The sequence below is a fragment of the Oncorhynchus gorbuscha genome, linkage group LG01 (assembly GCF_021184085.1).
Source record: "Oncorhynchus gorbuscha isolate QuinsamMale2020 ecotype Even-year linkage group LG01, OgorEven_v1.0, whole genome shotgun sequence".
Classification (NCBI taxonomy): Eukaryota; Metazoa; Chordata; class Actinopteri; order Salmoniformes; family Salmonidae; genus Oncorhynchus; species Oncorhynchus gorbuscha.
This window is the reverse complement of record NC_060173.1, coordinates 56773649-56845737: the sequence shown is the minus strand read 5'-3', so window position 1 is coordinate 56845737 and position 72089 is coordinate 56773649. Positions and strand designations below refer to the sequence as shown.

The 72089-nt window shown below is 40.7% G+C and overlaps 1 protein-coding gene across 1 annotated transcript; it reads right to left on the bottom strand.

Annotated features, from left to right (window-relative positions):
• Window positions 1–16128: 16128 nt before the first annotated feature.
• On the bottom strand, window positions 16129–69890 carry lingo1a (leucine rich repeat and Ig domain containing 1a). Its single transcript, XM_046357424.1, has 2 exons — window positions 69419–69890; window positions 16129–18604 (listed from the first exon to the last, which is right to left on the bottom strand). The coding sequence occupies exon 2, from the start codon at window positions 18590–18592 to the stop codon at window positions 16760–16762; it is 1833 nt and encodes a 610-aa protein (XP_046213380.1). The 5' UTR covers window positions 18593–18604; window positions 69419–69890; the 3' UTR covers window positions 16129–16759.
• Window positions 69891–72089: the final 2199 nt, after the last annotated feature.

Below are 72089 nucleotides of genomic sequence, written 5' to 3'. Positions count from 1 at the left end.
AATCATTTCTACCACAAGGTAGCTACTTTACCTGCTACTTTACCTGCTTCATTTATGATGAGAAAGGCTAGTTTCAACTAGTTATTTGCTAGTTAGTTAGCTAGCTAGCTTATATTAACCAGTAATACAAAATATGCCTAAACATTTTAAAATGTTAGCCGTCACCTTGAGGTTTGAATTTGTTATGTGTTAGCTAGCTGGGCTACAAGTTAGCTTTTAAAGTTACCATCCTATCAAGCCTAGCTAGCTAGCTCAAATGGCTGTTGGCCACATTAGCTAACGTTCTTCATTCTAGTTACTAGGATAAATGAAACATCTCCAATGAGCTACTCACTTTGGTGTTTACTTCTTTGAAGTATTTTCTGTGGAGCTTCTCACTTCTTTGTTTCTCCAGTTGTCAGTTCGACCACACACCATTTACACACTCATTTGTCACGCTCAAATAAAATAAATGACCGTTTGAACTCCACAGTAGAAAATACGTGATTCGTGTTGCAAGTCTATCAGTTAGTGCTTTTAGCTTGTGGTTTCACCACACCTTTATCCAGAGGGAATACAAAAATTATAGCTAGTGCCTAAAATAATATGGATGTAATATTTGTCCAATTGTTGAGCATGTCCACAGAACTCAAATAAGCATTAGAAATTGTCCTTATTTAACATATAGAAATGGATTTGCAAATCTCGATATGAACCTTAGTCGTGCGCATATGCATTGTATGTGCTGAAAAAATATACTATGTGGGGCTACTGTCAGTATTTGTCATTATATATATAAAATAAGATGTCCACATAGGCCTATCTCAGGACATTGAATGAGTCAATATCCGGAGGGAATCCAAAAATGATTTGTTCTCTAAAGGAAAATATGGATAACATATTTGTCCAATTATTGAGTAGGTGCTGAAACATCAGAAATCAGAAATCGTCCTTATTACAGCATAGCGAGATTCAGATATGGACCTCAGCCAAGAGAAGCATATCTGGAATCAATATAGCTTTATATCCTGAATGTGCTGAGAAAACACATATGTATACAGTCAGTATTTGTCAACATGAGGAGAGAAAATAGGATATCACATTTCTCAGGATATAAAATGAGTCCATATCCGGCCAAAGGAAAATGTCCATACTTGATCATTGGAATGATCCCAATATCATATACAGTATGTCTGACAGACAAATTATGAATCTAGATGTTTCAGGATACGGTGCATATCCACAAAACTCCAAATATGCATTGGAAAAGGTCTGTAATTCTCTAGAATATCAAAAATGTGTCATGTTAAGATATCCCCTGATCTGGACCATTTTCGCGCAGTGCTCTCTATAGGCTGCTGCATCGTCGTCAGTGATCAGTCCTGCAAACTTGATGATCGTGTTGGAGTCGTGCATGGCCACGCAGTTGTGGGAGTACAGGAGAGGAATAAGCACATATCGGTGAGGGGTCCCCGTGTTGATGGTCAGAGTGGCGGATGTGTTGACGCCTACCCTCACCGCCTAGGGGTGGCCCATCTGGAAGTCCAAGATCCAATTGTAGAGGGATGTGTTCAGGGTCCTGAGCTTGGTGATGAGCTTGGAGGTGACTACGGTGTTGAATGTTGAGCTGTAGTCAAGCACTGCATTCTTACAGAGATATTCCTTTTGTCCAGGTGGGTAAGGACAGTGTGGAGTGCATTAGAGATTGTGTCATGTGTGGATCTGTTAGGGTGCTATACGAATTGGAATAAGTCCAGAGTGTCTGGGATGATGGTGTTGATGTGAGCCATGACCAGCCTTTTAAAGCATTTCATGGCTATAGATTTGAGTGCTACGGGGCGATAGTCATTTAGGCAGGTTACCTTGGCATGGGGGACTATGGATTACAGGCCACATCTGCACTGAGCTAAACACCCATATTCAACCTCTCCCCTAACACAACTCTCGTTTGGCTACATTCATGGCCGCCAGAATTTCATAATGAGCTAAATGAAAAACGAGGCCAAATCAGGAAGTTCAGCCTTCCTTTAGCTATACTGACTGTAAGATATAATCATAAAATATGTATTTAGTTATGCACTGTCATCTTGATCATCATCAAACCATACTGACAATAAGATACCTTGAACTTTACCAACAAAAGACAGTCCTCTTGGAAGTTGCCCAGACAGGCAAACAGAAAATATTGGGTAGAAGCCGGACAAAACAATGAAAAATGAAACGCACACTCGCATGCAGAAAGAAATCTTGGAACAATGCTGACAAATGAAGTGTCCTTGCAGTGCTGTTTTCATCCAATCACATAATATATCTCCCATCGTCTCTGCCTCAGCTGCACCATCTAATTTCCCCAGCCTGGTGTCCTTGAGGCAAGTAGACTGAAGCCAAATAATTTTGAGGGTGGTTCTACTTCAAGGTGAAACAATCGAGCACTCAATTATTTTGGCGTGACATATCCAGGCCTTAGATAAAGCAACGAGAAATAGAACAGAATGGTGGGAGAGGTGTGCCTCTATGTTCGCAATAGGCAGCCTCATATTTACCTTGATAATAACTGTCCCAATCACAACAGTAATGCATCTTGTGAGGTTAAAACAAACATAGGGACTAGTAAACCGCCCATGAGCAAGGCCTCAATTTTAGCGAGTGGCAAATAAGGAGGTTTTAATGACAGACAGATGCAAAATTTTGGCTGTCACATTTTTCGAATTGGGAGCTCATTTCTTTTCATTGGGGGTTTTAAATAAATGAACAGGGTAGATTGCATTGCCCAGAGCGAGACAGAGGCTATGGTATGTCCCAGCCAAAATGGGCCTTGGCAGATAGACTTTTTGGACAGAAACCCAGAGCTAGGCTTGGTCATCTTTGACTCGGCCAAAAGAAAGAACAAAAGCAGGCAGTGAAAAGCGAGAGGGGCTGCTCTGTTATGGGTTTTTTGTTTTTGTTCATGGACTATACAGAGCTTAAGGTCATTTCAGATCCAGAGTGTGAGTTTCCCTAGGAAGCTGCACCAGACATAAACCCCTGGACCCAGAAAGATTAAAAGTTTCGGGAAAGACGGGAGTGCGAACGTTCACCTCTATGCTAAACTGCTTCAAAATGCATTTGAATATTTAGTTGTAGATATAAATAGGGCACCCACCATGGAGTGACTCCCTCCACTGATCACATGATGATTAGATGTGGAGAGGGGATATTTAAAGGCAACGCATAGGGGAATGATGCTATTTGGAGTCTCTCTGGGAGACTAATTTACCCATATTTACTTCATACACAAATGGCTGCTTAGCTTTCTATTTACAGTGCCTTAATTAAAATAAGTTGATACTTAATTTGAGCATATACTATAGTATCCAGTGGCAAACCGTGGCTATTGGGCCTAGGCCTGATTTTATTTTCCCAAAGCGTTGTACCAAACTCAAAAATCAAAAAGAACATAGAGACAGCACCGGCACTAATGTTACCAGCAACAACAACCACACTGCTTACACAACCTTTGGTAGCCTAACGCCATCCATATCACACTATCACCAAAAGTGACAACAGTGACATCAAAGGATGGGAGTTCGACAAGCTTGTGATGCTGAAGGGACCCTAATACCTGCGCACTCCATGTCAAATAAAATATTAGTCTTATTGAACGTCGCTGATCCGCAGACAACGGTGCTTTATCCAGTGGTGTTCTCTTGTAATATACTGCCTATTGACTAGGATAGGTAGAAAGAACCCTCTGTGGAAAGGGTTCTACACGGAACCAAAAAGGGTTCTTCAAAAGGGTTATCCTATGGGGACAGCTGGAGAAGCCTTTTTAGGTTTTATACTGAATGTTTCCCATGTTTCATGACCTAAAATACAACATCACAGAAATGTTCCATATGCACAAAAAAGCTTTTTTTTCTCTCAAATGTGTTTACATCCCTGTTAGTGAGCATGGCCAAGAAAATCCATCCACCTGACAGGCGTGGCATATCAAGAAGCTGATCGTTACACAGGCCACTCTAAAATGTGCAGTTTTGTCACGCAACACAATGCCACAGATGTCTCAAGTTTTGAGGGAGTGTGCAATCTGCATGCAGACTGGGAATGTCCAACAGAGCTGTTGCCATAGATTTGAAGGTTCATTTCTCTAACATAAGCTGCCTACAATGTTGTTTTAGAGAATTTGGCAGTATATCCAGCTGGCCTCACAACCGCAGGCCACGTTTCACCATGCCAGCCCAGGACCTTCACATTTGGCTTCTTCACCTGCCGGATTGTCTGAGGAGGAGAGGCGGGTGCTGAGGCGATATGTCTGTAATAAAGCACTTTTTTTGGAAAAACCTATTCTGATTGGCTGGATCTGGCTCCCTAGTGGATGAGCCTGGCTCCCAAGTGGGTGGGCCTATGCCCTCCGACACCTCATATGCTGCCGTATGAACGGAATAAATGAAATATTATTATTTAGTTTGGCACTTGGGAGCCACAGTCAGTCATGTGAAATTCATAGATTAGGGCCTAATGAATTTACTTCAATTGACTGATTTACTTCTATGAACTGTATTTTTCAAATTGTTGCATGTTGCATTTATATTTGTTCAGAATAGATAGGCTAAGCATTTCCAAATCGAAATGTACAACTATTACTTCCCATTGCAAACATCGTTATCATGTTCTGCACACAAAGTAACCATCTAAAGATTAAATGCAACAATGTTTCACATGCATAACACATTATTTTTTATTATAGATAGCTACAGCAAGCGAGCTGCCATAAAAAAACATGTTCCACTCACCAGATGATGATCGTTTGAAACTTAACTTGAAAGTTAATCTTGAATAGTGCTAAGCGAAGAAATTAGCATCAACATCCTCTTCAATAGCATCTGCTACTGCAGCCACTGCCGCAACCTATCCTACAACAAAAATTAGCTAGCATAAACCGTCGGAAAACTACTGTTCGCTATTGCCCAGTGACCTGTCGGCTTTTGAGAAGGTGGAAGTTTCCATACATTTTTGTAAAAATGTGATTGGTTGATTCCACCGTCACTCCAAAATTCTGCTCTAATACAGTTGAATGGAAGATGCCTTCTACCAGAGAGGAAGAAGCCAAGCGACAGGGATAACTGGGCGTTTTTTCCCTCTCACCAGGTGAGGAGGTTTTGTATGGAGGTCAATGAGAGAGTGTTGAATTTGGTTAACAATGAATTGAATGGCTTATTTGCTTCTGTTCTTTTTTAATCAAATGTAAGATTCATAATGATTAGGTTGTTATACCGGTGTACTTTCCAACACAAACTGAAGAGATTGAATCAGAATGACATTGAAAAGAAGAATATATTCCAAAATATAATTTAAATAATATTGAAAAGATATATATATATATTTTTTAATTGAACAATTATTTTAGAAATCATTGGGCCTTCTCTGAAGGGATAGAAGGCCTTGACAGTTCTCCACTGATAGTATCCATACTTTAACAACCAAAATAATAATGATCACTTTTGTAAACACTATAAAAAATAGAATGCTTTACATTTTTAACATTACTTTTCTTGGCATGCATAGTAATTGGGGGTGAAAAAAACAGAAGAAGCTATTTTCATCTGGAAAGTGTACAAATAACATACCACTGGGATTGGGGTTGGGTCAGGGAGTTAATTGGGGTCCAGGATATACATTGAGCTCCACAAGTACTGGGAGAGTGACATATTTATCAGTGACACATTTATCATACCCCAAAGACATGCTTACCTCTCACCACTACAATAACACAGGAGGTTCGCATGTTGTGGGGGTATGATATTTATGCCTCTGTATCTTTCTCACTCATCATCCACGATTCATTCAGGATTATCCGTAATCATGGCAGCACCCACATTAATGTAATAGTGTATAGAAACACATTCTATTCTTATTTACAATCAAATAGACTCCAAAATGACATAAAACATTATTTATCATAAACTATTGGGCACTAAATAATCTATGAATATGGGACCAAATACTTAATTTTTGACTACTTTAATACACAAGTTAATTTGGTCCCTTATAATAGGGGACTATGTACAAAAAATGCTGTAATTTAAAATTAAAGCTGACAGTCTGCACTTTAACTTCATAGTCATTGTATAATTTAAAATCCAGTGCTGGAGTACAGAGCCAAAACAACAAAAAATGTGTCCCTGTCCAAATACTTTTGGAGCTCACTTTATATCAGTAAAACAATGCCCCTGCAGCAATATTTAACAGGTACTTACCACACAGCTCTTGCCATGCCTGTATGGCAGATAGCCAACTCTAACCTCTCCACAGTAAGGGTCATAGATTTCAGTGGGTACAGCCATCGTCTATAGTTTTCCAGTTTCCATGATCTTGTCATTAATGTATTTCAGCTACTACAACAGTAAAGTACTTCAGGTCTATTATGTGTACTCACTGTGTTAGTCATAGTTTATTTGATTAATGGGAGTCCTCTGCTCTGTTTTTAAATATAAAAGCAATAACATTTGCTGCAAGTCTAAAAGAAGTGATATCAAACCCTAAAATGTTTGAGCCCATAAGATTCCTATAATCATCTTATTCCCTCTTGCTCTCGTTTTGTCGAGTGCTGCTCATGTGTAGTGAATGTGATATCTCAGTGCATTGAGATGTATATTTTCACATGATCACATGATGTAATTGACTATTGGAATCTGTGGTAAATATGTAGTGATAATGTAGAACTTGGGATTATATTGTGGTATGCTAAATGGCCCTGAAATGCTAAAAAGCAACTATTAACTTACATTAAAAAAAATGACTGTATGACTTACATGCATCTCAGATCGTGTAATGTCCTTGAGATGGAGGCGATTATGTATATAGACCTAAAGTAAACATTTCAGATCTACAGTAAACATACTCAATGCAATCTCAAGCTGAAGTATACCATACTCATTTTGGATGAAGAGGAACCCTCCCAACCTTCAGGCTATTCTCAAACAATATACAACCCAAGTACTCCATTCTGCCACCTCTGGTCTCTTGGCCCTGCTCAACCCAGTCCAAGCTCTTCTCTGTCCTGGCACCCCGATCTTCCAAAAACATCTTAAACCCTACCCTAAAATGACTGTATGACTTACATGCATCTCAGATCGTATAATGTCCTTGAGATGGAGGCGATTATGTATATAGATCTAAAGTAAACATTTCAGATCTACAGTAAACATACTCAATGCAATCTCAAGCTGAAGTATACCATACTCATTTTGGATGAAGAGGAACCCTCCCAACCTTCAGGCTATTCTCAAACAATATACAACCCAAGTACTCCATTCTGCCACCTCTGGTCTCTTGGCCCTGCTCAACCCAGTCCAAGCTCTTCTCTGTCCTGGCACCCCGATCTTCCAAAAACATCTTAAACCCTACCTCTTCAAAGAGTATCTTAAATAATGATAGCTACGTTATTGAGGAAAAATGTACTTACTATGTCTGTGATACAGTATGTAGTTTACCCACCTAGCTATCTTAAGATGAATGCAATAACTGTAAGTCACTCTGGATAAGAGCAGCTAAATTACTAAAATGTAATGTAAATGTAAGAGCCTGACAGTACAGTCTATTTGACATGTTAGTTATTTTTAAACAGTTCAAAGAATCGGGGTCAAAACAATGGGACTCAATGGGTAGGATCAATAGCTAGTTTAGTTGAATAAACCAGACTTAGTTGAATAAACTGATTTAATGTAAAGTAACAGCATTTTGAAGCACTGTTTTCAAAACTGTCTGAAAATACAGTAAATTACAGAATGTTATGATGACAGTAGCCTCTACCATGCTTTTACCTCAAATTTTGTATGAAAGCCTGTGGATGTTCTTGTCAGAACAAGACTAAACGAAGGTGGAGGGTATCCAAGCTGTCCTCCCCTTCCAACAATTGGAAAAGGCACATAGAAATATAGGTAGACATTTGAAACCAAAAGCCAATCATTTTCAATGGTCCCCACATGGGATAGTGTCATTACAACCAAATTATATAAGACATTAAATAAAAACAATTTCTGAAATATCAATTAAAAAACTATAGACTGCTAGAAGTGCAAGCACCGTAAATGAGATAATAATTAATTAATTTGCGCTTCTGAAGATGGATGGAAGGGGTAGTTGTTTTAAAATACTGTGTCTACTTACAGCCAATCATCCAGCAGCCTCTTGAAATCAGCGCTCCACTCATACCTACTTTTCCAATATAAACTTCCAAAGGCTCTTGAGAACAACTTGAGCTAGGCCTGGAATCTGAGGCTATGATGACAGCAATGTGAGGTAACATGTAAGTGGATCAAAGGTGTGGATGCTTCCATATGCAGATTTGTATGTGTGGCACCGTGAGAGGCATGGGCATAGGTGTTGCGGAAAGACTCCCAGTGCAGCACCATGGACAGAGCCAGCACAGCACAGTAGACAGGTGCGCTCATTTCAGCATCATGGACAGCGGAACTCAGTTCAGCGCTGTGGAAGGCTGCGCAACCTTCAGACCTAGGCCAGCCGAAGACAGCGCCACAGCTCTGCTCACCCAAAGCACCTGTGCAGGATTACCAATCAGCACACCTGCAAGGCATTCCCTAATCAATTTACTGGCACAAAGGGGCAGGCTGGACCTCACTCAAATGCAGCAGTTAGGATGGGACAACGTGCTTACCCTCCCACTGTGTTTCGTGCGCCTTCCACAGAATCATCATCATTAAGGAGAGTTACGGACTCTTTAACCACTCTCGTGCCTAGACAATAGACGCTAAAGTAAAAGCATCTGAAACTTCAACGTTTACTCATTGCAGCTTGTGTAGTCGGGCACAGCCCACTGTTCCTGACAGTATGAAAAATAAAGCTATATATGTCAGCCATGTTAAATTGAATCATCACAGACACATATGGCCACATGGGATTTTTGATATGGTAATGCTATGTGGAGCCATGGCAAACCTGCCATGAGTTCAAGATTCTACATATACAGTTGAAGTCGGAAGTTTACATCCACCTTCGCCAAATCAATTTGATCTCAGTCTTAAGTCATTTAGGATCACCACTTTATATTAAGAATATGAAATGTCAGAATAATAGTTGAGTGATTTATTTCAGCTTTTATTTATTTAATCACATTACCAGTGGGTTAGAAGTTTACATACACTCAATTAGTATTTGGTAGCATTACCTTTAAATTGTTTAGCATTGGTCAAACGTTTCGGGTAGCCCTTCCACAAGCTTCCCACAATAAGTTGGGTGAATTTTGGCCCATTCAGGTCAGGGCTTTGTGATGGCCACTCCAGTACCTTGACTTTGTTGTCCTTAAGCCATTTTGCCACAACTTTCGAAGTATGCTTGGGGTCATTGTTCATTTGGAAGACCCATTTGCTTACCAAGCTTTATCTTCTTGACTGATGTCTTGAGATGTTGCTTCAATATATCCACATAATTATCCTTCCACACGATGCAATCTATTTTGTGAAGTACACCAGTCCCTCCTGCAGCAAAGCACCCCCCCCCCGCAACATGATGCTGCCACCCCTGTGCTTCATGGTTGGGATGGTTTTCTTCGGCTTGCAAGCCTCCCCCTTTTTCCTCCAAACATAATGATGGTCATTATGGCCAAACAGTTACATTTTTGTTTCATCAGACCAGAGGACATTTCTACACAAAGTGTGATCTTTGTCCCCACGTGTAGTTGCAAACTGTAGTCTGGCATTTTTTATGGTGGTTTTGGAGAAGTGGCTTCTTCCTTGCTGAGCGACCTTTCAGGTTATTTCAATATAGGACTCGTTTTACTGTGGATATAGATAATTTTGTACCATCTTCACAAGGTCAGTTGCTGTTGTTCTGGGATTGATTTGCACTTTTCGCACCAATGTACGTTCATCTCTAGGAGACAGAACGCGTCTCCTTCCTGAGCTGTATGACAGCTGCATAGTCCCATGGTGTTTATACTTGCGTACAGATGAATGTGGTACCTTCAGGCATTTGGAAATTGCTCCCAAAGATGGACAAGACTTGTGGAGGTCTACGATTTTTTTTTCTGAGGTCTTGGCTGATTTCTTTTGATTTTCCCATGATGTCAAGCAAAGAGGCACTGAGATTGAAGGTAGGCCTTGAAATACATCCACAGGTACACTTCCAATTGACTCAAATGATGTCAATTAGCCTATCAGAAGCTTCTAAAGCCTTGACATCATTATCTGGAATTTTCCAAGCTGTTTAAAGGCATAGTCTAATTAGTGTATGTTAACTTCTTACCCACTGGAATTGTGATACAATGAATTATACGTGAAATGAGCTGTCTTGTTAGAAAAATGACTTGTGTCATGTCCTAACCGACTTGCCAAAACTATAGTTTGTTAACAAGAAAATTGTGGAGTGGTTGAAAGATACATTTTAATGACTCCAACCTAAGTGTATGTAAACTTCCAACTACAACTGTACATATGAATCTGATGACATGCATTTATCTATCTAAACATTGTGTTACTCTGGGATACTGTAACCAGAGGTAAATTCCTATTTTCTGCTCTTTTGTTAGTGTATCACTAGTTGGTCTAGTTCATTGAGACAATTGTAGGAAAATCACAAGTATATTTTATCCCTTACAAGTTTGTGTTTCAGAGTTATCCTTTGGTTCAAAAGGGGAATACGGATTGTGTGCTTCAAGAAAAACTTGATAAACACAAGCGTAGAAGGGTAGCAATATAATAGCAATTTCTAACATTAAAACGGTACAATCTGCAATATTTACTGCCATTCAATAGTAATTTAAATTAACGCATTGATTCTTGAACATTACCCTGAAAATATGCCTCTCATATGCCTAGTATAACTCTTCATTTAAAAATGTCTCCAGCCTTATCCTGCATAGACCTCATAGAAAACAAAGTCCAGGGCTGCCATTTGGATGTAAAGCAAATACAGGATTGTGGCTTTAATGTCTAATTTTCTTAATATTCCATGGTCCTTGATCTATTAGTGATAGAGAATGATTAACATTCAAGGGGGCAGGAAGCATAGCAAGGATTATGCTTCCCTGTAAACAGGAAATTAGCTAGCTTTAAAGCATCTGAATATCCCTGCTACAGTATAGCTAATTGGCTATAATGAGGAGTAGAAAGCAAAACCCCCAACCCCTCTTGGTAATCCACATCTGCCAGATCTGAAAGTCCTTTTCTTACATTTTTAGTGGTAGTTAGAAATAAATACATGCTTTGAGTTTTAAATCAAGATAGGACTATTATCTGTTTAAAAAACTCCATAGATTGTTTAATACAACATACCATATTTTCAACAATTTAACATCAAGAAAAAAACTTACATAAAAAAAAAATCTGCATATTACCTTTATTGCACAGAACAATTTTAATGGATTTTTTTCATGGATTTTTAAATATATTTTCATATAAAGTTGGCTGGGACTACATGTTCAACATAGTCCTGGGTCAAAATAAAAAAAAAGGAACGAGAGAAAGAAATGAGGTTCCCATGAATCTCTGACTCGACCGGGACCAAAAGACTAAGTACAGTTGCCACACTTTGAACAAAGCGAGCATTCATAATCAGCCAGGGAGGGAACCATGGTTTTCAGCAAAACGGATTACTCCAAAGCTGCTTGCTTCAGACCACTCCATGGGTGAAACCATCTGTGTCGATGCACCATCTGCATATTCAGTCCATACTTCCAACCCGTTACTGTGTGTTGTTGTCTGGAATGTCATCCATCATCAATAACATAGCCTTTATCCTGCACATATCCGCAAAGCCCAGCTGTCCACAGTGTGTAGTTGAAAAGATAAGGGCATTCATTACACATACTGTATATCCAGGAGGATCAGCAGGAAGTTACTTTTAAAAAATTCTTTACACCCTTTTTTGGGATATCATAGAGTAAAATAAACCTGCAAAGGAATCTTTGTATGGGGGTGTGGTTGCAGAGGGTCGAGAAATTCAAACAATAATATTTCTGACAACCAAAGCTCCCTAACATGGGATTAAGTGTTTTACAGGTTGCTGAGCACATTAATAACAAAGTAGAGCATCCCAACTTTTATTCTCCATAAAAATGTTAAGCACAACATAAGCCCATTATGTAAGACTCTTTAGAGTGCACTGTAACATAATTCAAAAGGCAGCAGATAAACAGATACCAAGGTATTCATGCAATAATATGCAATGGAATATACCATCAGTTGTTGTCATATAGAGTGTAATCAACAGTAGCATCCAAACATTTTTTTGCTGGATTATCTTCTGAACAGAGAGAAGTGTGTGTGTGTATAATGTGTCATTTCTGTTATTTGTGTCATTGTTCATTGTTTGCATATAGACTATGTTTAAAAACACCACATTTTCGATTAGGCTGATTTTAGCTCCCCAGAGAAAAACAAAAATAAATAGATAATATAATACAATTACTGTGCCTTCAGAAAGTATTTACGCCCCTAGACTTTTTCGACATTTTGTTGTGTTACAAAGTAGGGTTTAAATGGATTTAATTGGCTTTTACATTTTTCCCCCCATCAATCTACACAAAAATAAATACAATTTACTAATGAAAATGAAAACACCCAAACTTATCTAATCAAGATGTATTAGTAAGTCTAAGAGCTTTGCATACCTGGATTGTGGAATATTTGCACATATTCTTTTGAAAATTCTTCAAGCTCTGTCAAGTTGGTTGTTGATCATTGCTAGACAGATTTGTCAAGTCTTGCCATAGATTTTGAGGCAGATTTAAGTCAAAACTCTAAGTACGCCACTCAGGAACATTCAATGTCATCTTGGTAAGCAACTCGTATAGACTTGGTTTTATGTTTTAAGTTTATTGTTCTGCTGAAAGGTGAACTAGTTTCTAAGTGTATGATAGAAAGCAGACAGAACCAGGTTTTCCTCTAGGATTGTGCCTGTGCTTAGCTACATTCCTTTTATTTTTATGACGACAAGCATACCCATATTATGATGCAGCCACCCCCACGATTGAAAATATTGAGAATGGTACCCAGTGATTCAGGACAAAAATGGAATTCCTATGCCACATTTTCTGCAAAATTTTGCAGTTGTTGCAAACAGGATGCATGTTTTGGAATATTGTTTTATTCTGTACAGGCATTGTTCTTTTCACTCTGTCATTTAGGTTAGTATTTTGAAGTAACCACAATGTTGTTGAGCCATCCTCAGGCTTGTCATATCACAGCCATTAAACTCTGTTACTGTTTTATAATCACCATGGCCTCATGGTGAAATCCCTGAGCGTTTTTCTTTCTCTCCGGCAACTCAGTTCGGAAGGAAGCCTGTATTTTTGTAGTACCTGGGTGTATTCATACACAATCCAAAGCCTAATAAACAGCTTCACCATGCTCAAATGGATATTCAGTGTCTGCTTCATTATATTTACCAATCTGTTCCGTTCCTTTGTCAGGCATTGGAAAACTTCCCTGGTCTTTGTGGTTAAATCTGTGCTTGAAATTCACTGCTCGACTAAGGGACCTTACAGACAATTGCATGTGTGGGGTAGAGATGGGATAGTTATTAACAAATCATGTTAACCACTATTATTGCACACAGAGTGAGTGCATGCAATTTATTAAGCAAATGTTTACTCCTGAACTTATTTAGGCTTGCCATAAAGGGATTTAATACCTTTTTCAATTTTAAATCATTTGTATTTGACATTATGTGGTATTATGTGTAGATCAGTGACCATTTTATATTCAGGCTGTCACAACAAAATGTGGAGAAAGTTAAGGGGAGTGAATGCACTGTATGTTATCATTATATTTGATGAAATATGATAAAATAATGCAATGTTTATGGCCAATAAACATTGTGTGCCACAGTGTCTAGCACAAGAAAACAGAGATAATGATATCTAATCTTGATAAATGAATTAATTACATTTAGAGGGGTTTTGAGAAGAACCATGTTCGAACCAAAAGCCGCTATAGAACAATGACTCAGCTAACCTTATATACAATAAAACTATGCCAACAAAATTACGTATTTGAAACTCCCCTGGTAACAGTTTAAATTAAGTTGCTATTTTAGTAACATGTTATAGTAATTGTAAAAAGTTATCTTTGCTTTGTAAATGCATAGTAATGGAATTGTGCATTGTTTGTTATGACACAATAAAGAGTAGACTCAGAAACAGTAACTCAAATACTATACCATTACAATGCAATTACTAAATAATTCTGTAACATTGTTACTCCACTAAACACAATGTGTTTACGAGAGGAATTACATTGCGCTCCACAGGTATGAAAACAACTTCATGTAAAGTGTACAGTCGTAGCCAAAAGTTTTGAGAATGACACAAATATAAATTTTCACAAAGTCTACTGCCTCAGCTTGTATGATGTCAATTTGCATATACTCCAGAATGTTATGAACAGTGATCAGATGAATTGCAATTAATTGCAAAGTCCCTCAATCCCCCAAAAACATTTCCACTGCATCTCAGCCCTGCCACAAGATTGCAGAGGACTTGAAAAAGAAGGGTCAACACTACAAATATTGACTCTGCATCAACTTCATGCAATTGTCAATAAAAGGCTTTGACACTTATGAAATACTTGTAACTATACTTCAGTATTCCATAGTAAAAACTGACAAAAATATCTAAAGACACTGAAACAGCAAACTCTGTGGAAATTAATATTTCTGTAATTCTCAAAACTTTTGGCCACGACTGTAGTGAATGATATGGACGAGATATAGAACACATATATACACACATACATATATATATGTTCCGTGTGTGTGTATGTATATGTATATATACACCAGTCAGAAGTTTGGACATACCTACTCATTCAAGGGTTTCCTTAATTTTACTATTTTCTACATTGTAGAATATTAGTGAAGACATCAAAACTATGTATTAACCAGAAAAAGTGTTAAACAAATCAAAATTATTTTATATTTGAGATTCTTCAAAGTAGCCACCTTTTGCCTTGAAGATACCTTTGCACTCTTGGCATTCTCTCAATCAGCTTCATGAAGTAGTCACCTGGAATGCATTTCAATTAACAAGTGTGCCTTGTTAAAAGAAGATAGCCTTTGGATTTGCCGTTTTAGCGTCTGCTAAAATGGCAAAATGGCATATATTATAGCCCTATTAGGTAAAAGACCAAGTCCATATTATGCTAAGAACAGCTCAAATAAACAAAGAGAAACAACAGTCCATCATTACTTTAAGACATGAAGGTCAGTCAACCTGGAAAATTTCAAGAACTTTGGTCGCATGAGGACCGCCACAAGAAAGGAAGACCCAGAGTTACCTCTGCTGCAGAGGATAACTTCATTAGAGTTACCAGCCTCAGACATAGCAGCCCAAATAAATGCTTCACAGAGTTCAAGTAACAGACACATCTCAACATCTACTGTTCAGAAGAGATGGCGAGAATCAGGCCTTCATGGTCGAATTTCTGCAAAGAAACCACTACTAAAGAACACCAATAAGAAGAAGAGACATGATTGAGCCAAGAAACATGAGTAATGGACATTAGACTGGTGCAAATCTGTCCTTTGCTCTGATGAGTCCAAATTGGAGATTTTTGGTTCCAACAGCCATGTCTTTGTGAGATGCAGAGTAGGTGAACGGATAATCTCTGCATGTGTGGTTCCCACCGTGAAGCATGGAGGAGTTGTGATGGTATTGGGGTGCTTTGCTGGTGACACTGTCATTGATTTATTTACACTTAAACAGCATGGCTACCACAGCATCCTGCAGTGATACGCCATCCCGTCTGGTTTGTGCTTTGTGGGACTATCATTTGTTTTTCAACAGGACAATGACCCAAAACACTTCCAGGCTGTGTAAGGGCTATTTGACCAAGAAGGAGAGTGATGGAATGCTGCATCAAGATGACCTGGTCTCCACAATCACCCAACCATAACCCAATTGAGATGGTTTGGGATGAGTTGTACAGCAGAGTGAAGGAAAAGCAGCCAACAAGTGCTCTGCATATGTGGAACTCCTTCAAGACTGTTGGAAAAGTATTCCAGGTGACGCTGGTTGAGAGAATGAAAATAGTGTGGTACGCTGTCATTAAGGCAAAGGGTGGCTACTTTGAAGAATCTAAAATCTAAACTATAGTTTGATTTGTTTAACACTTTTTTTTGGTTACTACATGATTCCATATGTGTTATTTGTGTTATTTCATATGTGTTATTTTTATTGTCTTCATTATTACTCTACAACGTAGAAAATTGTAAAAATAAAGAAAGACCCTTGAATGAGTAGGTGTGTCCAAACCTTTGACTGGTACTGTATATTCTGACTGACAAGGTACCAGAAGGGATTGTTTAAATGTGCTCATCAACCCATACAATCTACTCTTAACATTTTGGTAAACAAATATTTCAATTCCTGTAAAAAATCTATAAACTAAGAACACAGGCAAAAGGACAGTGAAGGCAGGTTATTACATACATAGAGAAGGGTTCATCTCTTTTTTTTCTATAATTTCTTCCCAATATAAATCCACAAGAATATGAATCGCACACAACAAAATTAGCTTTCGAACAAACGTACCTAAAGGCCTTGCAGAAATTGCCAACGCTGTGGAGCGTCTGCTTTGCTATCATCCCCCTCATATACTCAACATATTACGAAAGCAAGGAACTTCTCTCTCCATCTCCAACAGTTAAGTCAGGGAAAACAGATTACTTCATGATTACATCCCAGGATCCACAGATTTGTAAGGGAGGATTTGACGTTTTTTTTTTTTACAATTTCAAGTTAAGAGTCTGTTTGCTCCCTAGGTCCCGTTAAATCATTTTCATGTTAAACTTGCGAGGGGGCGTCTGCGTTGCTGCTGCTCATCCCAGCGTCTGACTTGCGTGGCACATACTCAATCTCTATGTTGTGCTTTGTGGCCCCTTTACCTCTACTCCACAGAAAGAGTAGCACCAGACAAAACAGGACGACACCAAGGAAAGATATGAAACCCATAGTGGTGGCGATGATTAAGGTCTTGATGTCGAAGGGGAACGGGACGTTGGTTCGCGTCCCATTTCCACCATTCTCATTGGGCTGGTTGGAGATGAATGCAAAGGTCTTGTTGGGTTGGTGAGGCCAGTCTGGAGAGTAGCTATGGACGTGCAGGTGGGCGAGAGATGTGTCATTGCCACCGGCGTTGCTGGCTATACACACATACGTTCCATTATCCTGAATCTGCGCGTAGCGCACCTCAAGGGTGCCATCTGGGAATACTGTGAGCCGTCCGATGGTTTTGGTCGTGATGAACTGCTTCTGGGGTGAGAGCCACATGATGACTGGGGCGGGATCACCGTCCGCCTGGCATACAAAATGAATAGTAGTTCCCTCGTCCACAAATTTCTGCTGCGCCTTGCGGTCCCGGATCCTGGACTTGCGACACGTGAAGTAGTTGGGCTGCAGGACGTCCGGGAAATCTTTAAACTCTTTTCCCTGTACGAACTCAGGTGAAGCGCAGGTGGGTTGCTGCCGGTTGAAGTTGAGCCTCCAGCGTCTCCGGAACACCCACAGCAGCCGGCAGTCACATGCCAAGGGGTTATCGTAAAGCGCCAGAGTCTCCAGATTGCCTACCGAGTGGAACGCAGACTCCTCCAAGGTGCTCAAGGCATTGCCAGACACATTGAAGATCTTCAGATAGTTTAGGCCCCGGAACGAGTAGGGCTCGATCATAGCCAGCCTGCCCCCAACCAGGTGAAACTCCTGGAGCCTCAGAAGGTCATGGAGTTTATTCCCCTCAATGGTGTGGATGGGGTTATAGGACAGATTCAGAAACCGTAGGTAGACCAAGTGCCGGAGAGCCACGTATGGGATGGAGGTCAGGTTGCCATTGGTGATGGTCAGCGAGGTGAGGTTCAGTCCATAGAGGCAATTGGAGGTCATGGTGTCCAGGTAGGGCCAGTTGGCGATCTCCAGCACTTTCAGCCGGTACAGTCTTTTGAAGGAGTAATCCTTAATAACATAGATGTTGAGGTGGCGCAGCCTGAGAAAGATCAAACTGTGAAGGTGGGTGAAGGCCTCGGTGGGCACCGAGGTCAGGTTGCACTTTTCCAAAGTCAGCTGCTCCAGGCTGCTGAGACCATGGAAGGCCCGGTGGGAGATGAATACCAAGTCATTGTCGCCCACCTCCATGGAGCGCAGGTTGTACAGGTCTTGGAACATATAGTCCAGCAGGATGACTATCTTGTTCTCACTGATGTCCAACTGGGTGAGGTTGCTGAGGCCCGTGAACACACCCAGCTGGATGAGTTTGAGCTTGTTGCTGCGCAGCCCCAATGTCCGGAGGCCGTACAGGTTGTTGAAGGCACCGGGCTCAATAGCGGAGATGGTGTTTTCGTTGAGCTCCAGCTCCTCCAGGTTGGGGTAGGTTGCGAACTCATCCATGTTGATGGTCTTGATGCGGTTCTTGCTGAGGTCGAGCAGCCGCGTTTCTGTGGGGATGCCCTCAGGGACGGACATAAGCTTCTTGCGGTGGCATATGACTGAGCGCTCCTGGGCATTGCACTCACAGCGGGACGGGCAACCTGTGGTGGAACCGGACAGTACGGTGCCCAGCATCAGAATCAGAATGGGCTGCCAGCAAGCCACCAGGTAGCTGTGCCCACTCGCTTCCCTGGCCCCCATCCTATCGGTTACCTATGGAGACACAAGAGAGACAGAGAAAGGACATGTTAGAAAAACAATCACTGATTAGATACTCTAAATTAACACCGGGCTATTTCCTTATAATTAAAATAGGTGAAAAGTGAGATCACTTTTGTATTGTGTTTTGAAGCCACATTCTGCAGTATTGCTGCATATAAAATGCTTTGAAGTGTGGGAAAAGCAGTGTCCTATGAAAACATATTATACTGTTTGTTCTCTTTTGAAAAATAGTGACTACTATTCTCTGCCAGGCATTTTGACGCCAACAATGAAAAGCAATCAAATGTAAAGCGATGCCATCCTCATGTGACACAATTTGAAATTGAGTGTAAAAGATTTGCTGCAATATTAATGGCACAAAGGAAATAGGAATGGGGGTGAGGGGTTACTAGCAATAAGGTATGTATTTGCATAATGGAGAAAACTGACATATATGAATCATGCAATGCTCACTACTCTACACAGAGCTTCAAAGGCATTTCAGATGCAGGAGGCTCCTGTGAACTGATGGAACAGTGTTAGCTGAAGGATTTGCATGCAATGGTTACATCCGCACCATATTAGACTCATTCATGATCCATAAGAGGAAATGTTGAGCTCGGACAGACAGTAGATGTATCACAAAGAATTTGAATCAATTCCTGGCATTTCGGGTGTAATGCTGCCTGGTTATGTTTTGTGTGTGTGCGCCGTATACCCACTTATTTTTCAGTGGGCATTGCGTATACTCACTTCTTAAATCTCCACTGCCGTTTCAATTAATAAGGCTGATGGAACAAATCCGAATGCTTAGCTTAAAATGTTGATGTACTATTAATTCTTCACATTTTAGATGGGGCAATGGACCTTCGCGTGAATGTTCTCAAATTAAATTAGCAGGAAAAGGGCGTTCTAAAATGTGCATGGACAGAGATGGATATATCCACGGGAAATGTAGAAAGAGGGGGGGGGGTTTAAATATGCAACAATTATCATGGGTTGCTAATATGACCAAGATAATGTATTTTCTTAATAGAAAATGAAAGAAAATTGAAAGAAAATCAATAGAACAGGATAAAGCATATGAGTAAGTCTTCATAAATTGTTTTATTGCCTTCACATTTCTGTGGTGGGATTTTGTCTATAGGCTACTTTCAAGTAAGGTGAGACATACCTCATAATATGAAGTAAAATGTCCTGGTTTCAAACAATAATTTTATTTATTTTTATTTGAACCTTTATTGAACTAGGGCAAGTCGGTTAAGAACAAATTCTTACTTACAATGACGGCCTAGGAACAGTGGGTTAACTGCCTTGTTCAGGGGCAGAACGACAGCTCGGGGGATTCGATTTAGCAACCTTTTGGTTCCTGGCCCAATGCTAAAACCACTAGGCTACCTTGCACAGTACAGCTTGGGTTGGCCTGACTGTGAAATACCAATACGGGATTTATAATTTTAGGTCGTTCAGAGTGTATGTCACTGTTTTTCATATATTTTTTTCCTTCGTCGGGCGGGGCATTTAGATTTTTTGGGGGGGGGAATTCTTCAGGCACCATTACACCACTGTGTGTATGGCTTGCATGCTTGCTCAAGATCAATCAGTCATTGCGAGCTCCCTAGTATTAAGTGATGGCATTTCAAAAGGGGCCAGGTGCAGCTTGAATTAACCAATATTGAGAAGGTTATCCAATTCATGCGGTTTCAGAGACACGTATGCTGAGCACATCTTTAGAGTGTACCGCTAGCATAAAATATGTATTTTTTTCTTCTTCACCCTGTATTTCCAGCGTGAATGTGCTGTGTGAGTTAAAACAGAGTGGGGAGTGGGGCAGCAGTAGCAATCAAAGACAAATGGTGTCAAGTCTGATGTATGTGCTATGGCTAACATTCAGCTGGAGCAATCTTTTACAATACAATATAGACCATGCAGAGCCAGGGCGGTGGCTTCAGAAAGATAGATACTGGTCTTAAAATCGTAATAACAAACAATATTTAATTTCTATCTTATCCGTCAGTGTTTTCCCCCTCCACTAACCCCGATCCCACACCTTACTCTAAATCGGGTTCATATCCAAATCCCAACCCTAACCTCTCCATACACTGATACATTATACTCTTTCCCTTCCTTGAGCCACCCTCTCTTCATTCATGGTTTTGTTTAGTGTGATTTTTATATTTCTTCAATTTTAAAGCGACTTTGGGTCCTTGAAAAGCACTATAAGTCCCTTTATTTTTTATTATTATTACTAACAATGTCATTAATAATTGATTTTATAATTATACTTTCCATTTTTATGCAAAGAGCCATACTTGCGTATTTATTGAAAAAGTTGGATTAAAGGCCCAGTACAGTCAGAAATGTGATTTTTCTGTGTCTTGTATATATTTCCACACTATGAGTTTGGATTAATGCTGTGAAATTGTGAAAATGACAATAATACCCTTTTAGTGTAAGAGCTGTTTGAAAAGGCCGCCTGAAATTTTTCCTGTTTTGGTGAGATGGAGTTTTGAACTGCCTGATGACATCACCAGATGTCTGGTTTGTTAAAACTTCTTGTAACTAGGGGGCAGTATTTTCATTTTTGGAAAAATAACATTCCCAAAGTAAACAAGCTATTAGTGAAACCAACAAAATGGGCGGATGGTGAAGTAGACCTATTCGGTAGTCATCTTAAAAAATATAAATGAACTTACCAAAATCAATTTCAATAGAAAGTTTGCAAAAATAGATAATATTATGCAACCATTAAAACCTTTTGTGACTAGGGGGCAGTATTTTCATTTTTGGAAAAATAACGTTCCCGTAGTAAATGGGATATTTTGTCAGGCCAAGGTGCTAGAATATGCATATACTTGACAGCTTGGGATAGAAAACACTCTAAAGGTTCCAAAACTGTAAAAATATTGTCTGTGAGTATAACAGAACTGATATTGCAGGCGAAAGCCTGAGAAAAATCCAATCCGGAAGTGACTCATGTTTTGAAAGCTCTGCGTCCCTATTGAGCAGTGAATGGGCTATCAACCAGATTCCTTTTTCTACGTATTCCCCAAGGTGTCTAGAGCATTTTGATGTAGTTTCACGCATTTATGTTGAAGAATGAGCGTAATCGACTATATTGCGTAAGTGGTCACCTCTCAGAGTGATTATCGCGTAAAATACAGAGGTAGCCATTTTTCCTCTCAGTCCTACTGAAAAGCAAATTGTCCCGGTGTATATATTATCGAATAGATATTTGAAAAACACCTTGAGGATTGATTATAAACAACGTTTGTCATGTTTCTGTCGATATTATGGAGCTAATTTGGAATATTTTTCTGCGTTTTCTCAGCCAAACGTGAAGAACAAACGGCGCTATTTCGCCTACAAAAATAATATTTTTGGAAAAAAGGAACCTTTGCTATCAAACTGGGAGTCTCGTGACTGAAAACATCCGAAACTCACCAAAGGTAAACGATTTAATTTGATTGCTTTTCTGATTTTCGTGACCAGGTTGCCTGCTGCTAGCTAGGCAAAATGCTATGCTAGGCTATCGATAAACGTACACAAATGCTTGTCTTGCTTTGTCTGTCAAGCATATATTCAAAACCTGAGATGACAGGGCAATTAACAAAAGGCTATGCTGTGTTTCAATATATTTCACTTGTTATTTCATGAATTTGAATATTTTCTAGTAATATTTATGTCCGTTGCGTTATGCTAATTAGTGTCAGATGATGATTACGCTCCCGGATCCGGGATGGGTAGTTACAACAGACCAATAAGAAAGAGAGTTCCAAACCTATCTGCCAACAACAGCTCGTTTTCAGTTTCCCCCTCCCAACTTAGACCACTCTCAGACAAAATGCTTGCTTGAGAAATTGGTCTTTGGTAAGAATCTATTTGACCATTTTAATTGAAAACAATCCCAGTAAGGTACTTAATTGTTACCCAGAAATTATTTGATATCGATACAAAAGGGGACATAATTCATGATATTCTCTCAGAAATTCTTCCCAAATTCACAAATGTCAGCCTTGTGTTCTAACAATATACAGTATAATTCTGTATAACAAATATTTTTCTCTTGTAAGTATGCAGAGACCTGTAACCCAATTTCATAGGTGGTGGGTTGTTGGGTTTGTACACCCTATTTTTCATGATGTGTAGCAGAACCCTCAAACGTCCTTAATAATCTTGTAATCTGGCCTTGAACACAAGTCAAGCAATACACAAAAATCTATCTTAAATACAATGTCACAAATTAAGATCCTAAACATTGACATTCACCTCCATTCTCTGTGTTTTGTGTCTCAATAATTGGTTCTGGGTGGCACATACATCAAACTTGCATGAACACTGATGACAAAAACATTCCTCATGTCAGTCATTGTTAGAAAAAAGTTTGGTCCAATTCAGATGTTAGGTACTATATTTATTGTATTTTATGAGTCCTATAAATTAAAATGGCAAATCTGGGTGCCCTTAATTTCGCAGTAAAAGTTATATTTCAACAAAATAATTTCGCAGGAATGCTTTTCTGTTTCAAAACAGAATGATGGGTGTCAAAATCCTCTTTCTTGTGATTTTTTGCACAAGAGAGAATTTTCCCCCATTCCTCTCTGAATTGTTAACAGACTTCATGTCTGTGACAGAGATGCCTATGTAGTTGATTGTGCATAGCCCTATCGAATTTGTGACTGTCTGAAGAGCCACAATGACAGCTGAAAGAGGCACATATTCTTCTATAGGCTCTACTGTAGGGGTTTCCTGTAGAGTTTATTAACTGAAATTGGGTCGCGTGTGCAGTGTCAATATTGTATGTGCTTTGAATTATGGAGATTTTGTGTGAAGTAAATACACTAAGATAAAGGCTTCCATGCAACAATCTGATAAATAATGTGCTATTTAAAAAAATATATATTGTTATGGTAGACAGTTAATTAAATTGTGACATATAACTACCATTGTCAATAATTCTTTCTGCAAAGCCCCAAACTGACATTAGATGAATTAGAGAGCGTTATGTTTTTTTCCCTCACTCTCAATTTAATTGGATTCTTCTCGGGGGTCAAGGGTCAGACGAAGATTTTTTATTTATTTGAACCTTTATTTAACTAGGCAAGTCAATTAAGAACAAATTCTTGTTTGCAATGATGGCCTAGGAACAGTGGGTTAACTGCCTTGTTCAGGGACAAAATGGCACATTTTTACCTTGTCAGCTCGGGGATTCGATCTAGCAACCTTTCGGTTACTGGCCCAACACTCTAACCACGAGGCTACTTGTCACCCCGCATGTCGATACCATCTCAAACCAATGAGAAAAGGTTTAAAGAAAAAGTTTATAGGGACCATCTCTGCGGGATAGTGAATTGGGGTCAATGAGTCTGAGTTGAAGAACTGCCCATATGGCCCAGAGCAGACATTACGGCCTCCGAAGTAACTGCATTCTCCTTCTCCTTCGACATTTCCTGGTTGCTAAAATTCTAATAGTTTGCAACAAAACAAGCAAGTATAGTATAGAGAATCATTGTATAATCTAAACCGCTGTGATATATATTTTCATCTATTTGAAGATGGTGTACAAAACCAGAAAGTATAAGACTCAAAACCAAAACATAACAGGAAGCATAGATATAGCGCGCAAAGAAATGGTCTACCACTTCTTAGACTTGCTTTCAATGAGAATGGCATGTCTATATCTCACATTTCTATGTGAACTTGGTCAGGTCGCCGCAAAAAATATACATTGCAGCTTTAGCCTAAATTGATCCAAGTTAAAGCAGTCTGATGAGGGAGCCATTCAGGATGGATGGCTTAAGCAGCTGGTGGAACATCTGACAGGGGAGAGGAAGTGCAGTTGCCAATCCTTATTTTCCGCTTCACCTTTTTGCCTTTGCTGTGTGTGCCTATTACACATTGGATATCGCTCTCTGAGATGCTATTATGTCCCACTCCTTCCTCATTGACACCAAAACCTAATCAAGGAAGCGCTCAACTGTAATCCCTTGCTGGTAAAGCTACATGGCTGCAACATTCGGAGACTAGGACCACAGTAGGGTATTAGGATGGTGATGAGTACAGGCAGACCTTCAACGCAAAACTGGGGTCAACATCCAGATGAAATAATACCAGTCTGATTATTTCATTCGAGCATCTGATTTTCCAAGCCTCATATGAAACAAACAAAAAGCTCCATTGTTTCGATGCAGCAAAAAAAAAATCCCTATTTCATTTTGTTCAAATTAAATGAAAGCAGTTTCACATCTTTTTCAAGACTGTTTTAAATAAGGATATGTCGGCAGCTAATGCTCCATTGCAATTACATAAGAAGACAGATAAAGGGAAAGATGCAGAGGACATGGCTATATGAAATGCTAGCCATGTTTAAACATTTATGGCTCCATTTTGTTAACAATCCTGTGTTATCTGTCCCTTGCAGGCATGGCAATCCGAATGCAATTCCGCACTCCAATCAACTCGCCATTGAAGAAATACATTAATTTCAGCAGTAGTGAGAAGAGACCTTCTTATTGGACCAAGACCAATGATAATATGAATGAACAGCTAGATGAACGTGTAAGTGACAGCAAACTGGAGAGCTGTGGAAATGCTGCGTGAGATCATGCACAGAGGGTGTGGCTAATGCTATGTGCAATTGACAAGTTCTAGAGAAGTGTCACTTGTCGTGATTATATTCCCTGTTTACAAGATAATTATAGAGGACTGAGATTCTTATTCCAAAACACCAGGAATAGGTGATTGGCAGCTTCATAATTATGATCACAATACATTATTGGCATGAGCAAAATAAATACTAATGATGCAGTGCTGTCACGCAGACATATCACAGGAAAACAATGAATGTACATACCATACAATTTCAGGACTTATTCACCTTTAGTGACCCTAGACTGAAATTATGTCAATATAATGTAAAAGCTAACAGAAAATAAAGGTTCTCATGAAATGTTCTCATTTCTGGGGAAATGGAAGTTTCGGATTTATCATCTACAAATTGACCCAAATAATTATCTGCCTATTCATTCTTAGAACAATCAAATAAATACATAGAAATGCTCATATTTGAAGACAGTGTGGTAATATACTATATACTCATATATATATATATATATATATATATATATATATATATATATATATATATATATATATATACACACACACACACACACACACACACACACACACACACACACACACACACACACACACACACACACACACACACACACACACACACACACACACACACACACACACACACACACACACACACACACACACACACACACACACGAAGTCGGAAGCTTAATAAATACACTTAGGTTGGAGCCATTAAAACTCGTTTGTCAACCACTCCAAAAATGTCTTAACAAACTATAGTTTTGAAAAGTCGGTTAAGACATCTACTCTGTGCATGACACAAGTAATTTTTTCAACAATTGTTTAGAGACAGATTATTTCACTTATAATTCCCTGTATCACAATGCCAGTGGGTCAGAAGTTTTACATACACTAAGTTGACCGTGGCTTTAAACAACTTGGAAAATTCCAGAAAATTATGTCATGGCTTTAGAAGCTTCTGATAGGCTACTTGACATCATTTGAGTCAATTGGAGGTGGATGTGGATGTATTTCAAGGCCTACCTTCAAATGTAGTGCCTCTTTTCTTGACATCATGGGAAAATCAAAATAATTCAGCCAAGAGCTTAGAAAAAAAATTGTAGACCTCTACAAGTCTGGATCATCCTTGGGATGAAGGTACCACGTTCATCTGTACAAACAAGACCACGCAAATGGGACGACGCAGCTGTCTTACCGCTCAGGAAGGAGATGTGTTCTGTCTCCAAGAGATGAACATACTTTAGTGCAAAAAGTTTGATTCAATCCCAGAACAACAGCAAAGGACCTTGTGAAGATGCTGGAGGTAACAGGTACAAAAGTATCTATATCCACAGTAAAACAATTCCTATATCGGCATAACCTGAATGGCCGCTCAGCAAGGAAGAAGCCACTGCTCCAAAACCGCTGTAAAAAAAGCCAGACTACAGTTTGCAACTGCACATGGGGACAAATATCTAACTTTTTGGAGAAATTTCCTCTTGTCTGATGAAACAAAAATAGAACTGTTTGGTCATAATGACCATCATTATGTTTGGAGGAAAAAGGGGGAGGCTTGCAAGCCGAAGAACACCATCCCAACCGTGAAGCACGGGGGTGGCAGCATCATGTTGTGGGGGTGCTTTGCTGCAGGAGGAACATGTGCACTTCACAAAATAGATGGCATCATGAAGAGGGAAATTATGTGGATATATTGAAGCAACATCTCAAGATATCAGTCAGGAAGCTTGGTCGCAAATGGGTCTTCCAAAGTTGTGGCAAAATGGCTTAAGGACAACAAAGTTAAGATATTGGAGTCGCTATCTTAATCCAATAGACAATTTGTGGGCAGAACTGAAAAAGCATGTGCGAGCAAGGAGGCCTACAAACCTGACTCAGTTACACCATCTCTGTCAGGAGGAATGGGCCAAAATTCACCCAACTTATTGTGGGAAGCTTGTGGAAGGCTACCCAAAACGTTTGACCCAAGTTAACCCCTTGAAGCTAGGGGGCACTATTTTATTTTTGGAAAAATAACGTTCCCAAAGTAAACAGCCTATTTCTCAGGACTAGATACTAGAATATGCATATAATTGACAGCTTAGGATAGAACACGCTCTAAAGTTTCCAAAACTGTAAAATATTGTCTGTGAGTATAACAGAACTGATATTGCAGGCGAAAGCTTGAGAAAATTACAATCAGGAAGTGACTTTTATTTTGAAAGCTCTATGTTCCTATGCATCCCTATTAACCATTGAAAGGGATATCAACCATATTCCTTTTTATATGGCTTCCCTAAGGTGTCTACAGCGTTTAGACATAGTTTCAGGCCTTTATTTTGAAGAATGAGCGTGAACACATTACATAAGTGGTCAGGTGGGGGCTCTCCAAGTGATTTTTGTGCAAAAGAGAGAGGCGGCCATTGTTCCTCCAGGTCCTAGTGAAATGACCTGGTTGATATATTATCAAATAGATATTTAAAAAACACGTTGAGGATTGATTATAAAAAACGTTTGACATGTTTCTGTTGACATTATGGGATATAATTTAGAATTTTTGTCTGCGTTGTTGTGACTGCTACTTCCGGTGGATTCCTGGGCATAACGCACCGAACTAACGGAGGTATTTGGATATAAAAAATATCTTTATGGAACAAAACGAACATTTGCTGTCTAACTGGGAGTCTTGTGAGTGAAAACATCCAAAGATCATCAAAGGTAAACGGTTAATTTGATTGCTTTTCTGATTTACTGCTAAGTGTACATAATGCTATGCTAGGCTATCGATAAATTTACACAAACGCTTGTATTGCTTTCGCTGTAAAGCATAATTTCAAAATCTGAGACGACAGGGTGATTAACAAAAGGCTAAGCTGTGTTTCGCTATATTTCACTGGTGATTTCATGAATATGAATATTTTCTAGTAATATTTTTTGAGTGTTGCGCTATGCTAATCAGCGTTGCTGATGACAAATATACCGGTTCCGGGATGGGTAGTTCTGGGTAGTTCTAAATTTAAAGGCAATGCTACCAAATACTAATTGAATGTATGTAAACTTCTGAACCACTGGGAATGTGATGAAAGAAATAAAAGCTGAAATAAATCACTCTCTACTATTATTCTGACATTTCACATTCTTAAAATAATGTGGTGATCCTAACTGACCTTAGACAGGGCATTTATACTAGGATTAAATGTTAGGAATTGTGAAAAATTGAGTTGAAAACTTCCAACTTCAACTACATATACACTGCTCAAAAAAAAAACTAAAATACACTAAAATAACACATCCTAGATCTGAATGAATGAAATATTCTTATTAAATACTTTTTTCTTTACATAGTTGAATGTGCTGACAACAAAATCACACAAATATTATCAATGGAAATCAAATTTATCAACCCATGAAGGTCTGGATTTGGAGTAACACTCTAAATTAAAGTGGAAAACCACACTACAGGCTGATCCAACTTTGATGTAATGTCCTTAAAACAAGTCAAAATGAGGCTCAGTAGTGTGTGTGGCCTCCACATGCCTGTATGACCTCCCTACAACGCCTGGGCATGCTCCTGATCTCCTCCCAGACCTGGACTAAAGCATCCGCCAACTCCTGGATAGTCTGTGGTGCAACCTGGCGTTGGTGGATGGAGCAAGACATGATGTCCAGGATGTGCTCAATTGGATTCAGGTCTGGGGAACGGGCGGGCCAGTACATAGCATCAATGCCTTCCTCTTGCAGGAACTGCTGACACACTCCAGCCACATGAGTTCTAGCATTGTCTTGCATTAGGAGGAACCCAGGGCCAACCGCACATGGTCTCACAAGGGGTGTGAGGATCTCATCTCGGTACCTAATGGCAGTCAGGCTACCTCTGGAGAGCACATTGAGGGCTGTGCGGCCCCCCCAGAGAAATGCCACCCCACACCATGACTGACCCACCGACAAACCGGTCATGCTGGAGGATGTTGCAGGCAGCAGAACATTCTCCACGCCGTCTCCAGACTCTGTCACGTCTGTCATGTGCGTAGTGTGAACCTGCTTTCATCTGTGAAGAGCACAGGGCGCCAGTGGCGAATTTGCCAATCTTGGTGTTCTCTGGCAAATGCCAAACGTCCTGCACGGTGTTGGTCTGTAAGCACAACCCCCACCTGTGGACGTCGGGCCCTCATACCACCCTCATGGAGTCTGTTTCTGACCGTTTGAGCAGACACATGCACATTTGTGGCCTGCTGGAGGTCATTTTGCAGGGCTTTGGCAGTGCTCCTCCTTGCACAAAGGCGGAGAAAGCGGTCCTGCTGCTGGGTTGTTGCCCTCCTACGGCCTCCTCCACATCTCCTGATGTACTGGCCTGTCTCCTGTTAGCGCCTCCATGCTCTGGACACTACGCTGACAGACACAGCAAACCTTCTTGCCACTGCTCGCATTGATGTCCCATCTTGGATGAGCTGAACTACCTGAGCCACTTGTGTGGGTTGTAGACTCCGTCTCATGCTACCACTAGAGTGAAAGCACCGCCAGCATTCAAAAGTGACCAAAACATCAACCAGGAAGCATAGGAACTGAGAAGTGGTCTGTGGTCACCAACTGCAGAACCACTCCTTTATTGGGGGTGTCTTGCTAATTGTCTATAATTTCCACCTGTTTATTCCATTTGCACAACAGCATGTGAAATGTATTGTCAATCAATGTTGCTTCCTAAGTGGACAGTTTGATTTCACAGAAGTGTGATTGACTTGGAGTTACATTGTGTTGTTTAAGTGTTCCCTTTCTTTTTTTGAGCAGTGTATAAGTGTCAAAACAAGATGTACAATTAGTATCACAGTAACACCATTGTACAGTACAAATGATCCACCACAGCCAGCACATCCACAAAGATGAGCAGAGGGGCTGCTGGGTGTTCAGCTACAGCTGGAACATGTATTCTACCTGTCACATTATCTCAGTGCCAAACCAATCCCTCTTAACTACTCTGGTTAAATACCTGTGAGCCTGAGGAAAATCCTTCCTATGATGCTGACAGTGTCTGTCCCACAAAGTGTTAAAATAAAGCCCTAAGCCAACGCCAAGACAAACTGCTCACTCAGCTCCCAGTCTAATCCTGAGGGCCCCCCTCCCCTCCTTTTTATTAGTATTCTATTTTCATGACTTTGCTAGTATACAACCATCTGCAATATGTAGAGTGGGATTCGAAATTGACACCCTTTGGACAGTCTCTAGAGCATCTACAGATGTACTATCAGTACAATTTCAACTATCAATCTACTAACATTAACCCTTAACCCTAAAATTAAGCCCAACCCTAACCTTAGCAAACAGTTGCTTATCAACAGATGGTCATAATATCAACACATCTGTAGAGCATCTAGCATTTAAGTCCGTAGACAGATGGCCATTGCAAAATTTGGATTTTTGTGGCCATTTAACCATTTATTTGTGGATTTTGATGTGTGCTTGGGTTATTGTCTTGCTGGACGATACACTTGCAGCCAAGTTTCAGCCTCCTGGCAGACGCAACAATGTTTTTGGCTAAAATGTCCTGGTAGTGGGTAAAGTTCATGATGCCGTTGACCTTAACAAGGGCCCCAGGACCAGTGGAAGCAAAATAGCTCCATAACATCAAAGATCAACCACTGTATTTTATAGTAGGTATGTGGTTATTTTTTGCTCATGCATTCTCATGTCATCTGTCCAAAGCACTGGTTCCAATCCAATCCTTTTAGCAAATGAATGTTTTGTATTTGCTCCCTAAATAGGATTGATAGTTACATGTGCGTAGCCTAGTGGTTAGAGCGTTGGACTAATAACCAGAGGGTTGCAAGTTCAAACCCCTGAGCTGACAAGGTACAAATCTGTTGTTCTGCTCCTGAACAGGCAGTTAACCCACTGTTCCTAGGCTGTCATTGAAAATAAGAATGTGTTCTTAACTGACTTGCCTGGTTAAATAAAGGTAAAATAAAACAAAAAGTAAAAAACATATCGGGATATTATTTTTGGTGATATAACATATCATTTTGACAATATAGCAATATTATCGCAACATTTTTGTGCTAGTTGGCAGGACCTGCACCAAAGCTCTAGTATTTTTCCTTCATAGATTGTTCTCCATTTAAATAGGGATTCAATTTGTTTTAAGCACTTATATTTCTATGACTGATCAAAACTCGTTCTCATGGCTCTCTCTTGTCCCTCTGCAGCAGACATATGGTGAGCAATATGTTTGGAAAATCAGATTCAGTATTGAACCAGCACATTGTGAGAATTGCACAACATATTGTATCGCCACCTAAGTATCATGATAATATCGTATCGTGAGGTCCCTGGCAATTACTAGCCCTAGCATGTTTCCTGTAAAAACAATTGGGCAATGTTTATATGATGCCTTTTCAAAACAGTCCCATCTTTACCTCATGTCGGCCTTCTATATTGCCATTGATTTGGCGGCAACTGAGCAAGAGACTTTCAACTTTGACCCTGTTGTTGTGACCCATGTCATGGTAACCTGCAAATAGCAGCGTTGATCCAGTTCTAAGTTACGCCAAAAAGACAGAATGCAATGCACTGCTTTAATTTCTTCACATTCCTACCAGTAAGTTAGCAGTTCGCCATACTTAACTACCTTGTAATGTATCTCCAGTTAATCTCAAAACATTGTCAGATATGTTTTGGTAATTTATATGAGATGGCTATAGCCAAGTTAGCTAACAAGCTAGCACTAAATAGTCTTGGGTGGTATACCGTATTCTGGGCTTGGAAATAGCCATGGGATGGTTTCTTAATACCGTCAAAACAATTTCTAAAAAGTTTTTCTTAAAAGTTTCTTAAATACCTGCAGTGAACTTGTGCAATATGTTAGGAGATAAATACAATTCCATTCTTTATTAAACCTGTCAAATAATTGTTTGTTTACAAGTCACTCACTGTTGTGCAGCATGCGGCAGGTGACCTAGTTGGAGTACGGAATTCACAACTAAATATTTGCCAACTAGAAATCTTATCACTATTAAGTTAACGGTCTAAATGCTCTGCAGTTTTGCATTTGGTTAGCTAACTAGCTACTTAGCTAGGGTTAGCTTCTTCCAAAATTAAGTTTTGCTTGCCGGTAAAAGCAGAGAATCCCCTACTGGATCAAGAACCTTGCTGTGTAATATTTGTTTTATGCGTGCAAACTGAGTAACATTTTTTTGCTACTTGTATAACTTAATGAGATGGGATGTCTGTCCTGAAAATAGTTTAGGTCACAGATTGTATAAAATGCTCGCAATGTGCTCATTAGCTCATTCTCTATGGGATTTTCATGTACATGTACCTGTTAGCATTGCTAACCTTTGGGTTACAAAGGCTCAGTGGGGTTTGAAAATAGAGCTCCTTGTGTTCAGTGCCAGTATTACCAAATATCCCAGTTTGGTAAAACGTTGGTATTAAGGTATGACTGTGTGGATAACGCCCAAGCCTAGCACTAAACCAAAACGTTGTCTCGAAAGTTGCTTTTAATTGCTAGGCTTGGGCGTTATCCTAAATATGTTTTTTTGTTGCAAAAAATAGAGCAGATACCATTATTATTTGGACCAGGTTTTGGCATGCAGATAGACGTAAAAAAAAACTTTTTCATATTGACAAAGGCAAGTTTGATGTTGGAGAAAAATAGAATGTTCATGATTTAATGTATGACAAAAGCCGGTAAGATGAAAGGGGACAATCATACTGAGGGGTTGGCAGGACATTTAAACATAATACCTCATGACCATGTCGGCTGGCGGAAAAAAAGTTACAGCTTTGTTGCCGGCAATACCTTTTAGACAAAGAAAAGTCTACATGCTAAAGCTGACGGAAAAACCTTTCGGTTTGAAAGGTGTATAAGTCCCACATTTCCTCACCTATCCTCACTTCTCTGACAGAATCTGAAGGCAAAGGTGACCCTCTGTGTCATTGTGATGCTCAGCCAAGTGGTAGGACATCTCTGGCTGCCCTTGATATGGCAAGGCTTAGATTTGAGTTGACGCCAGACAGATGGGTCGCAAAGCTTTAATCCTGCAGAAAGAAGCAGGTCGGTGCAACAAGGTACAGAATTCCAACAGCGGCCAGCTGTTCCCCACCGACTCAGACTGTCGACACACACATCCCGAACCCGACCTCCAGCAGGGTGTCGGAGACTCACCACCTCCCTCCACCTTACTGAGGCCCAACAACGCTGAAAACTCTGTTTTTATGCATGGACATGCAAGTATTTTGAATCGAGTGAACAGATGTTTCGCAGAAGACCGGCAAAATGTTTCACTTCTTTGCTAGACACTTTTGAGCTCTGAGAATAACAAGTGTATCCCAATTGCTTAGTAGGATGAAAATGTATAAAAACACACTGTGGCTCTGTGTTTTTGCCATGCTGCATCTCACTAAGCACAGAGTTTGGATGCTGACCTGAAATGCCTTAGCATACAGTGCAATCGGAAAGTATTCAGACCCCTTGACTTCTTCCATATTTTGTTACGTTACAGCTTTACTCTAAAATTGATTAAATTGTTATTTCCCTCAATCTACACACAATATCCTATAATGACAAAGAAAAACTAATTTCATATCACATTTACATTGATCTCTTTCTACTTTGCTGTGTTCATCTGTCATGTGCCTTTTACTAAGGAGTGGCTTCCGTCTGGCCACCTCTACCATGAAGACCTGATTGGTGGAGTGCTACAGAGATGCTTGTCGTTTTGGAAGATTCTCCCATCTCCACAGAGGAACTCCGGAGCTCTGTCAGAGTGACCATCAGGTTCTTGGTCACCTTTACGCAGATTGGCTGGGCGGCAAGCTCTAGGAAGAGTCTTGGTGGTTCCTAGGGTTGCAAAGGGTCAGAATTTTCCAGGACGTTTTCCATGGGAAGTTAAGCCCGGAAATCTGGGGTATTATGCTTAAATTCATCAAAAACGTTAGTTTATAACAGTTAACATTTTGTGGGATACAAATAAGGCAATTCTAGGCCTCAAGATCTTGCACACTAATGAGATGCTATTGAGCCCACACTACCACATTGTCTGAGCCATGGACTACATGCTTTCTGGTAAGTTTGATTACAATACTGGGTGGGGTGAATATATTTTAAATGACATACAGTGGGGGGAAAAAAGTATTTAGTCAGCCAGCAATTGTGCAAGATCTCCCACTTAAAAAGTTGAGAGGCCTGTAATTTTCATCATAGGTACACTTCAACTATGACAGACAAAATGAGGAAAGAAATCCAGAAAATCACATTGTAGGATTTTTAATGAATGTATTTGCAAATTATGGTATACTGTGCCAAATCATATGTGAAGAATGCAACAAAGAAGAAGAATCATCTGGCCAAGAGCATAGAGTTCCCTTAGCTCTCATAACAAGCAACCTCTGACAAAAGTCCCTCTACTTCTATTTGAGGTGAAAATTCTGAATCAGGCACCTTATCAATAGCAACAGCTCATGGTCCTCCTGGAATCAGAAGTTTTTTTGACTCAATGGGGAACATAGTCAGAGAAATGTTGAATGTTTTGCTCGAGCTGTGTATGCAACTGGTTCACCCCTGATGCTCACAGGCAATGTGTATTAGAAGAGATTTTTTAATGTTCTTCGCCAAGTATACAACCCTCCAACCAGACATGCCTTATCTACATCATGGCACTGAAAACAAACTAGCTCTCAAACAAACACTCTACAAGAGAGCCAAGGAAATGGTTAGGTATGTGAAGGGTCATCCAATCATAGCAGTAATCTACCTCACCAAGCTAAGTGAGAAGAATAAGAGCACCACATTGAAGCTGCCCAGCAACACCTATTGTGGTGGTGTTGTCATCATGTTTGACAGTCTCCTGGACGGGAATAAGTCTCTCCAAGATATGGGCACATCACAGTCTGCCGATATGGAGAGACCCATCAAGAGGATCCTGAAACTGAAACAGCCTGAAACTCCTGAAACCTATAGCAGTAGTCATTGCACGGCTTGAGGGAGACAGTGCCATCCAATATCAAACATAAAACTGACTATCCTACCGATCCTTGACTTCGGCGATGTCATTTACAAAATAGCCTCCAACACTCAGCAAATTGAATATAGTCTATCACAGTGCCATCCGTTTTGTCACCAAAGCCCCATATACCACCCACCACTGTGACCTGTGTATTCTCGTTGGCCGGCCCACGCTTCATATTCGTCGCCAAACCCACTGGCTCCTGGTCATCTGTAAGTCTTTGCTAGGTAAAGCACCGCTCACTGGTCACCATAGCAGCACCCACTCGTAGCACGCGCTCCAGCAGGTATATTTCACTGGTCATCCCCAACGCCAACTCCTCCTTTGGCCGCCAATGACTGGAACGAATTCCAAAAATCACTGAAGCTGGAGTCTTATATCTCCCTCTCTAAATTTAAGCATCAGCTGTCAGAGCAGCTTACCAATCATTGCAGCTGTACACAGCCCATCTGTAAATAGCCCACCCAACTACCTCATCCCATAATGTTATTTATTTTTTGCTCCTTTGCACCCCAGTATCTCTACTTGCACATTCATCTTCTGCACATCTATCACTCCAGTGATTAATTGCTCAATTGTAATTATTTCACCACTATGGCCTATTTATTGTCTTATCTCCCTGATCTTGCTACATTTGCACACACTTTTCTATTGTGTTATTGACTGTATGTTTGTTTATCCCATGTGTAACTCTGTGTTGTTTGTGTCGTACTGCTTTGCTTTATCTTGGCCAGGTCGCAGTTGTAAATGAGAACTTGTTCTCAACTGGTCTACCAGGTTAAATAAAGGTGAAATATAAATATAATTTAAAAAATCATGTCTGATGTTCAGACTCTGCTTGCAGATGTAAAGAGAAGAAATCTGTACTGCCCTGCCCATTTCACTGTTGCTCCAAGCAGAGGAAACTGCGGTTCTGAAATACATCAAAAAGCTTGAAGACTTCTGCCTGAAGCCCATAGACGCTGCAGCATACATGTTGGACCCAAAGCATGCTGGCAAGAGCATCCTGTCTGGTGCAGAGATCAACAAGGCCTATGGTGTTATCACTACTGTGTCTCGCCACCTTGGCCTGGATGAGCACAAGGTTCTTAGCAGTCTGGCGAAGTACACTTCCAAGCAAGGGCTTTGGAATGGAGATGGAATATGGCAGTCGTGCCAACATATCTCATCAGCTACCTGGTAGAAGGTACTTTGTGGATCTGAGGCTCTTTCCCGTTGCCTCCATCATCCTCCAAATCCCACCAACATCAGCCGCCTCAGAGCGCAACTGGTCCTTGTTTGGGAACACACACACCAAAGCACGCAACATACTGACCATTAAAAGGGTTGAGAAATTGGTGGCCATCCGGGCAAATTTTAGAATTTTTGAGCCTGACAACAAGCCATCCTCAACAAGGTTGCAAAGTGACAGTGAAGATAAGGCCTCAGAGACTGATGTTCAAGAGATGGACATTGAGGAGGTCCAGGGAGAAGACATGGAAGCCTGACAACAGTGGTAGGCTTGATTACCAACAACGACGAGACGGCCTACAGGGAGGAGGTGAGGGCCCTCGGAGTGTGGTGTCAGGAAAAGTGTGGTGTCAGGAAAATAACCTCACACTCAACGTCAACAAAACTAAGGAGATGATTGTGGACTTCAGGAAACAGCAGAGGGAACACCCCCCTATCTACATCGATGGAACAGTAGTGGAGAGGGTAGCTAGTTTTAAGTTCCTCGGCATAAACATCACAGACAAACTGAATTGGTCCACTCACACTGACAGCGTCGTGAAGAAGGCGCAGCAGCGCCTATTCAACCTCAGGAGGCTGAAGAAATTCAGCTTGTCACCAAAAGCACTCACAAACTTCTACAGATGCACAATCGAGAGCATCCTGGCGGGTTGTATCACCGCCTGGTACGGCAACTGCTCCGCCCTCAACCGTAAGGCTCTACAGAGGGTAGTGAGGACTGCACAAAGCATCACCGGTGGCAAACTACCTGCCCTCCAGGACACCTACACCACCCGTTGTTACAGGAAGGCCATAAAGATCATCAAGGACATCAACCACCCGAACCACTGCCTGTTCACCCCGATATCATCCAGAAGGCGAGGTCAGTACAGGTGCATCAAAGCTGGGACCGAGAGACTGAAAAACAGCTTCTATCTCAAGGCCATCAGACTGTTAAACAGCCACCACTAACATTGAGTGGCTGCTGCCAACACACTGTCATTGACACTGACCCAACTCCAGCCATTTTTATAATGGGAATTGATGGGAAATGATGTAAATATATCACTAGCCACTTTAAACAATGCTACCTTATATAATGTTACTTACCCTACATTATTCATCTCAAATGCATATGTATATACTGTACTCTACATCATTGACTGCATCCTTATGTAATACATGTATCACTAGCCACTTTAACTATGCCACTTTGTTTACTTTGTCTACACACTCATCTCATATGTATATACTGTACTCGATACCATCTACTGTATGCTGCTCTGTACCATCACTCATTCATATATCCTTATGTACATGTTCCTTATCCCCTTACACTGTGTATAAGACAGTAGTTTTGGAATTGTTAGTTAGATTACTTGTTGGTTATCACTGCATTGTCGGAACTAGAAGCAAAAGCATTTCGCTACACTCGCATTAACATCTGCTAACCATGTGTATGTGACAAATACAATTTGATTTGATTTGATTTGACAAGAAGACAACCAAAGCTTTAGTTTCTAGACTATAATTTTACAGATGCTTGTTAAAAAAGTTTTTGGGGGAGCTATGATGGAACACTTGGGATCATTCAATATTCCCTTTCTTTGGTTGTTCAGTGAAATCATCCCATGTGAAGAGTCAAATAATTTAATTAAAGTTCAATTCGTAACTAAATTGTTTTTTAAATTCATTTTGGAAGGATTTAATCATTTGCAAGTATGTCTACTTATGATAAGGTAAAAGGTTTATGTTTCTGTCTACATTTGATATGGTAAAAAAGAAAAGTCCTCTAACTGTCAACTGCGTTTGTCAGAAATCTTAACGTGTTAATATTTGTATGAACATAACAAGATTAAACAACTGAGACACAAACTGAACAATTTCCACAGACGTGATGAACAGAAATAGAATAATGTGTCCCTGAACAAAGTTGGGGTTCAAAATCAAAAGTAAGTCAGTATCTGGTGTGGCCACAAGCTGTATTAAGTACAGCAGTGCATCTCCTCCTCATGCACTGGACTGCACCAGATTTGCCAGTTCTTGCGGTGAGATGTTACCCCACTCTTCCACCAAGGCACCTGCAAGTTCACGGCCAATTCTGGGGGGAAAGGCCCTAGCCCTCACCCATGCAACAGGTCCCAGACGTGCTCAATGGGTTTGAGATCCGGGCTCTTCGCTGGCCATGGCAGAACACTGACATTCCTGTCTTGCAGGAAATCACGCACAGAACGAGCAGTATGGCTGGTGGCATTGTCATGCTGGACAGTCATGTCAGGATGAGCCTGCAGGAAGGGTACCACATGAGGGAGGAGGATGTCTTCCCTGCAATGACAACAAGCTCAGTCCGATGATGCTGTGACACACCGCCCAAGAGGATGTCGGACCCTCCACCTTCAAATCGGTCCCGCTCCAAGCCCTCAGTCCAGCCTCTCTCAGCCTATTGCGGACAGTCTGAGCACTGATGGAGGGATTGTGTGTTCCTGGTGTAACTCGGGCAGATGTTGCCATCCTGTACCTGTCCCGCAGGTGTGATGTTTGGATGTACCAATTCTGTGCGGATGATGTTACACGTGGCCTGCCACTGCGAGGACGATCAGCTGTCCATCCTGTCTCCCTGTAGTGCTGTCAATAGGCGCTTCACATTGCAATTTATTGCCCTGGCCACATCTGCAGTCCTCATGCCCCCTTGCAGCATGCCTAAATCACGTTCACGCAGATGAGCAGGGACCCTGGGCAACTTTCCTTTCGTGTTTTTCAGTCAGTAGAAAGGCCTCTTTAGTGCGAATTTGGTTTTGGCTACAAAACATATAGGAATTTAGAATTCCACTAACAGGGGCGCACTTTTAATTTTTGGATAAAAAACGTTCCCGTTTTAAACAAGATATTTTGCCAGGAAAAGATGCTTGACTATGCATGTAATTGACAGCTTTGGAAAGAAAAGACTCTGACGTTTCTAAAACTGCAAAGATATTATCTGTGAGTGCCCCAGAACTAATGCTACAGGCGAAACCAAGATGAAATTTAATACAGGAAATGGTCCAGATTTTGAATGCCCTGTGTTCCAATGTCTCCTTATATGGCTGTGAATGCGCCAGGAATGAGCCTGCACTTTCTGTCGTTTCCCCAAGGTGTCTGCAGCATTGTGACGTATTTGTAGGCATATCATTGGAAGATTGACCATAAGAGACTACATTTACCAGGTGTCCGCCCGGTGTCCTACGTCAAAATTATTGTGTAATCTCCAGCTCCATGCGCGTTCCATATTCTTCAGAGGAGAAAGTCAACTGCCACGAATGATTTATCATCGATAGATATGTGAAAAACACCTTGAGGATTGATTCTAAACAACATTTGCCATGTTTCTATAGATATTATGGAGTTAATTTGGAAAAAAGTTTGTGTTGTAATGACATAATTTTCAGGTTTTTTCTTACCCAAACGTGATAAACAAAACGGAGCGATTTGTCCTACACAGATAATCTTTTTGGAAAAACTGAACATTTGCTATGTAACTGAGAGTCTCCTCATTGAAAACATCTGAAGTTCTTCAAAGGTAAATTATTTTATTTGAATGCTTTTCTTGTTTTTGTGAAAATGTTGCATGCTGAATGCTAGGCTTAATGCTATGCTAGGCTATCAATACTCTTACACAAATGCTTGTTTAGCTATGGTTCAAAAGCATATTTTGAAAATCGGAGACGACAGTGTTGTTAACAAAAGGCTAAGCTTGAGAGCTAATATATTTATTTCATTTCATTTGCGATTTTCATGAATAGTTAACGTTGCGTTATGGTAATGAGCTTAAGGCTATAAATAGGATCCCGGATACGGGATTGCTCGTCGCAACAGGTTAAACCCTTTACAATGAACCCTTTGGATTTTTACGAATTATCTTTGAAAGACAGGGTCCTGAAAAAGGGACATTTCTTTTTTTGCTGAGATTAGATCCAATGCAAAAAACATCTACATTTAAATGGTATTAATATTCATTTGCATATATTTCCATTAATTCCCACGGGAAGTTTCCACCTCTGAATATTCCCCAAAATGTGCAACCCTAGTGGTTCCAAACTTATTTCATTTAAGAATTATGGAGGACACTGTGTTCTTGGGGACCTTCAAAGCTACAGAAATGTTTTGGTTTCCATTAGGTTTGGTTTTTCCAATACCGTCAAAACCTTTGAAACTATTTCTTTGAAGATTTAAAAAAATGTTAATATTGGTAGCTACCTCAAAAGTATACACATGCAGTCAACTTGTGCAATTCGTTAGGAGATAAAGCAGATCACAGCCACGTGTTTGTTTGTAAATAGCACAACGGCCTCCACCGATCTACATTTCTTTATCCATTTGTTTTGTCTGTCCTGTACCTTGTACACACCTGGTTCCCATTACGTTTAAATTATTTATCCCTCTGGAGCCATCATGGTTTTGTGCGTGTTTAATTTTGTCAGTTGTCTCGTTTATGTGATTCTGGATTTTTGTTCTCCTTGTTGGAAGATTATTTTTGAGTAAAGTTACTATTATTACTCATCTCTGTGACCTGCGCCTGACTCCGCCTTACCCACATCCCCTAGACTCTGACAACAACTATAGATTTCCTTCACAGTAAATGTATTAGATCAACACATTTGTCAGGAAAATACAGTAGGTTCATTTTCATAAGATACATATATACTACAGAAGTACAACTCTGTTTGTTTGGGAACCAAACAAGTTAATGAACTTACAATGAAAAAGCAAGGTATTTTTTGCAAAAAACGATGCATGGTCATTATATTTTGAATGCTTTTCATAGAAATAATGTAGCCAGCTACGTTTGCTAAAGTTAATCTTGCATTTTACCAGAGAAAAGTAAGCAACACTAGAAAGTACCAGAGAAAAGTATAAACATATCAGGCAAGAGCAATGTCTGCTGATAGAATGACCGTGTGAATTCACATCCGAGTGGGGAAGTGTAACTGAAGCAGAAAATTAGTCTGATGCCGAGCAGATACTACAAAATAAGCGTGATAAAACGCAGCGTTGTATTTTTTATAATAAGTTTAACTCGCTGAATTAATAAGGAGACGAGGCATCATATAGTGATAGCTTTCTGCCGTGTTTGAGAAATCTGTACAGCTCCCCCTGCTATCATGATTTCCTTGTTTTTTTCTCTTTTTTCTCAGCCCGTCTGATCCTCTCTCCCTCTTCAATGAGCAGATAAGGCAGGCCTGTTCCCTAGCGACTCCAGACTCAAAACAGACACATGTACACATGATGCTCCAGAGCCAATACTGTTCTTCCATGCCTCAAAACTTTGTTCAGTTGCACAATGTCTCTCGTTCACAATCACTTGCAAAGGTCCAAAATCACCAAAAATGACATTCAGTAGCCCCTTCCTATATACAGCGCCTTCGGAAAGTATTCAAACCCATTGACTTTATCCACATTTTGTTACGTTACAGCGGTATTCTAAAAAGGACCTAAAACAATTATCCTCAGCAATCTACACACAATACCTCATAATGACAAAGCAAAAACAGGTTTGTAGAAATGTTTACAGAGCTATAAAAAAACTGCAATACATTATTTACATAAGACTCAAAATTGAGCTCAGGTACATTCTGTTTCCATTTATGATCCTTGAGATGTTTCTACAACTTGGAGTCCACCTGTGGTAAATTAAATTGATAGGACATGATTTGGAAAGGCACACACCTGTCTATATAAAGTTCCCAATGTTGACAGCACACTTAAGAGCAAAAACCAAGCCATGAGGTTGAAGGAATTGTCTGTAGAGCTCTGAGACAGGATTGTGTCGAGGCACAGATCTGGGGAAGGGCACTAAAACATTTCTGCAGTACTGAAGATCCCCAAGAACAGTGGCCTTGATCATTCTTAAAATGGAAGAAGTTTGGAACCACCTAGACTCTTTGTAGATCTGGCTGCCCGGTCAAATGGAGCGATCGGGGGAGAAGGCCTTGGTCAGGGAGGTGACCAAGAACACAATGGTCAACACTCTGACAAAGCTCTAGAGTTCCTCTGTGGAGATGGGAGAATCTTCCAGAAGAACAACCATTTCTGCAGCACTCCACCAATCAGTCCTTTGTGGTAGAGTGGCCAGACTGAAGCCACTCCTCAGTAAACGGCACATGACAGCCCGCTTGGAGTTTGCCAAAAGGCACTCAGACCATGAGAAACAAGATTATCTGGTCTGATGAAACCAAGATTGAACTATTTGGCCTGAATGACAAGTGTCATGTCTACAATGAAGCATGGTGTTGGCCGCATCATGTGTGTGTGTTTTTCAGCGGCAGGGACTTGGAGACTAGTCACGATCGAGGCAAAGATTAACAGAGCAAAGTACAGAGAGATCCTTGATGAAAACCTGCTCAAGATCGCTCAAGACCTCAGACTGGGCCGAAGGTTCCCCTTCCAACAGGACAACAACCCTAAGCACACAGCCAAGAAAGAGCAGGAGTGGCTTCAGGATAAGTCTCTGAATGTCGAGTGGCCCAGCCAGAGCCGGGACTTGAACCCGATCAAACATCTGTGGAAAGACCTGAAAATAGCTGTGCACCGACGTTCCCCATTCAACTTGACAGAGCTTGAGAGGATCTGCAGAGAAGAATGGGAGAACCTCCCCAAAACACAGGTGTGCCAAGCTTGTAGCGTTATACCTAAGAAGACTTGACGCTGTAATCGCTCCCAAAAGGTGCTTCAACTGAGCACTGTGAAGGGTCTGAATACTTACGGAAATATAATATTTCATTTTGCAACAACAAAAAATATGTTTTTGCTTTGTCATTATGAGATATTGTGTGTAGATTGAGGGGGGGAAACAATTAGATGAATTTTAGAATAAGGCTGTAACCTAACACAATATGGAAAAATCAAAGGGTCTCAACACCTTCCGAAGGCACTGTATGTATAACTTATTTGTTTATATTTGTTTGCGCTTGTTAGCATATTCACCTAGCAGTTTACATAGAAATTCGCTATTACTTGTACAATTTTTGGGTCCCTCCTTGTGTAGTCAACTGTTAATACCGTAAATCCCGGGATGAGAGAAAGACGATATGGAAGTCTGGATACCACCCAACCCTAATTTACATCAAAGAGTAGTCCACAAAGTAGTCTAACTAGACCCGCCGCCTCAAAGGACTTTGTCTGCTGTCTCCCCAGTAGAGCAACATTAGCACTCCGAAATGGGTGATGAAGCCAGTGCACAGTTAGGATCTGTTACGTTTTATGATCATACCTTTTCTAGATTATAGCAGAAAGTTATATTCTGTTACTTCCAAGCCCTCAAGTCCTAATTAACACATGGTTTCTCAGATAGTGGAGGGTTTGTTCCTACTGAAGAGGTGGGGTCTCCATGCTCACGATTCCCTCATTAGGTCTGAAGTAGCTCATTATCCTCCTTCCCAAACTCTTTGAATGAATCAGAATTAGCCACAAATTGTTCTGGTGCATCGTTTCAAAGGCGAAGCAGCAGAGTATGACGAGGCATTAAGGGCTATCACCCCAAAAACGTGTGCTCCACTTTTGATATCGCACTCCAGTGTTCCAATCAAAACATTAATTGACCAAAAAACAGGGGTGAACGCAAATCAATTAAACTTGGAATCTGCCCTACATTGAAGTTTCAATGTTGGGAGGGAGGAAATGCGATGACAAGAATAACTTGATTACAGATGAAAGATTGAAGTCCTGCTGAGCCACTGAGCTGTGGGGACTGACTATTCCAGTTACTTTAGTCTCATAAAATGTTTTCCAGGCGGGAGGTCTGTTTTTCACACATAAAAACACACAACCTTGGAAATACAACTCAGCTCAGTTCAATGTTTGTACAATAAGGACAGGCCACATTCCCCACCGGGAACCAACTTATTTCAGGGTGGAACAATCTCCCTCGACTTATAGTTGCAAACCTCCCCACACTCTGTCAGTTCTCCTGCCTCCCCAGGAGCAGGCGACCTTCATAGCTCCTTAGTGCCACTTGCTTCTAAACCCGGCGAAAATGAAAACTGCGTAGCCATGGATAAAGAAAATAGGTAATTGATTCAAAGGTCACCTTGTCTCATATTTCACACACCACCGCCGCTGCTTATTTAGCAGGGAGGATTCACAGTGGTAACAAGGCCCCCAAGGTGCTCTACAGAATTCTGTTTTAAAACGTGGGGGCCACAGAGTCTTGGACATGTGGTTAGTCATTCCATTCACACTTGCAGTAAGCAGGCAGAGTATGACCTTTTTCTCAGTGACTACCCACACAACAAAGTCCAGGAATTGGGCTCATTACAGAACCAACCAAGCAAAAATGACAAATAGTTATGGCACTCCTGGTAGAACAGGGCTTGTACAACAACATGTTTTGTCTTACAGGATTGACACACACTACATGACCAAAAGTATCTGGACATTAGGCCAGTCAAGTTCTTTCACACTGATCTCGACAAACTATTTCTGTATGGACCACGCTTTATGAACGGGGCATTGTCATTCTGAAACAGGAAAGGGCATTCCCCAAACGGTCAAAATGTCCTTGTATGCTGTAACTTTAAGATTTCCCTTCACTGGAACTAAGGGGCCTAGCCCGTACCATGAAAAACAGCCTCAGACCATTATTCCTCCTCCGCCAAACTTTAAAGTTTTACACCAATCCAGCCGAGGCTTGGCTTTGCACATGTTGATCTTAGGCTTGTGTGCGGCTGCTTGGCCATGGAAACCCATTTCATGAAGCTCCAGACAAACAGTTGGTGTGCTGACGTTCCTTCCAGAGGCAGTTTGGAACAGATGTGCTACAACACTTGGCTGTCCCATTCTGTGAGCTTGTGTGGCCTACTACTTTGTGGCTGAGCCGTTGTTGCTCCTAGACGTTTCCACTTCACAATAACAGCACTGACTGTGGCAATGCTAGCAGGGCAGAAATAAATACAGTTGAAGGCGGAAGTTTACATACACTTAGGTTGGAGTCATTAAAACTTGTTTTTCAACCACTCCACAAATGTCTTGTTAACAAACTATAGTTTTGGCATGTCGGTTAGGACATCTACTTTGTGCATGACACAAGTGATATTTACAATAATTGTTTACAGACAGATTATTTCACTTATAATTCACTGTATCACAATTCCAGTGGGTCGTTTACATACACTAAGTTGACTGTGCCTTTAAACAGCTTGGAAAATTCCAGAAAATTATGTCATGGCTTTAGAAGCTTCTGATAGGCTAATTGACATTATTTGAGTATAATAAAGATGTACCTGTGGATGTATTTCAAGTCCTACCTTCAAACTCAGTGCCTCTTTGCTTGATATCATGGACAAATCCAAAGAAATCAGCCAAGACCTCGTAAAGAAAATTGTAGACCTCCACAAGTTTGGTCCATCCTTGGGAGCAATTTCCAAACGCCTGAAGGTACCACGTTCATCTGTAAAAACACTATGGGACCATGCAGCCATCACACCGCTCAGGAAGGAAATTCCTCTCCTAGAGATGAACGTACTTTGGTGCGAAAAGTGCAAATCGATTGCAGAACAACAGCAAATTACCTTGTGAAGATGTTGGAGGAAACAGGTACAAAAGTATCTATATCCACAGTAAAACGAGTCCTATATCGACATAACCTGAAAAGCCGCTCAGCAAGGAAGAAGCCACTGCTCCAAAACTGCCATAAAAAAGCCAGACTACGGTTTGCAACTGCATATGGGGACAAAGATCGTACTTTGTGGAGAAATGTCCTCTGGTCTGATGAAACAAAGATATAACTGTTTCGCCATAATGACCATGTTATGTTATGTTTGGAAGAAAAAGGGGGAGGATTGCAAGCCGAAGAACATCATCCCAACCGTGAAGCACGGGGGTGGCAGCATCATGTTGTACGGGTGCTTTGCTGCAGGAGGGACTGGTGCACTTCACAAAATAGATGGCAACATGAGGATGGAAAAGTATGTGGATATATTGAAGCAACATCTCAAGACACCAATCAGGAAGATAAAGCTTGGTTGCAAATGGGTCTTCCAAATGGACAATGACGCCAAGCAGACTTCCAAAGTTGTTGCAAAATGGCTTAAGGACAACAAAGTCAAGGTATTGGAGTGGCCATCACAAAGCCCTGACCTCAATCCTATAGAAAATTTGTGGGCAGAACTGAAAAAGCGTGTGCGAGCAAGGAGACCTTCAAACCTGACTCAGTTACACCAGCTCTGTCAGGAGGAATGGGCCAAAATTCACCCAACTTATTGTGGGAAGCTTGTGGAAGGCTACCCGCAACGTTTGACCCAAGTGAAACATTTTAAAGGCAATGCTACCAAATACTAATTGAGCGTATGTAAACTTCTGAACCACTGGGAATGTGATGAAAGAAATAAAAGCTGAAATAAATCATTCTCTCTACTATTATTCTGACATTTCACATTCTTAAAATAAAGTGGCGATCCTAATTGACCTCAGACAGAGAATATTTTACAAAGGATTAAATCTGCAGGAGTCATGAAGTTACGCTGCCATTACGGCACAATGCTGACCAAAGCATACAGTGAGGTCCTAAATTATTCACACCCAAATTCACACCCAAATTACTGTATAAAGTACATAATTGAAATACTGAGCTTTATTGTATGCTAAAAAAATTGAGACGAATATTTGTTTTACAAGTAATACATTTTTTTTCTCAAAAATGTTGTCAAAATTATTGACACCCCTGTTTTCAATACCTCACCTTGCAAGGATAAAGGAACTGAGCCTTTTTCCTAAAAATGTTTTATGAGTGGGGAGGGATCTTATACCATTCCTCCATGCAGAATCCTTCCATATCCTTGATATCCTTCATCTGTGCTTATGGACTGCCCTTTTCAATTCAACCACAGGTTTTGGGCAATATTGACTTTAATCACGGCTGGCATTTAAAGTCTTCCTCCCACTGCAGCAGAAAAATGTCCCAATCGCTTTGCTGGCCTGCAGCTCACAAAGACACATTTAGGAAATTAGCTGTAATTCATGCGGGGAGGAGTGACCCTGTGCTAGAAAATGGCACAGCACCTCCAGGCTCCTAGTAGAGGCTATATCCCCACTGGATATAGCCTAATGAATTTATCTCAATTGATTGATTTCCTTATATGAACTGTAACTCAGTAAAATCTTTGAAATTGTTGCATGTTGCGTTTATATAGTTGATTTGATTACACCACATAGGATGTGTCTATATATGGAAAAATACACATTTAAAAATGTTGACCAATCAATTGAAAGCCCTAGTGACTAATAAACTGCATATAAACATTGTATGGTCTAGAGTCCTCAAATTCAAATCTGGAAATTGCACTCAGTTTTTTTCATTCTTTCCCTCTAATCAGGGACTGACTTAGACCTGGGACACCAGGTGGTACAATTATATATCAGGTAGAACCAGCAGTGGTCTAGACCTCGTAGTGTAAGATTAGAATACCCCTGGGCTAAAGAATTCAGATTACAAGCCAGTCTTTGTGGAACAGTTAACCTCTTCAACCTATGGGGGCGCTATTTCATTATTGGATAAAAAAACGTGCCCGTTTTAAGCGCAATATTTTGTCACAAAAAGATGCTCGACTATGCATATAAATGACAGCTTTGGACAGAAAACACTCTGACGTTTCCAAAACTGCAAAGATATTATCTGTGAGTGCCACAGAACTGATGCTACAGGCGAAACCAAAATGAAACTTCAAACAGGAAATGAGCAGAATTTGAGGCTCTGTTTTCCATTGTCTCCTTATATGGCTGTGAATGCGCCATGAATGAGCCTGCCCTTTCTGTCGTTTCCCCAAGGTGTCTGCAGCATTGTGGCGTATTTGTAGGCATATCATTGGAAGATTGGCCATAAGAGACTACATTTACCAGGTGTCCGCCCGGTGTCCTTTGTCTAAATTGGTGCGTAATCTTCAGCTGCAGGCATTTTCCCATGGGATTCAGAGGAGAAAGCACACTTCCACGAACGATATATCATCGAAGAGATATGTGAAAAACACCTTGAGGATTGATTCTAAACAACGTTTGCCATGTTTCAGTCGATATTATGGAGTTCATTTGGAAAAAAGTTTGGCGTTTTGATGACTGAATTTTCATTTTATTTTGGTAGCCAAATGTGATGTACCAAACGGAGCGATTTCTCCTATACAAATAATATTTTTGGACAAACTGAATATTTGCTATCTAACTGAGAGTCTCCTCATTGAAAACATCCGAAGTTCTTCAAAGGTAAATTATTTTATTTGAATGCTTTTCTGTTTTTTGTGAAAATGTTGCCTGCTGAATGCTAACACGAAATGCTACGCTAGCTATCAATACTGTTACACAAATGCTTGTTTTGCTATGGTTGAGAAGCATATTTTGAAAATCTGAGATGACAGTGTTGTTAACAAAAGGCTAAGCTTGAGAGCTAGCAGATTTATTTCATTTCATTTGCGATTTTCATGAATAGTTAACGTTGCGTTATGGTAAAGGGCTTGAGGCTGTAGTCATTATCCCGGATCCGGGATGGCTCGATGCAAGAAGTTAACAGCCTTGCAATAATTTAATCAGCATTTAAGGCCTTCCTCCCACGCCCATAGTACTACTTTATCAAACTCTGCCATTGGCTATCAATAGTCCTGGCGTACAACTCACAGGAAATGCATTCAAAAGAGAGCTAGGCTTTATATTTGAAGAGGCAAGTTATTTACCAACAGTAATACTTTTTAAAAAGGATATACTTTCAGAAGGTTTACCCCAACTCTGTGAGATATTAATCTTAAATTAAGAGTTTCCAAGAGACTCAAACTTCGTCCTCACCTTCAAACAAGTCTACAAACAGTGAAAGATTCAAGAGATGCAATGCCGTTGTTTTTCCAAAACAGTTCTTGATTTCGGGCCCTTAAATGCCCACGCTCTTGAATGATATATACATAAATAAAACTGCCTCAGCAGTCACTTCTGTTTACTCATTCATAATTTATCTTCTCAAATGCCAATGCAGTAACTTGTGAAAACAATATCAAAGGTGCATTATCATAAAACGGCGGCAAATTGAAAAAAACGCACATTAACCAACACGTTAACACACGGTGGGTTAAAAAAAGCGTGGTTGAGCCACAACCCAGAATTAGCTTACCTCCCCGCAATACTAGCAAAGTCAAAGGGCTTCATAAACCACCCACATAATCATAAACAGGTTGCCAGAATATAATATCGAGCTAGGGAAAGTTCTGCCTCTTAAGTCTCCATTTAAAAGGCTCTGCTATGCTAGGTTTTAATGGGTGTCGAGCCCATCCTGTTGACTTTGGCCCACTACAAAGAGAGAGAACTCAGGACAACAGGCTGTTTAAAATTCAGGGACTGATGCCTCTGCCTAGCCAGTGAGTCAGTGTCCACGCCGCAACTACATTCTTAGAAAAAAAGTGCTATCTAGAACCTAAAAGGGTTCTTTGGCCATCCCCATAGGAGAACCATTTGAAGAACCCTTTTGAGTTCCATGTAGAACACCTTCCACAGAGGGTTCCTAATGGAACCAAAAAAGGTTCTACCTGAAACCAAAAAAGTGTTATGCTATGAGGACAGCCGAAGAACCCTTTTGGAACCATTTTTTTCTAAGAGTGTAGAATGAATCTCCTGATTTAAAAATGCTCATGGCCGCTTGGCAAGGCATCTGTATAATAGGCTACGGTCTAGTGGGTTATGGATTATATGGGTTAAAATGAGAATTCAGACCTACCGGGGTTGTCATGTGAATGGTGAGACATAATGGAGTGAAATTATTGACATGATCAGTTCACTGGTTGAAAATAACATTGCAAATTCTTAACTTAAAGACAGTTCACCTACAAAACAAATACCAATACTTTCAAATGCATGCCTAAAACATCTCAAACCCACATTTTGGGTTGTCGACAACCTAGACTACTTTGGGTTCAAAACACACCTCATTGGGTTCAAAACACACCTCATCTCATCTTCCTAGTACACACATAGTCAAACCCTATCTACACACTAAACCTCAACTTCCATATAAACCATGCATTGACGTTCATGGAATATATGCACAAATACCTAGTTACACAAGCCTATATCTCAAGGATTTGGCCGGACTGCAGGAGGTCCATATTTCTCAATTTCCTGATCTTTTTTCTCATTGCAAAAGAGAACAAACAAGGCCAGTAGGCCAGAGAGACTCCATCTTGGATATAGCAGAGCCTAATCCCAGTCCTTGGAGAGAACGCATAGAAAGAGCCTTAATTAGTCAGATAAAAACCCACTCAATGGCGATATTGATACTGACTTTGAAATGGAAACCATGCAGAATGAAGACTGGGCTGAGGGGTGGATAAAAAAAGTAGTGGTTGGAAAAAGAAGCTGTCCACCCTTGACTCTGGTGTAGGCCCCCCCTCGATCAATCCCCACCTTCTCCAGTTCTACCTAAGAGGCTTATGGGAAAGAATTCAGACCTTCACATAATCAAAGATTATATGGGAAGAAAACAACAAACAATTTCAAAGTGTTTAAAAGTGGGGAGCTCATGGGAATTCTGTGTAATTAAAATACAAAATTACTTGTCTAAGCTGTCCTCCCATCCTTGTTTTCACCGCCTTTGTTTTCCTGCTATTGTGTGGGCTTAGGTCGTGAAGAAGATACCGAATGGAAGAAACCAAATCTTGGAAGCTCTGCTAATCCTAGGAGTTCAAGAGGAGGCAGAATACTCCTGGCAGGGAAATCTATTTCAAACGTTATGGCTAGATCAATGACAAGGTGACCCTGTGTGGATACACAATGACAACGCCTTGACTTTTAACACCACAAACCCTTTGTCAACACTTGTGACCCTCAACAAGGAAATTTAAAAAAAATTAAAACAATCACGAGGCCTCTTCTCAGCTCTCACTCACCCCCCAAAAAAATCTCCATGGCAATTTCAAAGCGATGAAAGATCTGACTGTATTTCAGGTGGCTCATGCACATGTGAATTTACAGATCTCTTTGTGTTGGGAAATCTAATTAGGTCCCAAAAACATTTCATATCAAAACAAATCAAAACCTATCTGAGTGTTGAGATCTGTGATGCATTCTGCCACTCAGCCATTAATTTATGAGAATGACTTGTCTCTTGCTTTTGTTTCCTGTGAAATGAAAGTGTCTTCTATGAGAGGATTCCTTTATAAGCCAAGCACACACTCGCTGTTTGAGATGTGTTATCAAATACACCCTGTGGAAGGGCATCTTGCCTCCTTGTCAGAATAGTATCAATATGAAGCACTGTATTTGAACTGTGAGCTATAGCCATGCTAGCCCCTGAGTGTGGTCTTTCTCCTATACCATTACATAGGTGGAGCACCCTTGCCCCCATTCCTAGATATTGAACAGTAATATACCATGGCAATGCATCATCTGTTGATATCAAACCATTTTGGAGACATTTAGCGATGCTTATCTTCATTGTGTAGTGTTGGTTTCCACATTGGTAAGTGAATATGACATGGGACTTTTATACAGTAGTTTCTTATTTAAATTAGTTTCAATTGAATATCCAACATGTAAAAATATTAAACTAGGGAAAATACTAAAATAGCAGGTTTCTTGAAGGCAGATTCCTGAATGCGTGCCCAGGATTGCCCCAAGGCATAAGACTTCAATTTGCCACAGAGCCAACACTCGAGGCTGGCCGAGCAGCCAAGGTGAATGGCACTGACTGCCGGCATTCCTTATCGGCGCTCCTTATTAAAAACATATCAGGAGACAGCTCCATGAACGGCAAAGAATCTGAATGATTTATTTTACATTTGCATATCTACCAAATGCTCAGGCTGGGGGAAACTGCATTAGTGGGGGGAAATTAATTCCAAGGCTCCTTTTTAGGCATAGCCTAACACCGGCATCACCAATTTACCAAGCCCATTACTTGTCATCTTAAGTAAAAAATTGAATGCATATAGGGAGTCGTATTACAGTTCAGTACAAGACACAGTGTCTTCCTGAATTGATTTCCCTTTTTATTCAGTCCCACCTGCCGATCATCCCTAATGAGATAGAGTTGAGTTCACTTTGGCCCCCCTTCTTGCATCTTGGGGCCCCCAAAACCTGTTCTTTCCCCTTCCCAGTCCCGCAGGTACCCAACTACTTTGAGCTTCACAGACAGACAAGGTCAAATAGCATTTCATGTTCTCGTCTTTGATCGTCACTTTCACTCTTTCATCAATCTTGCCACTCTCCTCCATCTCTCCCGTTAAACTCGGTGTGCTCATCCCATTAACATGACATCATTTGATGGGAAGCAGGCGAGGGAAAATCCATCACTAAAGCCAATGCATAGAACATCTGCATGGACGTGTACAGTTGAAGTCGGAAGTTTACATACAGTGGGGCAAAAAAGTATTTAGTCAGCCACCAATTGTGCAAGTTCTCCCACTTAAAAAGATGAGAGAGGCCTGTCATTTTCATCATAGGTACACTTCAACTATGACCGACAAAATGAGAAAATAAAATCCAGAAAATCACATTGTAGGAATTTTTATGAATTTATTTGCAAATGATGGTGGATAGAGATCCAATATCAGCAACCATCACTCCTGTGTTCCAATGGTACGTTGTGTTAGCTAATCCAAGTGTATCATTTTAAAAGGCAAATTTATCAATAGAAAACCATTTTGCAATTATCTTAGCACAGCTGAAAACTGTATTGCTGATTAAAGAAGCAATACAACTGGCCTTTTTAGACTAGTTGAGTATCTGGAGCATCAGCATTTGTGGGTTTGATTACAGGCTCAAAATGGCCAGAAACAAAGACCTTTCTTCTGAAACTCGTCAGTCTAATTCTTGTTCTGAGAAATTTAGGCTATTCCAAGCGAGAAACTGCCAAGAAACTGAGGATCTCGTACAACGCTGCTCTGGCTCCCCAATGGTGGAACAAACTCCCTCACGACGCCAGGACAGCGGAGTCAATCACCACCTTCCGGAGACACCTGAAACCCCACCTCTTTAAGGAATACCTAGGATAGGATAAAGTAATCCTTCTCACCCCCCCCCCCTTAAAAGATTTAGATGCACTATTGTAAAGTGGCTGTTCCACTGGATGTCATAAGGTGAATGCACCAATTTGTAAGTCGCTCTGGATAAGAGCTCAAACTATCTCTAACCAGAATAGAAAGACGAGTGGGAGGCCCCGGTGCACAACTGAGCAAGAGGACAAGTACATTAGAGTGTCTAGTTTGAGAAACAGATGCATCAAGTCCTCAACTGGCAGCTTCATTAAATTCATTAAATAGTACACGCAAAATACCAGTCTCAACATCAACAGTGATGCTGGCCTTCTAGGCAGAGTTGCAAAGAAAAAGCCATATCTCAGACTGGCCAATAAAAATTAAAGATTAAGATGAGCAAAAGAACACAGACACTGGACAGGGGAAGATTGTAAAAAAAAAGGTGTTATGGACAGACAAATCTTAGATTGAGGTGTTCGGATCACAAAAAAGAACAGAGACGCAGAAAAAAATGAAGATGCTAGAGGAGTGCTTGACGCCGTCTGTCAAGCATGGTGGAGGCAATGTGATGGTCTGGGAGTGCGTTGGTGGTGGTAAAGTGGGAGATTTGTACAGGGTAAAAGGGATCTTGAAGAAGGAAGGCTATCACTCAATTTTACAAAGCAATGCCATATCCTGTGATTGGTGCTTAATTGGAGCCAATTTCCTCCTACAACAGCACCATGATCCAAAGCACAGCTCCAAACTATGCAAGAACTATTTATGAAGCAGTCAGCTATCTATAATGGAGTGGCCAGCACAGTCACCGGATCTCAACCCTTATTGAGCTGTAGTGGGAGCAGCTTGACCGTATGGTACATAAGAAGTGCCCATCAAGCCAATCCAATTTGTGGGAGGTGCTTCAGGAAGCATGGGGTGAAATCTCTTCAGATTACCTCAACAAATTGACAACTATTTTGTTACATGGCAAAAGCCCTATTCGGACAGGATTCATTTTTACTTAGGTCAGGTAATGTAATTAAGTGTATGAGCACAAAACAACACATCTGTCATTTTTGTCAAATTTGCTATGTCAGTAATTTTCACATTGTGGTAGTGTAATAATCCCAGCCTGAATAACCTACTTTTTTGTCAACCTCCCAGGTCTTCTAATAATTCTTATCACGTGTGAGCCAACATTTCTGTGTTTTGAGGGATATTACTGTTTAAAAGGTGCTAAACGTAGTTTTTGTTAGAACATGGGAACAAAATGATGCTTAAAACATAACTGATGCTCTATAGTAATACAAGTCCCGTACGAATAGGGCTTTAGACGACACATTATGGGTTATTACTCATTTGCTGGAAAACAGAGATTAGCAGTCAGTTTCAATTACCTAAAAGAAGATTGAAACAATTATGATATCCCTCATGCTCTTTAGGAATATTGGATGTTGGCATATCAAATGTATCATTACTCAATGAATTAAATTATTTCCTCAAATCTTATTACATTCATACAATTAGCTTCTAAGAGAATTTGGGTGGAGAGTGGCAGAGAATTCTTCTTCTATGGTGCATTCAAGAGTTGAATTGCAGGAGGTCTTATAGTTTAGAAACTCAGAGAGCAATAACACTTGACTACAGTAAGTCAAATTAAAACAAGCATCAAATCAAATGTATTTATATATCCCTTCTTACATCAGCTGATATCTCAAAGTGCTGTACAGAAAGCCAGTCTAAAACCCCAAACAGCAAGCAATGCAGGTGTAGATGCACGGTGGCTAGGAAAAACTCCCTAGAAAGGCCAAAACCTAGGAAGAAACCTAGAGAGGAACCAGGCTATGAGGGATGGCCAGTCCTCTTCTGGCTCTGCCGGGTGGAGATTATAACAGAACCTGGCCAAGATGTTCAAATGTTCATAAATGACCAGCATGGTCAAATAATAATAATCACAGCAGTTGTCGAGGGTGCAGCAAGTCAGCACCTCAGGAGCAAATGTGAGTTGGCTTTTCATAGCCGATCATTAAGAGTATCTCTACCGCTCCTGCTGTCTCAAGAGCATGAACCAACCATCTTCCCATCTCCTCTCTGCAGACTGGCATTACACCAACCTCTCCAAAAATCAAATATTGAATGCTCTTTTATTTTTTGACATAAAAATTGTTCTGCAAGGGCTCTTAATTTCGAAGGAAGAACTGTTTGTTTTCATGATTTCCTTAATCGAAAATAGATACCCCTGTAGATACCCCTATAGACCAACACTGAACAACCAGAGACTTCTCCCCGCCCTTTCAGGGCTGGCCGTCTCAGGTTCTGGACACTCTTGCATCCTACCTGGCTAGGCCGTTCCTACTAGAGGTCGACCGATTATGATTTTTCAACACTGATACCGGTTATTGGAAGACCAAAAAAAGCTGATACTGATTAATCTGACGTTTTTTAATTTGTAATAATGACAATTACAACAATACTGAATGAACACTTATTTTAACTTAATATAATACATCAATAAAATCAATTTAGCCTCAAATAAATCATGCAAAAACTATGTGTTGGAGAAGAAAGTGCAATATGTGCCATGCAAGAAAGCTAACGTTTAAGTTACTTGCTGGGAACATATGAAAGCTGGTGGTTCCTTTTAACCTCTGCACACGGAACCCAGTAGCGGGCTGAAATTCGACAACATACGGTGATCGCTACATAAATAGTCATATTAAACATTCATGAAATTACAAGTGTCTCACATGTTTTCGAAAGCCTAGAATCTTGCTAATCCAACTGCGTTGTCAGATTTAAAAAAGGATTTACTACGAAAGAATACGATGTGATTATCTGAGGATAGAGCCCCATAAAAAACAACTATTTCAACCCCAGATTTGATTCTCAACACAATCCTGTCTCAGAGCTCTACGTACAATTCCTTCAACCTCATAGCTTGGTTTTTGCTCTGACATACACTGTCAACCTTATATAGACAGGTGTGTGCCTTTCCAAATCATGTCCAATCAATTGAATGTGTCATAGGTGGATGCCAATCAAGTTGTAGAAACATCTCAAGGTTTCTCAATGGAAACAGGATGCACCTGAGCTCAATTTCAAGTCTCGTAGCAAAGGGTCTGAATATTTCAAAAAAATATATTTCTAAAAACCTGTTTTCGCTTTGTCATTATGGTGTATTGTGCGCAGATAAAAAAAACATCTTTATTTAACTAGGCAAGTCAGTTAAGAACAAATTATTATTTACAATGACGGCCTACCCCGACAAAACCCGGACGACACTGGGCCAATTGTGCACCGCCCTATGGGACTCCCAATCACGACCGGATGTGATACTCAGATTGATGAGGAAATTGTTTAATTTAATCTATTTTAGAATAAGTCTGTAACGTAACAAAATGTGGAAAAGGGGAAGGGGTCTGAATACTTTCCTAATGCACTGTACACCAGATATCTCCTCACGGAAGCATGCCTCCCTACTGGTCGATAAACTGAAATCTGACCTCCTGTTTCCTCCTGCACTTTCCCCTCCATCGATAGCTTTATCACTCTGTTTTGAATCCCTCTCCATCTCTTCCACTATGTCTCAATCCATTCCTCTCTCCTTCCCTCTCTTTCTGACCGACCCTTATTAGAAGCCTGGTAAGAAAGCACAGGTTGTTTCTCTTGTTTAAGACATTGGCAAAAACACACACAACTGCTTTTCTTGACTTGCTCATTCCACAAAGCCACAGACTCATGAAAGGCTATGAACACTATTCTACTTCAGCTCTTTTAGAGTACTAAAAATCAAGATTTTCCTTTGTTCCACTGGAAAAGGACACATTATTGCAGACCATGACTACACTGGCTGTGGCTGTTGACAGACCGATTAAAAGCAACCACATTGATCCCGTGAATTGAAGAGACAATGGGCTTGAAACACATTCAAATATTAGAATTATCTGAGAAGCTGTAATTCGAGCATCAGGGAGGGCCCATTTCCATGCAGTGGTTGAATGCAGAGAGCACGTCTTTAATGAATTCTAATGTGATTAACTGACAGTAATGTCTCTCTGAGTCGGGGCAACAAAAAAAGGGGCCTCTGTTAGACGTCTGGATCTTTTTAAAGAGATGGGCACCCATTAAAGCGTTAGATCTGGTTAAAAATGTATTGGCTTTGAGAGTATGCATTAAGAGCCTGTGGATATTTTTTTTATATCCAGCAAAAGCTTTTCCGTCAATCCAAAGGGCCTGCATCAATGTTGCTTTTGTAGGATAAAAAAAATATCTTTGCTTTGACAATACTGTGAACTGTTCTTAGTGATTTAATGAAAAATAACAACTGAAATCATTCTGATCTGAATTTGTCATTCAAGTCGAAATTGAAGGGTGCTGGGTTCCATGGGGTCGTGCGAACGCTCTGACTTTCTTTCTCATCAGTCGAAGGGGTAAGCTAACCGGAGGCAGATGAGAGTGTGGAGAAGAGCACTCATATTGAAACGTTGCACCAACTATCTCAACAGGGTATTTTTACAGCCATTATTTCTGGGATTTAGTACACAACTCAAGCCCTTATCCCCTACACACTGGAGTGTTGTTCTAGTAGTAGCCATTGAAAACTCACTTATGCCTATTGCATCTCTTTTACACCTGGATCAAAGTACAGTTTATCTCAAACAGAAACGGGCCACAAAAACCCTAAACTGTCGAAACCTAATGAATAATGAACCCGGTCACAGCTCCATAACATATACTGCTGAGTGTACGAAACATTAAGAACACCTGTTCTTTCCATGACAGACTGACCAGGTGAATCTAATTTTATTTGTAAGTAACACTTACTTACAAGCTCTTACCAAACATTGCAGTTCAAACATTACCAAACATTGCAGTTCAAGAAAAAGAGTTAAGAAAATATTAACTAAACAAAACTAAGGTAAAAAATGTAAAGCAACACAATAACGAGGATAATATACAGGGGGTACCAGTACTGAGTCAATGTGTGTGGGGGGGGGGGGGGTACAGGTTAGTCGACGTAATTTGCACATGTAGGTAGGGGTAAAGTGACAATGTATAGATAATAAACTGTGAGTAAAAGCAGTGTAAAAACAAAGGGGGGGGGGGGGGGGGGGGGGGTCAATGTAAATAGTCCAAGTGGCTATTTGATAAATTGTTCAGCAGTCTTATGGTTTGGGAATCCAAGTGATAGCTCCTTATTGATGTCACTTGTTAAATCCACTTCAATCAGTGTCGATGAAAGGGAGGATACAGGTTAAATAACACATTTTAAGCCTTGAGACAAGGATTGCGTATGTGTGCTATTCAGAATGTCAAGACAAGTGCCTTTGAAAGGGGTATGGTAGTAAGTGCCAGGCACACTGGTTTGTGCTGCAACACTGCTGGGTTTGTCACGCTCAACAGTTTCCTGTGTGTATCAAGAATGGTCCACCACAGAAAGGTCATCCCGGCCAACTTGACACAACTGTGGGAAGCATTAGAGTCAACATGGACCAGCATCCCTGTGGAACACTTTCAACACCTTCCATGCCCCCTAACAAATTGAGGCTGTTCTGAGGGCAAAAGGGGAGGGTGCAACTAAATATTAGAACGGTGTTCCTAGTGTTTTATAAACTCAGTGTATATCAATGTGGCCGCCATAAAAAATAAACAAACCCAAATTACAGAACTGCTTTTGGGCGCTGCTTACCTCAGCTACTTCTATTATTTTACCCAGGTGGTGCTAGCTGATGCTGGTTGTCTCTATCCTCTCACAGCGAGGCAGGAAACCCTACGGAGACCCCACACTGGGCCGTTAACCGCCCATCTTAATGCAATTTACAGCTCCCCCCCATTTGGCGAGTGACACGCATGTCCATCATCACATCCTTCCAATGATGGGTGATGCAGTTTAATTTGTTCCCGGCAATGCCGGCACCGGCCGAGGCACTGATTGCCCCATGTGCACTGAATACTGATTTTCCCGCCATGGAGGGCCACAGTAAGCACAATCACTCCTCCAAAGCCCTTGACCCAAGACCTCGCCCAACACCACCACAACAGCCTTTTACAATAATGCATCCTCCTGAGCACTACAAGTGCTGTATGACAGGCTGTTATTCCTACCACCGACCGAGATGATAGAGTGAACGTCAATGATGCATTTTACATGGCACAGGACGTGGAGGATGTTGGATGTGCACAGGCAGCTGCTTCCCACAGTTGTGTCAAGTTGGCTGGATGTCCTTTGGGTGGTGGACCATTCTTGAAATGTGCGCGAAAGACCCAGCAGCAATGCAGTTCTTGACAAACCGATGCGCCTGGCACCTACTACAATACCCCGCTCAAAGGCACTTAAATATTTTTCTTAGCCCATTCACTCTCTGAACGGCACACATACACAAAAACAGCATGAAAATGTATGCACTCACTACTGTAAATCGCTCTGGATAAGAGCGTCTGCTAAATGAATAAAATGTCAAATGTAAATGGCATGGAAAGAGCCTAATGTTTTGTACACTCCGTGTATATCAAGTATTTTCTAATCCAATGTGAGTGAATGCTCTCTACAGTTCCCTATTTACGCAACAGGGAGACAAAACTTGAGCTTGGAAAGAAGATGCTTGCTTTAATCCTAATGGCAGAATAAATGAGGCAAGGAACAGCTTCTGGAAATATCACTGTCGAAGTGAACGTCAGGCATCCAATTCTGGTGGCTATTGCCATTTTAAGACACGCAGCTATTGTTTCTGTTACCTCAGGGTTCACAACGTGTATGGGCAGTAACTCTGAACTTCATAAATGCCCACTGGCATTTTCTCAAGGATCCAATCAGTCAGTGCATGGTCCATTTCAATTATCATTTGGTTCTTACAGACCTGCTTCTCTCCTTTGGTTCTTACGGACAACTCTCAGGGTTTAACACAGATGATTAAACTGGGTATGTCATTTCCATTTCATCGCATAGCAAAGTACCACATGGGGATTGAGCGGTGAACTGCAGTTGTGATCGATTACAACACTGCATTACTATGTTGTTAAAGCAGAAGTCCAAGGTTTGGTTTATTTTTTCAATTCACCAACATAATGTGCCTATCGGTGTAATAGAATGGAGAGTAATTGTAAATATCATAAGTGTAAGACATTTGGAGTGTACAACGGTATGTCCATGAATAGATAACAGTTCATGTGGCCAACAAAGCCTCAGATTGCAACCTACCACCATTGTCTTGTAATAACCTCATGATCACCCATAAAGTATGTCCTGTCCTCTATGCAAGATGTAACCCTTTTCTCCGGTCTTAAAACTGTCCTTTCATTTTAAGGCACCTCGGCAAATCAAATAGAGAAAATAGTGATTCAACATGGCTCTTACCACTGAAGTGGAACATTTTATTTAAAGATTAGTGCTTGTTCTATATAGCGGCTGTTCTATTTTTGCCAGTCTCAATGACAATACACCTGATTTGTTCTGAAAGTGGTTATGTACGAGCCATACTTCAGCTTTCTGAAAAGCTGAAACGCACAGTCATTATACCAGAGCTTTTAGATCCACAACATGGTCTCCAAATGTGAATATGGCAACATGCACTCCATCTGACCAATTGTGACAAGAGATATGTAGTGTGGACCTTTGTTTAGTGGATCTGGGTCTTGTTTCCTCGATCTCGAACAAACCCCCAAAATCTGTTACGGGTCTCAGGCTAAGGTTCCATATACAGATGTAGAAACTATTATCCCATATGGACATGTAGAAACTATTATCCCATCCCATTTACAGATTTTAAAACAATTATCTGTAAATGGGGCCTCAGCCCAAGGCCTGTAAAACCTCCATAGCGTTAAGTAAGAATTTGAATTACAAAAAAAGTGCAATAAATACCATTTCAACTGCATTGTTTGCATCCGAGTTGTCTCCCAAAAAAACACTGTTGCAACTAGTGCTGAGCAATTAACTGAAATATCAGATATTTTCGGTTGTTAAATAACTAATTGGCCAATGTCGGTTCAAGTATTTGAATTCCATTTTGTCCTGTTTTTTTTCTGTTAGCGCGATGTGCAGATTCTGTAGAGAGAAATCAGATCAAGCCTAAATTGTGCGATTTAGTAGGGACTTGTAGTTTCCAACAAGCCAATATTCTACATAGTTTAGCGCAGAACTTTTGGGGTACTTAACAACAATGACCGTAATCCAATGCGCAACACAGAGACTGAGAGAAGAGAGAACACTCAATCGAGAGGGATAAAAAGCAGTTGCTTCGCAAGCCTAAAAATATATTCTCTAAGTGATTGATAGTTTGAAATAAAGTTATCAAATTAAACAAATATTTTATTAAAGTAAAGTCATGTGAATAAATGGTTAATAAGAGATAAACAACTTTACCTGGGTATGGGGTAAGTTGAGTTTACACTCTGAATTCTGGCTAAACTTGGAATATTGTTAATTATCAGGTATCCTATTGAAATATTGAATGCTATAGTCTTGTCTACACCAGAGGTTAATGGTTATCTGTAGGAGGAATACAGTGTCTTGAGAAAGTATTCGGCCCCCTTGACCTTTGCGACCTTTTGCCACATTTCAGGCTTCAAACATAAAGATATAAAACTGTATTTTTTTGTGAAAAATCAACAAGTGGGACACAATCATGATGTAGAATGACATTTATTGGATATTTCAAACTTTTTTAACAAATCAAAAACTGAAAAATTGGGTGTGCAAAAATTATTCAGCCCCTTTACTTTCAGTGTAGCAAACTCTCTCCAGAAGTTCAGTGAGGATCTCTGAATGATCCAATGTTGACCTAAATGACTAATGATGATAAATACAATCCACCTGTGTGTAATCAAGTCTCCGTATAAATGCACCTGCACTGTGATAGTCTCAGAGGTCCGTTAAAAGCGCAGAGAGCATCATGAAGAACAAGGAACACACCAGGCAGGTCCGAGATACTGTTGTGAAGAAGTTTAAAGCAGGATTTGGATACAAAAAGATTTCCCAAGCTTTAAACATCCCAAGGAGCTCTGTGCAAGCGATAATATTGAAATGGAAGGAGTATCAGACCACTGCAAATCTACCAAGACCTGGCCGTCCCTCTAAACTTTCAGCTCATACAAGGAGAAGACTGATCAGAGATGCAGCCAAGATGCCCATGATCACTCTGGATGAACTGCAGAGATCTACAGCTGAGGGGGAAGACTCTGTCCATAGGACAACAATCAGTTGTATATTGCAAAAATCTGGCCTTTATGGAAGAGTGGCAAGAAGAAAGCCATTTCTTAAAGATATCCATAAAAAGTGTCGTTTAAAGTTTGCCACAAGCCACCTGGGAGACACACCAAACATGTGGAAGAAGGTGCACTGGTCAGATGAAACCAAAATTGAACTTTTTGGCAACAATGCAAAATGTTATGTTTGGCGTAAAAGCAACACCCTGAACACACCATCCCCACTGTCAAACATGGTGGTGGCAGCATGAGGGCTGCCCACCAAAACTCATGGACCAGGCAGGAGGGCATTAATTAGAGAACAACAAAGAGACAAAGAAAACTGAAGGAGCTGCAAAGCTCCACAGTGGAAATTGGAGTATCTGTCCATAGGACCACTTTAAGCCGTAAACTCAACAGAGCTGGGCTTTAAGGAAGAGTGTCCAGAAAAAAGCTATTGCTTAATTAAAGAAAAACATATCTGAACATGTTTGGTGTTCTGTCAAACATGGTGGTGGCAGCATCATGGTTTGGGCCTGCTTTTCTTCAGCAGGGACAGGGAAGATGGTTAAAATTGATGGGAAGATGGATGGAGCCAAATACAGGACCATTCTGGAAGAAAACCTGATGGAGTCTGCAAAAGACCTGAGACTGGGATGGAGATTTGTCTTCCAACAAGACAATGATCCAAAACATAAAGCAAAATATACAATGGAATGGTTCAAAAATAAACATATCCAGGTGTTAGAATGGCCAAGTCAATGTCCAGACCTGAATCCAATCGAGAATCTGTGGAAAGAACTGAAAACTGCTGTTCACAAATGCTCTCCATTCAACCTCACTGAGCTCGAGCTGTTTTGCAAGGAGGAATGGGAAAATATTTCAGTCTCTCGATGTGCAAAACTGATAGAGACATACCCCAAGCGACTTACAGCTGTAATCGCAGCAAAAGGTGGCGCTACAAAGTATTAACTTAAGGGGGCTGAATAATTTTGCACGCCCAATTTTTCAGTTTTTGATTTGTTAAAAAAGTTTGAAATATCCAATAAATGTCGTTCAACTTCATGATTGTGTCCCACTTGTTGATGATTCTTCACAAAAAAATACAGTTTTATATCTTTATGTTTGAAGCCTGAAATGTGGCAAAAGGTCGCAAAGTTCAAGGGGGCCGAATACTTTCGCAAGGCACTGTATATATGGGAGGCAATTAAGCTTGGAATGTATTGAGTAAAGGAAGGGCAATCACATGTGGAAGGCACTGATAAGGGTGGAACGATGTGGTTTAGTGAGGAAGGGGTCGAAGGTCAGGTCTCATTAAGGGAGAATAAACAGTTTATTGCCCGTATCCCTTAACTTCCTGCCTAGCAATAAAGATGTCATGTTTAGAGAGAAGGAGGAGACTCCACACAAATTGGGGTATATATATATACAGTTGAAGTTGGAAAATTACATACACTTAGGTTGGAGTCAATAAAACTTGTTATTCAACCACTCCACACATTTCTTGTTAACAAACTATAGTTTTGGCAAGTCGGTTAGGACATCTACTTTGTGCATGACACAAGTAATTTTTCCAACAATTCCAGTGGGCCAGAAGTTTATGTACTCTAACTTGACTGTGCCTTTGAACAGCATGGAAAATTCCATAAAATTATGTCATGGCTTTAGAAGCTTCTGATAGGCTAATTGACATCATTTGAGTGGATTGGAGGGGACAAAGATCATACTTTTTGGAGAAATGTCCTCTGGTCTGATGAAACAAAAATTGAACTGTTTGGCCATAATGACCATCGTTATGTTTACTGATGGTCGACACTGATAGTGGCTAATATTTAACATGATAGAAATAGGAAACAGAGAAAGTTTGCCTTTACTGAAGACATTAGAGTGCCCATCCCTGCAAGTTAAAAGGCAGTACAATTTAAATTCTGCATAACTTTTCTGTGGGAAGGTTGATATGTTGATATACTTCAGTTTGCGGCCGTATGACTGTTTCACATTTGTTGGCAGCGATTATCAGGTAAAATGTACCTAAAACAAGTGTAATTTATATTTACAATTCCCTTATCCAAACAGATGACTAATTTACCTAGCTCTTATCACATTGACTACTAAATTACAGTGCAAGGAGACTGGTGTGATTTCTATCTAAAAACAAATTAAGTAGATGCTTTCCCACTTGGAACCAGTAGGTTCGCTAGACCTTATTCATGGTTTCCTTACGTGTGAAGGTGATGGAATGAAGTCAAGGTCAGAATAGTATCTGTAGACACACCTCTGCCACACTTTAATTTATTAGATTTCCACCCAAAACGGAATCAGGGCCATTATGCATAAAACTGACCAAATGTAATCATTATTGGTATGGGGTATAGTGGCAACTTACCCCAAGGCAAACATTTTCACTATCTTAGCCCACACTGCTATAAGGACAGAATTGCAAGCTAGGTTTACCACTGTATACTGTAGCAAACACCAACTGATGTCCAAAACAATCTACTTCTTGTTTAGATATAATAATCATGACACCTATAATACAAATCCACTTGACTTTGTGAAAATCCGTTTGTTGGACCTAAATATTTAGTCAAGATACATTTTGTGTATGGTTTCCTATAAACACTGGGTGGCTCAACAAACCAATTTGGCTCAACTTACCCCATTCTCCCCTACATGAAGCACACAGTATTAACATTGTACGTTAGTTACGACGCCTCATAAACACCATCAAATGTGACAGGGGGGGGGACTAGGCTTTGGCTGTTTTACATGTCACTGAGTTTTATCTCAAGGCCATGGAAGGAAACAATAAATGTCATCATACGGAGGTTCAACCCTGACTGAGCGGAGAGAAGAGGAGAGAGGGATAAGGCAATGTATAACAACTGTTCCCCAAGTGACACATTTGAAGACAAACCATCCACATCAAGCTGCTCGGGAGGATTTCACACCAGAAGGAGAAATGCAGCTCACTGCTGGAGTCCACAACTGAGGCAACATGAAACACTCTGCAACACAGCATCTTAACAAACACTGCCACCGCCACTCCGGCAGACCTTGAAAAATTGCATATGGCTGTCCTGGAATGAATCACACAGAGGAGACTGCTGCTACTAAGATTTAAAGGAGGACTACCAAGGACAAACACGGAGGTACAGAGGAGATTGGAAACCAAATAAAAAAAGACACCTCCCGCTAACAAACTCAGTGCCAGCCTCGAACTGTCCTTTGAACAACGCATTTGCCTTGAGGCATTACACTGACAACATTGAGGTAGCATCGGGTGAAAAGGGCCAAGTAAACAACTTAATTGGTCTCCCCCTATGTCAACTGAAAATAATGTGCTATGTCATCACAGAAATTACCAAATGACAGCCTCACAACGGGGACTAATAAACACCTTGTCAACACAGCAGAAGGTGTCAGCGTTACACCAAGGATGAGTGTCTCTCAGCGACACTGGAACACATCATAAGCCAATATTAGACTCACTGGCACTGCCGGTCATTTGGTGGAACTAAGTACTGCACTGTAGGTTGTCAAGCCTTCAGTCATGTTGTCTTATTTACACACTACACTTATTTCCCAACCTTGAGGTTATGTGGCGTAGGTAAGCACTTTAGGTTGTACTGTCTGATTTTTTTTCCCCAACCTCAAACGTGGCTATGTACTAGACACAGGTTACATATTGAATTGCAACCAGTCAAAATGCAAAATCTGATGAAGGTGATTATAATGCAGCAATAATCCCCTCTTGATGTTGGAATTATGTATGGTTTACTGCATGCATGACATGGGAATATCGGACTGTATTTGATCAAATAAAGACAATGTAACCATCATATATGTCAAAACCTAATGGTATTAAGTGTAAGCTTTGCATTTGTCACAACAAATATACTAAAAGGAAAATTCCTTTATTGCCAGTTGCTAAGTGCCTACCCATGTATACCACAATATATTGAGATATAGTATATATGGGTAGGCATAAGCAACGAGTAATATATTATAACATCTGCTTTGGGGTTGGGTTGCCCCAGTATCTGTACATTAGAGATGTCGACAATGAGTATGACGTGTCTCCTCTCTAACGCCCAGGAAGCTCTGATTCAAACTCCCATTAGACAGCTCTGCAAGCATTATGTTGTCAAAATAAGTTTGTTACTCACCAAAGATGGAGTTTCACTGAGGAACTACCTTCATTTACTCCCATTCCACCCGGTGTGTTCTTCCTTATGATATAAAAATATTTCAACCTTTTTTGGAAGTACATAACGGCCGTAACGAGTGTAAAAGAAGATAGTTGGGTGCTCAGCGAAACTACACATATTTTGACATAACGCTTTGCAAAGCTGTTTCATGGGAGTTTGAAGCAGAGCTTCCTGGGCATTAAGGCTTGCACACTTCGCACCTAATGTGAATCTAAAGCTGGTCTGACAATCGTTCAGCGCCCTGTGTTTTAGGTACCACCCGCTGTTGATCGTTGCGCACTCGGTTCTCAAATTACGTTCAGAATTGCTAAGTACTCTCCGACAGCAAACGCTATCGGTGTGTCTGAGCCCTTACTGAGGAGAAATGTTATACTCATCGTCGACATCTTACACACAGATACCGGGGCATTTAATCTGCATCTGTCTATCCTTCATCGGGGGTGAAAAGGTGAACGCCATTGACAGGCAGTGCAACAGCAAGGTTGCCAAGCTTTAATTTGTTTAATGAAGGCAGGGTGATTGGATAAAGCGGATAACACTTAGCCTACTATCAGCTGCGGTTAGCAGCAGCCCCCTTGATTTAATGCCCAGATAGGCATACAACCAAAAGCTCTTGCGGAACAAACAACAACAATATTGGTGAAAACAATGAGAATACACACTGCCACACCCTTGCAGATGTTAAGCTGTCTCCAACATCTCCAGACTTCAAGCATCCATCATCTACATGGCTTGTGTTCCACAGATAGCAGGGATGCTGCTTTATTATCCGAGATGACATCTACAGTGAAGCTGCTCTCCCTGTTTCTCTCCTCCCTTAGGCTATTTATAACCCAAAATACATCAGTTTATGAATGTCAGAAGGGCACCAGCATCGCACAGTCTTATGATATAATATTTATATGATATATAGTTATGACAATAAGAAACTGGTATTTGTTTTTTAAAAAGGGGACAGACATTGGAATCCAGGTAGGCTACAACAAAGGAACAATGTAGCATTATGCTCAAGTTAAATATGCAAGATACAGTCTTGGATAAACACACATTTTAGTTGCATACTTGATCAACTAACATTATGGCAACCAGCATTGAGACTAATTTTGGATGCACATTATTCCAACCAAATCAACAACATGAGAACAATGAGTGGTTGTTATGCTGCACATGTAGTGAGAGCCATCTGCCTCTTTTCAAATACTCTTTTCCCTATAAATAAAATATGACTGATCACAAAGCTCACTCCTGCGTCACAGTGTGACTGAGTTGTAATCCATACATTTTCACGGGCATAGGGCGAGAAACCTTTTATGATGCTGAATATACTCATCCTTCACCACCCTCACTGATAACACACACGCCACACAGAAAGATCACACACACACACTATCATGGCACACACACACACAGAGAGAACAGAAAGAGAGGAGGGAGAGAGAGAAATACATGTCCTGAATCACCAACTGGTACCCCTTTTTCAGTAGTCTATCTAGAGGGTATAGTCTTAATGATCTCAATCATACCTACAAGTACACAGGATGAATTAGAAAAAGGTTACTACACTTGAATTAGCACATTAATGGTTTGGTAATTCACCTGAAGAGGATGTGAATATCTCTATTATGTATAGTCTACTGCCTATTCAAATTCCTTACTATTGTCAGGGAAACTTACAACATTCAGCTTTCAGTCTCTATAAATCAGGTGCATAATCAATATTGTATTGGAACATTATTAAAGGCAATTTAATTAATCATAGTCAGGTGTACGTTTTCACAATGACCAAACATTTTAATGCATTGTGGTAATAAGAAAACGGAGGCATTTACGCATCTAAATTGTTTGAAATACATTCTGTATTTGGATACCGATTTGGATAGGCTACAATACATATCTCGAAACCCACGCACCAGTCTAGTAAACCGGAGCCCGCCCTGCTCTCTCTCCCCTTGCACCGTCTGTAACACGACTTTTGGCCGACACTGAGTAATGGTTACATGCACACAATAATACGATAATTGTGAATAGTAATGTAATAGTTCGATGTAAACATGTACATGCGTTGCAAGAATAACGATTTCTCGAAAAAAAACTGTTTACATGCACACATCTGAAATCAGACAAGCCGAAGGGACTTTGATACATGCAGAAAATCGCCAATCAAAATAAACGTTCTACCACAGCGACCATGTTATTTTTGTGAAAAATAATTGATTCTGATTTCGGACGTATAACGTTTGTATGGGAAAACTATTTCTAAAATGCATACTTTCCATTTTTCCGAACTCACTTCACTGGGGCAAAAGCAGGAGGCTCGCGCTGCTCTTGCTAGCACATGCGCAAATCAAATACACCACTGAAACGTAACGTTACACGTCTTAATAATTCGAAAGATTGCTCAGAAACCAATGTGTTTTAATTGGTATATGCTTGCATCAAATATGACTTTACGCCGATTAAGATAAATAAATAGCATGAATAATGCCATGCTCGGCCTACTGCAATAATCAGTTTAATATCGAGTTATTAATATGCATGTAAACGTACTCATTATTGACATTAATTGAACATTAATACAAATGGTATCCATTTCGAGTGTCCTTTCTAAATTGATCAGGTTGGTACCACAGCAACAATACTAGCAGCGGGCGAGTCTAAAGGGCTACTCACCTACTACTGCTGTTTCCAAACATCCTTACGCATATCTCCCAACGGCAACTCCCTGTCAAGAAAGAGGCAAATTGAGACCCCCTATCTCGAGTCCATTGCTTTGAAAGACACGTTTTTTAAAAAAACACGGTTCCCCCAGATTCCGATACCGCCTGTGACTTAATAGAAATGGATAGTCCGGAGGAACTGCCCTATTCTTCTGTCTACCGACGACGCACTGGTTCCTCTCTCCAACAGCTCGCTATCCCTCGGTCGGAAAGGGGCTCCCAATGCGCCTTCAATCGTCCACTAGGAAAAGGATGCGAGTGAAGTGAGCAACTCCCACGCATTCGTTCCTAAGAACACTGTTCTCTCTCCTTGAGGCAAGTCTGCACGGTCAGACTCGAGATGGATATTGTGTGACTGTCGTCTGTAGCTGCAGTTCGCTTTCTTGTCCTCAGAGTTGAGGGAGGCACAAAACTGATGCATGCACCTTGTTCGGACCACAGTCAGTGTATGTAGATTAGTGTTCTCACTCACGCATGTTTGACGCATATTCATTTGCACGTGATTTAGCCTATTCATCCCACACACACACTTATTTTAGAGCGACCAAAGTGATGCATCGAATTGGATGATTAAACACAAACTCCCTACTTAGTAATGCAGTTTTCATTAAATGAGATTATAAAGACATAGCCTATAGGGCCATTCATTCATCTCAGTGGGTATGCACTCCAAGTAAACCCAATGGTCTTCAATAAACCTTCATCACTTGAAGACTGAGGGATGATGCTAGTCCATGAACCTGAATGTAGTGTATCTGATTTAAATACAGTTAAGATAATTAAGTCTTTAACATATAGGTTTCTAAAAAATATCGCCTGTGCCTATTCTGTAAAGAAAGCAGTACTTATTTTGAAGACCTGGTGGCACTGTCTGCCTCAAATAATCCACACACTCTGACTCCTCAACATTTACAGGGATTTTGGAAATGCCATGACACATGCTCTCAGATAATGTTGAGGAGGACGATATAATGGCTCATTGGTCTCTGCAATTGAAATAAATGTTATGTATCTATATATTGATCAAAGTATACCTCACCATTCCACTTAATGCAAGTACCTTTGCTTTTTCAGATAATACTGAAAAAGCCTTGCAACATTGCCTCACCCACACTTTGTGATTTATATTCATGTTGAGAGTGCACGACCATTTTGGATGTATCTAATGTACTTGTCTCATGGTGTTAAAATACTTTTCCTCCACTCCATGTGTTCCCCAACCTCTTGCATGGAATCTGTGGACCCCTCAGTGCAACTTTTGCCACCAAGGCATCCCAGCTACATGTGAATGTCATCAGCATCAGTTCACGCATGGGCAAGAGGCCCTGGCTTTGAGGACAAGGTGTTTTTTGAGGCATTGGCCTATGTGTTCAACCACTCCGTGGGGAAACATGCCTCAGCTTTCCGGAGCAATACATTGACTGGGCTTAATTGCACTGTCATATCACCAGCTCTCCCAGGGAATCGAAAATCAGTGAGGGAGGCAGAAACTGTCATGCAGGTGAATGAGGACCCAAAAGCGACTTGGCGAAAACAGAGTATTTAATCCAGAATAAACTTTACAAAACAAAAAGCATAATACTACACGTAAAGACAAGAACAGACTGGAGACTTGATCGAGAACTGCCGGTTGCCTCGGGAAGGCACTTGAACCTAGCAGACTCAGACACCTGCTCACCACGCAGCATCTGAGGGAAACACGACACGACAGGGCAAAACATTGACACAGCACGGTGAATTATAAATGAGGATCCGACAGGGCAGGTACGGGAAACAAGGAGTGAAATAGGGACTCTAATCAGGGAAAAGGATCGGGAACAGGTGTGGGAAGACTAAATGATGATTAGGGAATAGGAACAGCTGGGAGCAGGAACGGAACGATAGAGAGAAGAGAGAGCGAGAGAGTGAGAGAGGGAGGGGGAGAGAGAGGGATAGAAAGAGGGAAAGAACCTAATAAGACCAGCAGAGGGAAACGAATAGAATGGGAAGCACAGGGACAAGACAAGATAATAAATGACAAAACATGACAGTACCCCCCACTCACCGAGCGCCTCCTGGCGCACTCGAGGAGGAATCCTGGCGGCAACGGAGGAAATCATCAATGAGTGAACGGTCCAGCACGTCCCGAGACGGAACCCAACTCCTCTCCTCAGGACCGTAACCCTCCCAATCCACTAAGTATTGGTGACCCCGTCCCCGAGAACGCATGTCCATGATCTTATGTACCTTGTAAATAGGTGCGCTCTCGACAAGGACGGGAGGGGGAGGGAAGACGAACGGGGGTGCGAAGAAAGGGCTTAACACAGGAGACATGGAAGACAGGATGGACGCGACGAAGATGTCGCGGAAGAAGCAGTCGCACAGCGACAGGATTGACGACCTGGGAGACACGGAACGGACCAATGAACCGCGGAGTCAACTTACGAGAAGCTGTCGTAAGAGGAAGGTTGCGAGTGGAAAGCCACACTCTCTGGCCGCAACAATACCTAGGACTCTTAATCCTGCGTTTATTGGCGGCTCTCACAGTCTGTGCCCTGTAGCGGCAAAGTGCAGACCTCACCCTCCTCCAGGTGCGCTCACAACGTTGGACAAACGCTTGAGCGGAGGGAACGCTGGACTCGGCA

What these genes read in the sequence shown, in the direction of transcription:
- lingo1a (XM_046357424.1), bottom strand. Translation starts at nt 18,592, where the DNA reads ATGGGGGCCAGGGAAGCGAGTGGGCACAGCTACCTGGTGGCTTGCTGG.